At 40.9% G+C, this 60948-nt stretch overlaps 4 protein-coding genes and 2 long non-coding RNA genes across 10 annotated transcripts; 3 read left to right on the top strand and 3 right to left on the bottom strand.

Annotated features, from left to right (window-relative positions):
• Positions 1-1089: 1089 nt before the first annotated feature.
• LOC138925830 (uncharacterized) lies at positions 1090-1986 on the top strand. Of its 3 annotated transcripts, none has more exons than XR_011442061.1 (3): positions 1090-1167; positions 1411-1474; positions 1628-1986. It is a non-coding gene; the product is annotated as an uncharacterized lncRNA (long non-coding RNA). The 3 variants fall into 3 exon arrangements; XR_011442063.1 differs by lacking the exon at positions 1090-1167 and adding an exon at positions 1174-1312; XR_011442062.1 differs by lacking the exon at positions 1090-1167 and adding an exon at positions 1174-1351.
• A 2716-nt stretch (positions 1987-4702) lies between these two features.
• LOC108126756 (C-type lectin 37Da-like) lies at positions 4703-5444 on the top strand. Its single transcript, XM_017243437.3, has 2 exons — positions 4703-4819; positions 4881-5444. Exons 1-2 carry the CDS (start codon positions 4729-4731, stop codon positions 5348-5350), a joined length of 561 nt encoding a protein of 186 aa, XP_017098926.2. The 5' UTR covers positions 4703-4728; the 3' UTR covers positions 5351-5444.
• A 1311-nt stretch (positions 5445-6755) lies between these two features.
• Positions 6756-7384, bottom strand: LOC108126759 (FUN14 domain-containing protein 1). Its single transcript, XM_017243441.3, has 2 exons — positions 7242-7384; positions 6756-7175 (listed from the first exon to the last, which is right to left on the bottom strand). Exons 1-2 carry the CDS (start codon positions 7267-7269, stop codon positions 6808-6810), a joined length of 396 nt encoding a protein of 131 aa, XP_017098930.2. The 5' UTR covers positions 7270-7384; the 3' UTR covers positions 6756-6807.
• Positions 7385-13323: 5939 nt separating this feature from the next.
• Positions 13324-15500, bottom strand: Hsp60C (Heat shock protein 60C). Its single transcript, XM_017243303.3, has 2 exons — positions 15369-15500; positions 13324-15291 (listed from the first exon to the last, which is right to left on the bottom strand). Exon 2 carries the CDS (start codon positions 15283-15285, stop codon positions 13555-13557), a length of 1731 nt encoding a protein of 576 aa, XP_017098792.1. The 5' UTR covers positions 15286-15291; positions 15369-15500; the 3' UTR covers positions 13324-13554.
• Positions 15501-15683: 183 nt separating this feature from the next.
• Positions 15684-54796, top strand: DIP-theta (Dpr-interacting protein theta). 3 transcript variants are annotated; one of them, XM_070276717.1, is made up of 13 exons: positions 15684-15703; positions 31320-31893; positions 37490-37564; positions 40678-40775; positions 41668-41813; positions 42002-42063; positions 44738-44896; positions 45360-45488; positions 46400-46534; positions 47596-47745; positions 48106-48192; positions 48261-48515; positions 54213-54790. In XM_070276717.1, the coding sequence occupies exons 2-13, from the start codon at positions 31677-31679 to the stop codon at positions 54404-54406; spliced, it is 1707 nt and encodes a 568-aa protein (XP_070132818.1). In that variant the 5' UTR covers positions 15684-15703; positions 31320-31676; the 3' UTR covers positions 54407-54790. The 3 variants fall into 3 exon arrangements, with proteins under 3 accessions (XP_070132818.1, XP_017099277.2, XP_017099278.2); XM_017243788.3 differs by lacking the exon at positions 15684-15703 and adding an exon at positions 23232-24333; XM_017243789.3 differs by lacking the exons at positions 15684-15703; positions 40678-40775; positions 41668-41813; positions 42002-42063 and adding an exon at positions 23232-24333 and having other exon boundaries at positions 54213-54796.
• LOC138925699 (uncharacterized) lies at positions 25089-25918 on the bottom strand. The gene is made up of 2 exons (XR_011441898.1): positions 25691-25918; positions 25089-25625 (listed from the first exon to the last, which is right to left on the bottom strand). It is a non-coding gene; the product is annotated as an uncharacterized lncRNA (long non-coding RNA).
• Positions 54797-60948: the final 6152 nt, after the last annotated feature.

Genomic DNA, 60948 nt, shown 5'->3' with positions numbered 1-60948 from the left:
GTGTCATACCAACCTCCTAATCACAGCAATTAGTAATTACGCAGCCGCCGTCCATACCCGCCTGGTTCACACCTGCCCTGGCACTTATCCCTTTTAATTAGGCGCCACCAAAAGGTGAACATTTCTGGGCCCAAAGAGGCAGCCAAGTGGTAACTCACTGACTCTTTTCTGCCACCCAATACCTCTGCTGCCGCTGCCTTCTGCCGTATCTGTCAGTTTGCTTTTGCTTTGGCAGATGCTTACACTGGAAGAGCCAAACGCTTTGGGCCCATTTCTAATTTTCATTTTAATTATTACAAGTATTATTCTGAAAATCAAGTGAGCGGCAACTTTGGCAATTCCCACATTCAACCTCACCGACACAGCCAGGTCCGCCCCGTCGACAGCCGGAGGCAGCAGTCGGTGTGGCAGCTGCTACATTTTTCCGTTTTCTTCCCCCGCATTCTGCCCCACCTTTGGCCCAAGCTTCGCCCACCTGCCGCCGTGGCTTTCTCCCACTGGAAACCCACTGGTGTCTGTGTGCTATCATATTTCACGCCTATTAGCATTTTAATTTAATTAACAATTATGGCGACAGTTTGAGTTGGCTGTAAGGAAAATATACGATATTTCGGGGTATCCTAAAAAGGCAACGGAAAAGGGTTTCCCGCCGGGAACATCGCGTCTCTTTCAATCCGATAGCAGAACGCATTGGACTCGCAACTTAAAGTGAAATTGACTCGTTACAGAAGTTATACCCTTCAGGCTTCAGCCAGTTTCCATTATTTTTATTGCCAGCGAGCTCAGTTGCAATGTTTGACTTTGAGGTTGAACTCGGTAAAAATTTTCTCGGTAACTTCATTGCCAGACTGACAAAGCGCCTCAAACGGAGGGATATTAGTTTCCGATTCCGGAAATAATTCCACGTAACTATTTGCACGTAATGCCAGACAGACGGGCAGGTGGCCAGACAATTTGGCCGTTTGTGGAAATCAGATAGAAAGTTCAGGAACGCCCACCAAGTGAGATATATGTAGGGTCGAGTATGTTGAGTAGAGGTGGAGAAACATCGATGCCAACATCGATGTCATCGATGTTTTCGAAACATCGGTAACATCGATGTTTTACCGGGCAACATCGATGTTTTTCCATCTCTAAAGCACTTCGAAGAAGATTGACGAATAACTTGTAAGTATATCAGAGGTCGGCACGGCCCTATCTCGGGGGCATAGGAAATTTCTCTGCCCGAGCTCTGCCACACACACACAGTATACATGTGTGAAACGTCATGCACACAGCCTACTTTCTGCTATTCGTTACTTACACTAATGCTGTAAAATCATATCAATGTATTGGGGTGCCGATCCCTGAAGTATATCATTTTATTACATTATTTCATTATAAATTACTAACAGAATATTTTAAATTTAGTGATATTTGTTGGTGGTGTTGGCGTGAGTGCGGAGGCGATTAGACATGGACAGATTTTTGAAAAGTAAGTATTAAAAAGCCAAGATTTTATCACGAATTTATGCACGTGCACATGTATACATTCATACATACGTTCACATACACATTCGTGCACTCATTTTTACTTTTGCATTGAACTGTGGTTGTACTTTTGCATTAATATGGCATATTTTTATAGGAACAACAAACAAGCAGCCACGATCGGATGAGGAGCCAAAGAGGAGGAAGCGTGATGTTTCTATGGCTTGGGATCATTTGGATCAGGAAGGACAACTCATAAGTGACCGACGGACTCGGCTATCATCGACCGTTGTCGACAAACTTTTATTCCTTAACAAAAACAAAAATATAAATAATATGTAAATATGTATATATGTATGTATATAATAGTAAAGTAAGAATACTATAGAAGAAAACGTAGTATAAGGTTAGAATAAGGAAAGTGGGACGTATATAACAATTTGTTTTTATCTTTCTAAGTTTTGTTTTTATTTTATATTTTTATAATAAAAAGGATAATTTTGTTTATGTTGGAAATTATACACTTTTTAAACTTTAATTCAACTTCAAATGAACCAAAAGCACTTAAATTTGTTTTTTATTTAAAACATCGATGTTTCATCGATGTTTTGCGCCAAAAACATCGAAAACATCGATGTCCGCGAACATCGATGTTTCTCCACCTCTAATGTTGAGTCTCTTGCCTGTATGGACAGGGCCAAGGGTGAAGTATCCATAGCACTGTAAAATAATTGAAGCATATGGCTTTGGTGTAACGTGTCTAATAGTTATTATGTTAATAATTGAATTAAATTGATTCACTTGATCGCACAATCAGACCTTTACCAATAAAATTGAATTGTTGTCATAACAACTTATCACCTGACCAGTTGTAGTTTTAGGTCTAGTTAGTGGCTGTGGAGCAGAATAACAATGAAATTTATTCCATCATCCTGACCATCAATCAAACTGGTTATGCTTTTTGTTTTAAGCTAAGCCTGAAATACAAATGAAAATTCCTGCGGTTCCATTGCTTGCCACAAATGGATTTAATTGCAGCTAACAGGACGAGGGAAAAAACAGATTTTTTTCAAACATTATCCTTAAAAGGGTATAAATAACATTCAAATTAGATTGTTTTTGCTTTTAACATAAATATAAAAATGATTATTGAAACATTGCTCAGATTATGAGAGGGTGTTTTTTCAAAGGAAATGGTGAAAATTAATTCCTGTTGTCATCTATTATTATATATTTGTTAATTTCCATTATAAATGTTATTCTAAACCTTTCAGTATAAAATTGAACTTGTTTTCTTGTTATTTTTTCCATTGAAATAATTGCATTATGCAGCAGATAGATTTAAGCACTTTTTCCGCTTTAATAGTTGGCAGTTTGTGTTCACCTTTACTCTGCCATAGGTTAGCCCCGAAGACACAATGGGTTTACTTGACTCTCATTCGTGTTTTTGCCACGTTTTTCCGCTTTTATGTTAACTACAAAGGAAGCAGCAGTGGCAAATGAAGAGGCTGAGAGTCAAGAAGAAAGAAAAACATGGGGAAAGAAAACCTGGCAGAGGGGCAGGACTTTTTGTGCGATGCGAGACGATTGCAATTGCAATGCCGATGCTTGTATTTTACCCTGGACTGCAGGCAAGCATGAGAATTTAATGAGCAACCACTGGTGGAGCTTTGAAGTTTAAGTTTTTTTTCATTTTTATCCCATTTTGTGGAAGGAGTAGGTTTTGCAGTTGGAAAGTTTGAACTGTTGAAGTTTTAATCGAGTTATTGGCAGGCTGGGCAAAAGGATGTCGACAATTAACCCCGCCGACTTCAGAGAGCAAAAGATTTATTTTGTTTCGGATTAGCTTAGTAATGTATTTATTTCAAAAATTAAATTTATACAAGAGGAAACACCGACCTGAACCGACCAATTAAATATTCAACTCCAATTGATTACCTTTCTATTAATGCAGGTCTACCAAATTAATTGCACAAGCATGAAATCAAATTTATTAATTTCATGGCCATGGCTGGCCGTGGCTATTTTCCATTTGGCTATTTGCGGTTTTGTGCAAATAGTTTTGGTCTAATTGTTAGAAATATTGCGCCATTACATACATAAACAGTACTTAGACGGCAGAGTTTCAGTTCAGGTTTTGATTCCATGTGGTTTGTTCTGTTGGGTAAACAATAACACGCCGTTGCTGCTTGAATTATTGAAATTTGATTTTGTGTTGTGTTGTATGTGGAATCAGCAGAGCTTAAACGTTTTGTGGTAAGGTTGGTGGCAAAAGTTTGCATAAGCTCTAAATTAATATTTATTTGCCATGCATCAATACCAGATGCAAAGAAACTTGCGGAAACAATAATCAAAATTTGTCAATTACAGATGCTTATTAGAAAGTTATACGGCACACGCTGGCGAATAGCCAAAATATAAACTTTTGGGACACTTTTTAGTCAACATCTCGTACACATTGAATCCGGCTTGACTTAAAATTTGATCACTTTGAATTCAGCGCCTCAATTTTCTTAAATGCTTATTTATATATCGAAAATATGGGCGGAAATGTATAAGACTTTCCGGATAAAGAAGTAGATCTTCGGGAAACATCTTCACAGCTGAAATTATTATCAAGTAAAATGCATCCAGACAAACACACATACAATTTCAAATTGAAAACATCCAATTTTTAGTAGTTTTTTATATATATATTTACACAAAAGTTAATTAACTCTACTTAAATGATTACATTTTGTTTTGGAATACAAGGAGGAAAAGACAAATTCTATAATTCCTCTAAAAATTATCTGACTCAGCTAAATGTTATAAGCCAGTAGATTAGATTCGAATGGAATAGTGTAGATTAGCCATTAGAATAGTTTGGCACTAAAAAAGGTACTTAAAAAATTTATGAACTGGCGCTATAACGAGATTTCAGTTTTATGGGCGAGAGCGGGCGTGGCTAAATTTGGACACCAATATACGGATACCATAAAAGTTCAAGTTCCCAATCGGATAGTTCAAAAATAGGCGTTGCAAAAATTTGAAACAAACTTGAATAAATATTCCTTCATGAATAAATTATTTAATTAACTTTTAACTAAAATTTTAAACTTCAATAATTATTATGCCAGCACTTTCTGCTCTAGTGTAATTTAAATGTAATTAAAAAGTACCTTGTTGAAAAAAAATTATCATTTATAATGAGCTCAGAGTATATTTTTTTACTTATATTGCATAGATGCTTGGTTTTCTCCATCAGTCTCCACCAAAATGCTGAAAGCTACGGTTCTATTTACTTTCTTACTAGCAAGTGCAAAAATAGGATGGACCTATGAGGAGTTTACCTATCGAATCGACGAAGGTAATAATAATAACAAAACACTAAAGTAAATACATCAATAAAATGTCCAATGTTAAATTAGGAAATTTAATTGGCGCGAAGCTTAACACGGAACCGTTTATACCAATTTATAATGGATATTACTACTTTGGAAGAGAGTCCCTGAACTGGTACGAAGCCTACGAGAAATGCCGACAATTCAACTCCGAGCTGGTTACGTTCGAAACTGACGAAGAGTTCGATGCTGTGTCTAATTATCTGATGTCAGGTGAGGGCCGCGGAAACTTCTGGACCTCGGGTAATGACTTGGCCCAAAGAGCTAGCCACAGGTGGTTCACAAGTGGAGAGAAAATAAACAGCCAGAGATGGGCGCCTAATCAGCCAGACAATCATAGCCAAATAGAGAATTGCGTCCACATGGGTTTTATATCTCCTTATTCCGAGAGATACGAACTTAATGATCGTCCTTGCTCGCACGACAGTAATAGCCTATTCAAGTACATTTGCGAGGCCCCCAAGATACAGACCATTTCAATAGTGGTTTGGAAATAAATCGATTAATGAAACAAATTCTTTAATATCTTATATGAGATATATAATTTTGTAATTAATATTGGTAATTTGAATAAAATATTTTTGCATCAGATACTTACAACCTGGCTGGATACCATCCGCGCACCTGTATATATGTTTAGGGATAACAATATTAGCGGCTGATGTATTCTACACTACTTTTTTTTTATAATTCCAACTAAAATTTAAATATTATAAAGGTAAGCTACATATTTTTCTATGTGCAGTAAACCTATTCGCTCTTCTTGCTAAACACAAAGCTAATCAGAAAGTAAACGCTCAACTTAATTTATCGTTCGACCCTCTAGCCTGCAATCTTTCAATTAATTCCAGCCACCACCTGGGTGCATACCTTACTAATTGGGTTTATCAATGCTTGGCAATGGGGTTTTTGCATAATTAAAACGTCTAGCTTAACTAGCCTTAACTACGTTCGGTTTTTTGGACGCAAAAGAAAACAATTTTTGGCTTTTGCAAATGCAAATTTCATTGCTCATACGACATGTGTTGCCGGTTTCATACGTGATGCATGTGGCTCGGTTTGTTCACCAGTGGTTCTGTTTCTGTTTAAATTTGATTCCATTTGTCGGCATAGTTCTCTGAACAGCATCGAATGTTTATTTTCGTTGGGTTGTATCCGACATTTATCAGTATTGGTCGAGTAGAAAATGGAAGATTCACATGAGCTTCGACCAAATGTCGAATAGTTATTCAAACGTGACTTGTTGTACTCGCCAGAAGCTAATACGATAAATATTTGAATATAATTTGGCCCAGCTTCTGGACTGCCACTCTGCCACTCGAAATACAAAAATTCAGTAAAATGGCAACTGTCTCCTGTTGGATTATTCGTGTCCTGAATTGGATTTCGTTCCGGGTAATCATCTTCTTTCGGGCCTTTTCACTCCATACATATGAAATCAGAAACGCCCAGCCCGGACGGACTCCCCCAAGACCCTGAACATTTGGCTTGGTTATGAAAAACTTTGCTTATGCATAAATTTTGCCAGCCGCGAGTTGAAAACTGAAATGTTTAAAAGCGCATGAAAATGTTGTTACAACTTTGAAGTTTTTGCAGGATCGTTTTTATGCTGTTCACAAACATTAACTACGAGCAGGAGAATGTGTGTGCACCTTGAAGGGCCGTCCGGGTATTTGTAAGCGGTATTAAAAGGATTTCTATAGAATTTTTCAAACTTACCTGCCCTGTTCTGCATGCAAAGAGCAAATTTACAATTGCCTTAGAAGAGCATAATTTACTAGTTAAATGTTTTCATTTGGTTTTGCCATTTGGAAATGAAAAACCAAATGGTTTTTGGCATCATTTTTGATTCAGCAGAAACTAGAGTAGCACTCCACAAGTTTAGAAATGAACAGCTCTCAGTTAGATGTTTGTTAGCATTTGCCGTTTTTACTATTTAAATATTTTAATTTGGTTAAGCCCAGCCAAAACCCAGCAAGAAGCCCCCCAGAAAAGCCACACATAATCGCCCGCTAGTTGCGCAGAGATTACATGCCTTTTCCCGGAGATGTAAGTTCCTGAGATGGGCCTCCTCCGCGGACAGTGCGTTGGAGAGTCTACGCTGTGCCCGACTTTGGTCCTGACTAGGCTGTGAAATTACTTTGACAATGTCTAGATTAAGAACGCCGGCATGGAGGGCCAATTCGATGATCAAAATTGTACCACCAGCAGCCACGGCCACCAACTTACTGGCCTTCAGTAGAAAGTAGCCGGTGAGAAATCCGCCAGCAGCGCCCAGACCGATTTGAGGAAACGGCGATTTCGGGGATAAATTATTCATTTCTGTGAGTGTGGCAGTAATGTATTGGCTATAGCGGCAGTCTCTAGATCTAATGGTCTCCTACGTACTTTCCTTCGCCAGCAATAAATCACTCATTTTGGCTGCTTTTTCGTCAAGGTTTTGTGCTTTTTTTTGTAATTGTAAATTACTTTTTGTTACATTTTTTCTTGAGTTTGATCTCAAAGTAATTATGATGATAGAAATTATTTATAAAATAGACATTTTTTGGTTCAAGATAAATATCTTTAAATTACTTATTAAATATAGCATATGAATTATTTTCTACAACTAAAACTAAATGAACTCTCCTAAATCTATTTATTTTATTTGGTCTACGGGTAGTATGATTCATTTAAAAAGAAACTTGGAAAAGCTTCACCAAGAGATATTTATTAAAATGAAAATGTTTCTGGTATGGAAATGGTCGAAATTCAACAATTTTGAATGTGCTTAAAATATATTTTAGGACGTATAAGGTTTCTTTTTAAGAACTTTCCATTCCATAGATAATTATATCTTCTTTCCATTACTTTTTTATTATTTCTTCTTAAATTTTCTTAAGTGTACTCAATCGTCTTTTCACTTGGTCAAGAATAGAAAGCCAGTTAAAAGTTCAATTGCCTTGAATACGTAAATGGTCTCTCCTCTGTAGAATGCATTTTGGTTTTTTGGTGTGCCAGGGGTTTTATTTAATTTATCGTTCAATTATGCGCCCAGGAACGCCCCAGTCGAGTGGCGGAGGCGGAAAGTGCACCAAACGGAGGCTTTTGGAGCTGTCGAGGTGTTTTCGCTTATCACTAACTGAGAATCAAATTAACAATGAGCACGCAAATTGCCACAAATGACTGCAGGACTAGGACCTCGGGACAGAGGGAACTGCACTATTCAACTACTTTTCGAGCGATTATCTAAGAGAAGTAATACAGTCGTTTAATGGTTTTCGTACAAACCATTTCTCAGGCACACAGCGACCGGAATAGCCATAGCCCCTTGGCGCTTCACATAGTCAGAAATGCAGTGTTTGAACATTTAAATTGACATTAATAGAAAAAGTAAAATGTAAAACTGTCTTGGCAGACAGAGAGAATGGCAAAAACCATACATGAAATATATATGAAACAGAATTCCATTCGGCTATAAAATGGAAACTCAACTGTCCAAACAGAAGCCAACACGATCCGAGTAATCGAGTAACAATTTCTGTATAAATTTGAAACGTGTTTGCCAAGGCGGAAAAAAATTGGTTGGTCCTTTGGTGTCCTTTTTTTTAGGAACTTAATTTATTATTTACTTTATATTTTAACCTTTTGAAACTTTTTATTTCAATAAAAGGAAACTTAAACAGTAAGTCATTGTTCATTTAGTTCAGATGGGAAAATGCATTTTGAATGTAAGCATATTTTAGCGACAACAATTAAAACCCCTTCATAAGTAAAATCTGCAAGAGTAATATATGTTTTGTATATTTATACAATTTAAATGCCAACTTCAGGGTCCTCGCTTTAGCCATATGGTTAATAGGATGTGGGAGAACTAGATGGCTGGAACTGGCCGGCAACTTTGGATACTTGTGGATGGGCGAGCTCTTGCCTGTTGACATGCTGTAAATTTGAAAACAGTCATCCAGTGAATAAAGAGTCGTATGTTGGCTCAAAGCAAACGCTCAGTTCCTCCAGCTGCTAGTTGGGTGTTTTATTTGTGTGCGGGCCGGAACAACAAATTAACTGCGGTGAGCAGACGAGGATTGGGCAGACTGCCAGAGTGGCTGGAGAGACGCAGGCGATGAACGCAGTTTTGCGGTTCTAGTTGATGGAAAATGGGAAAGCATATCCAGGACTAGGTAAGTGAAAGGATCCGAGGGCGCAGGAGAGTGTGTTACCGAGCTAAATGGTTTGTCTGCTTTGAAAAATTAATTTAGATGTTGCAAGCTGATTTAGATACTCGTCGTATTTATATCAGAAAGTATAAAGTAAATAAAAAAGAGTCAACATAGAATATTGCAGTCTACTTTGAAAATTATTTGAAGTCTAAAAATAGATTGAGAAGACCAACTTATTTCAGTTAGTAAACTCCTATAATTAGAACTAGGGTCCAACAACACCTTCAAATGCTTTGGTGTTCCTTGTAAATTATTCCATGATGTAACAACAATTTTGGGAATTATTTGAGACATGCAATTCTCTCCTTTCTGATCCCACTGATGCTTGAAAGTTTTATATGCTGTGCGTGCTAGATGAAACCTTTTGGGTCAAATTAGTGAAACACTCACCGCACAGCTTAGTCCTGGAGTGTCCCGGAAGGTCCTGCAACGTTCGTTCGCACTTTGCATAAATTCATGGGAGACTCGACTTTACTGTCTTTATGTTGCTGAATTTTTACGCATTTTATACGTGACTCCTGCCGAGGACATCGAAAATTCTTTGGCCCTTTCTTGGCCAAATGTTTAATGAATAAATTAGAAAGGGGAAACCAGGTGGGACAGAATCACATTTTCGTAAGCAGTGTTTTATTTTTCTCCATGGTTTTGTCAACGATTAGGACGAAAAATAATTTTATAATTGTTATGGGTTAATGGTGCAAGTGACAGCACTTTATATTAATTGTTTTAAGTTCTTTAAGAGAGTAATTTAATCAAAGTATACACAAATTTTAACATTACAGATCCATGAGCATAGGTAGCTTTTAGATAATTTTGGGATATGTGGTTGTCGTGTTATTTTAGGCAAGACTCTAATTAAAATCCGTTGCCATGACGATGTCACACAATTAACAGAAATTTGAAATTTAGCTTTGGCAGTACAGCTTGAAAATGTAGTCTCTTGGCTGCTATTTGGCAATTGTGAGCCGAAAAGAATGTCTGGCTGTGGGCCGAAAAGAATGGGATTGTTTTTTGATTAATGGGTGTGGGGCTGGGAATTTCGACTGCGCTTCCACCAGTTGGGATTATGCATTAGAATTCTGCTCCCTGCCTGTTGGATTCTATTAACACCCCACTAACAGCTGAAGGCGTTACATTTCCCGCCTCGTCCTGCCCCAGACTGGTGCTGTTTCTCTTTTTTTTGCGAGCCGGAATGCTTGGTGTTTGGTGTTTCTCTGTGTCGCTGTCTTCAGAGTAACACATGTCGCCACTTAATGCGCTGGGTGAATGCAAAATGAGATGGGGTGGGGCTGCTGGGGTGCCTCGGTTGAAATGTGGCAACCATGCTCCAGCTGACGCCATTGGCAAAATGCAACAAGGAGGCGTCTAAGATGTCGTGTTGCATAACTCCACAGCTCGAGGCAATTCATTTTTAAATTGATGGCATTTTAATCTACGGAGCTCTTATTCCACTCGAACAGACCGAAGAAAAAATAATCCGTCATACGGAAATACTCTGGGTATCTTTATTTTCGACCTCCCAGGGGCTTATTCAATCTGATTTCACAACTCTTGGGTCCGTAATTAAGCAATGTAATTGATTAATTGTCTGTTGGCTGACACATCGGTTGGACCAGAGTCCACAAAAGCCGAGACTACTGGGCTGCGCGAAAAAAATCAGCAATCAATGCAGTTGATTGTCCAGTTAACCCGGCAGTTTCGTTGGGTCCTGAAATGTTTAACTACCCACAACCTCCGAGCCTTGAACCGACAGAGCTTCGAAAAAATTATCGTTTGTGAAAAAATGAGGGGAGTGTATTTTACTCCCCACTTAATTGCATTAAGCAAAAACAGCGCTCTTAACCTATGATTTAAGGTGGCTGATTGAATGAGGTAGTTAAATAATCTTAAAGGACTAATGTCTAGCTGTCATGGCTGAGGCTTTTGTTCATATTTGCATGTCAGTTAGTCTACCACAACACAGTGTCATTGCAAATCCAATTAATACAATACCGTCTGGCCATCAAGTTGCTGAAGAACCCAACACACATTAAAAACTGGTGAGTCGAAGCATCTCTTATAAATTTATGTGCTGCAATTTCGAATTGTCAGGTCAACCAACAGGGACGCCTGGGGATTCCAATAAAGCTCGGATGCCGGGTAAGTCAGGAAATTAGAAACGTATGCCGTTGGTTGGCCTGGACTCTAGACCCTAGAACACATATGTATGTAAACACCCGCCACCTCCCCCCAAAAGGGACTGCAACAATGCAATCCAAAACTCAAATGCAAGGGCAACAGTTGCATTTCCTGAAAGAGGAGCTGGGACTCGGGAGTGGGGACTCTGGAGTGAGGAATAGAACACTGAGCTCGGTGTTAAACGAAATTCATGGTACCGCTGTCTCTGATGGCAGGGACTGTTTGAATGCCATTTCCGTTTATGAATTGCGCCGCCCAAGGGGCAGTTTAGATACCATCTGGCTTGGTAAAGATGAACTGTTTTGGATTTGAGTGGCTGTTTTGTTTTGTTTTCGTTTCGTCTGAACCCGAAAAGGAAGCCCTGTTTTTAAAGAGCCCTTTTGGGTTGTCGTATCGGAGATTTGAAGGCGCAATATAGAAATTCAATTATGACTTTGACTGGGGTGCCAAAACGGCACTCGTGTAAATGCATAAAACGAATTTGTTTATGGCGCTGCGAGAGGCAACTGAGTTTGCGACATGAGGCAACGCCTTAGACCGATGACTGCAACCGACACCAGTCGGAGCCTGCTCTCCACATGTCGTCCCGATTCCCAGACTGGGGGACTGCCAAAAACATGTAAAAACGAAATCCCCCAATATGTTTATGGCCAAAGTTCAAAGACTTTTGTTTGTCTTTTGATGGGGTGCAAATCGAAATTGAATTTCGCCGGGCTAAGCCCGAAAATTTTTTTTCGAGCCCCAACTCCGCCACCAGCTCTCCACCCTCGTCGTCGCGTTCGCTTAACGCTTCTCTCATAAAACGCAAACATTTGCAGGAAGAACGCCCGAAATGTTTCGGCCACATAAATCATAACAATGGCCATATTGTATATGTAGAACTGCTAGTAACAAGGCCACTGCAGCCCCTGCTGCCTGCTGCCACTACTGCCACTGCTGCATGTCGCACTTGTATGTGCGCTGCCACAAGCATACAAAAATTAAAATCAAATGCAATATAAATCTGGTCAAAATGCTGGAAGAGTACGTGCCAGATGCTTTGGGACATATTTTTTCCGGCAAAGATAAATCTGAAATCACTTAAATCGGAAGCTATTCATATTTTTTCAATGTAATAGTTATAGTAGTAAAGAACTCTTGTTAAATGTTTGGAGAAATTATAAAGGATGAATAATCGTAAAAGCATATCTTCCTTCATGGGTATCCTTCATTCGTAGCAAATATATAACTCGGTCAGTTCTGTGGAAAAAACTTTCTTTTTTATAAAATTTATTCCTTCCTATAGTTTCTTTTTTTGACCGCCCATTGTAAGTATTGTCATAAATTGTGAATTTTTCAAATGTTTGCCATGTAGGCGAGGGAGAGGGCAATTTTCTAGCAATTGTAAATCTGATTTAATGCCCCCACAGAGAAATGGATTAGCTAGAGTCGGAAATGTGTTGCAAGGATGGTCGTCGCTGGGGCGAAAACAACACTGACATGGGAAGCCTTAACAGCTGACACTCGACGCGGCCTTTTTCATAATTAAGTGGCTCATTGTTGTGGCCCGAGGGGCCAGATTCTCGTCTAGCATCATTAAGACACGTGGCTGGGATCGTCGTCTTAACAAGCACTTGAACATCACACGGTAAGCTGAAAGTGCAATTTGTGTTGACAACATAAACAGCCGGGGGCCGCGGCCATGTTGCATATTGCATATTGCAATGGCAACAACTGGAGTGCGAGCTGCGTCAAGGATAGGCCGCGGGCGGAATGCTCGACATGCATAGAATGGATGCACCAAGAAGCAACGTCTCAGAACACGCTTTCGCGCCCACTTGCCTCAAAGGCGTCTAACGATTTTCTTAGCCCGTTTTATGATTACGGGCCCGAGGAGGCTTGAAGTGGCTCAAAAACCGTGTACTCGCTTAGGCAGAAGCCCACCTGAAAACTATCCGAGCAGATTCCACTCGGTCCCCAAACTAAAACGAGTTCCTCTACAAATGTCACAATGTTAGGCGGCAAGGACATAAGAGTGAAGTGGCCGTTTATGATTTCAAAGTTGGTTCAAAGTTGGTGATTATCTTCATTAAAACATATTCAAACAAAGCAAATGCGAGTTGACCATTTTATATTTTTAAAGTAAATTCTTATTTGACATTTCATTCAATAATTAATGTTCGCAACATACTCTGATAAAATTAGTACATGTGTAAGACTGCCAACATAATAGTGTGAATACCGATTGCAGTAATATGTTGCTGAAGTTTGAACATCCTATGCTTAAAATTTAGACAATGTATAAATTATGTTTAAAATTATGTGTACTAAAAAGCCTTGAAGGCCTACATGCCCATTCCTCCCATACCTCCGAGAGCGCCCAGGCCGGCTGCAGCTCCAGCGGCGGCGGCGTCCTCAAGTGGCAGTTCGGTGACAACTGCCTCGGCGGTGGTCAGAAGCGAGGCTACCCCGGCGGCATCCGTAATGGCGGTGCGCACCACCTTGGTGGGGTCGATAATGCCACGTTCTATCATGTTGCCGTACTCGCCTTTCAGAGCATCGTAGCCATAGTCCCCATCCAGGATCTCGACCTTGGCTACCACCATGGCCCCGTCCACGCCGGCGTTCTTGGCGATCGTGAGGCAGGGCATGCGGAGGGCGCGCCGGATGATCTCGATGCCCAACTTCTGGTCCTCGTTGGCGCCGTTGATGTCGTTTAGCTTCTGGATGCAGCGGAGCAAGGCGGTGCCTCCACCGGGCACGATACCCTCCTCCACGGCAGCACGAGTGGCGTTGAGGGCGTCGTTGACACGATCCTTCTTCTCGCTGACCTCGATGTCGCTGGAGCCTCCCACACGGAGCAGCGCCACCCCCGACGAGAGCCGTGCCAGCCGCTCTTGCATCTTCTCCTTTTCGTAGTTGGAGGTTGACTCCTTGATGGCCTCACGTAGGTTCTCCACTCTCTTGCTAATCTGCTCCTTCTGCCCCTTGCCCTTCAACAGCATAGTGTCGTCCTTGGTGACCACTACCTCGCCGACTCGCCCGAAGTCACTCAACTTTACGTCCTCGAGTCGCACCAGGTTGGCCTCGTCCCCGAAGACGATGCCCCCGGTGGCGATGGCCATGTCCTCCAAGGTCTCCTTGCGGTTGTCCCCGAAGCCAGGTGCTTTCACGGCGCACACCTGGAGGCCCACCTTCAATCGGTTAACTACCATGGTGCTCAGCGCTTCGCCCTCGACATCCTCGGCGATGATGATCAGTGGCTTGCGCTGGGCATTCGCCAGCTCCAAGGCTGGTACGATGCTTGGAGCCGACTTGATCTTCTTTTCGCAGAAGAGCAGCAGGGCATCCTGGAACTCGGCCTTAGCCCCCTTGGAGGCGTTGATGAAGTAAGGCGAGATGTAGCCGCGGTCGAACTTCAGGCCCTCGATTACCTCCAACTCATCGCAGAGGGTTTTGCCATCCTTGACCGTGATAACGCCGTCGCGGCCCACCTTCTTTATGGCCTCGCATATGAGGTTGCCCACAGACTTGTCGCCGTTTGCCGAAATAGTGGCCACCTGACAGATCTCGTCCGGGGTGCTCACCGGGCGCGACATTTTACGCAGGTTGTCCTTGACCGACTCGATAGCCAGCATAACACCTCGCCGGATCTCCACGGGATTGGCGCCGCGAGATATCTTCTCGAAACCTTCCTTGGCAATGGCACGGGCCAGGACAGTGGCTGTGGTGGTGCCATCGCCCGCCTCCTCGTTCGTGTTGTTGGCCACGTCCTGGACCAACTTGGCTCCAATATTCTGGAACTTGTCTTTGAGGGCAATCGATTTGGCTACTGTCACACCATCCTTGGTAATCTTGGGAGATCCCCAGCTCTGTTCGATGATCACATTGCGTCCCTTGGGACCCATGGTCACCGCCACGGCGTCAGCCAACACATCCACACCCTGCAGCATCATGCCCCTTACCTCAGGGCCGAACTTGACATCCTTGGCATAGAAGCGGGTGCCCCACAGATGCCGATTGATTCGGATGCCACGCTGAAGGGTGGTGGAGTAACTGGAAAACATGCGAATCATGACGAGCTGCAAATGGGAAGGGATTAGAAATTTTTCTCTCAAATAATTTTAACTTTTTTATGTCAAAAAAATTTTTTTCTTACCTTTTTTATTATAAATCCGTAAGCACTGTTTTCACTTCAGCAGTCAAATATGATATGAGAAAGTATTGGAAAGAGTCAGGGGCTCTATGACAGCCACACGAAGTTTGGTGGACAGGCCTACTAATCCTGAAAAGTTAACAGAAACATCGTAGCTTTAGATTAAAGACTGGTGTTGCCAAGACACACAACAGTAAGAAATGCTAATAAGGTAATACTACCATACGTCAGCTGGAATGCAAAAACATGCTTAATTTTATAAAACCAGTCGAAAATTGTTACCTGTTGTCGCCAGCTGTCTGCGAGCTTAGAGCAAGTCTGCCGCGGCACTTTGACAGGTAATTAAAACACAAATATTATCAAAGGGTGTGTACACAGCACTGGCTGGGAGTCCGCCCACCCAATCGAGCCCATTTTGCAATTTTAATTTTCATGAACAAGCCTCGCCATTTGTCCACAATGTCTGTATCCTTCGCCTTAACAGTTTTCAATTTGCCCGTTCGCTTGTAAGCGCAGCTGACAGTGACTAGCGAACGATACCCCATCCAAGGGCTTATGTTTCTTGGCGGGGCATTTGGGTGGGAGGAGGACTGGAACCGGAGAGTGCCTCCCCAGCAGAAGTCCCCCCTGGTGGGTGCCCTGGTGGCGCAACCCATTCCTTTTCGCCTTTATTGTATTTCGGTCGCTGTCGTCTCACATTTTTACGACTATTTAAATGGTTTTCACTTTTCGGTTACAAATTGTCCTCCAGGTAATAGCCGTTGGCTGAAGTGGGTCGGGAGTCCCGCCCGCCAAGAGTGAATTTCAATTGCGAGCGGGTTAGCAGTGGCTTACTCGAGTGGCAAAGATGTGCCCCAGCCCGGGGATTTTGTTTCAACTGTGGGACTGGCCTTAAATTGGAGAGCTTAACTTTAGTTTGGTCTAAACTTATGTGCTCGTTATTGGTTAAGATTATGTATTTTCTACTATTGTAGCTTTTAAGTTTGAATTTGAATATTTTGGAACAACATATAAGATTAAAGTATGGTACTAATTGTATTCAATTATTACCATTTTTGATTCCCTTGGCCATCGTTTCGGACTACCTATTCCTCGCCCAGAACGCGCTACAGATGCATACGATTTAATTAGTTCAGTCGTCGAAAATTAGGAGACATTAATATTACAACAGCGCCCAGGCCTGGCAGATGGGTGTTGGAGGTAAGGACATGGCAAATGGGAAATGGACTGCGATGGGCCCACACATCATTAGGAAAATGGGCAAACTTAAAGAAAATTAGCAGCTGCATCGAGGGCTGACTGGAGATGGCAAATGAGGCGCATTTATTTGAATGTAATCCATTATGAAATCGCATAATGAAGAGATTAGGGCACGCATACGGGGCGTAATTAATAAATGACCCGACAAAAGGACAAACAAGGAAAGGGCAACGGGACTGACCTCTGTCCGGAGGAGGTTCGCGTGTTTGGCTCGCGAAAAAATCCAATAAATTAGGCAAACGGCTATCATTATTCTTATTTTATATATGTGGCTCAGACAAATAAATCAGTTAAAGTTTGTGGGCCGGCAAAGTACTTTAAGGATAATTATATTGCGAAAGCGAAAGGACAATAACTCAAATCACAATTGTGTGGAGGCAGCTGGCGAAGGATACTTGGCCTTTTGTTCAAACTCTTTCAAACAATGTTGGCCCAAAGGGCTTTGCAGTTCATTTAACTTTTCGACTTGACTTTAACCAATTCCAGCCGGCCAAAGGCATTTTCAGACGCGGTTTTCCTTTCAGTCTGTTCATCAATGACACAGGCCTACAAACTGAAGCTTTTTGAAATTTTAACAGGAAATCTGAGGCTTGGCTGAGTGGCTGTTGACTTTTTATTCAAACAAATTCTAAAAAAAAAACAACTTTTAAAAAGCTGATTTTAAAAGAAAACCAACGTATGTTGGCCTGTGTAATAAACCACAAAAACTGTACACGCAACAGGCTAAGGTCGTCGATGAAAGAGCCTAAGAGTTATTTGTTAATGGCATGGCACAAAGTTTAATTAAAAATACGTGCCATGTTATTAACTTTAAGTGATAGTCAAAATCTTGACAAAGTTGTCAAGGGAAAGTTCAGTCGAGAAGTTTGATTAGTTAATTGGTTAGAAAAATGGGAAGGTTTAAAGGTGATGCTGAAAAATATAGAAAATGTTTTTAAAATTATAATAATCTCATGGTGGAATTATGTGGTTATTAAGCTTAAATGTAATGAAAATAATAGACTAAGACTAAGTCTTTTTCGAATACATACTATATGTACATCCTTCTTGCAATCTCCCTTCTATGCTTTTAAATTTGGCATTTTTGAGGAATCATCTTTTATTTAAAGCCCTTACATAAATTGAGATACATTTTCGAAAGTGTATGCCTGTGGTTTGGCTCGGCTTGCTGCTTAGCTTTGCCACATGCCCCGTAACCCCCACAGACACACCACACTCCCTACCCCAACGTTTTCCCGTCAAACCCAACGCCGACGTCTGGGTCAGCTCACATGAGCCGGATGCACATTAAAAAGGGCATTTCCGGTATTTAGGTTAGCTCGCTTGACTCCGGCCGTGTTTGGTATTTATAGTTCGGCGATTTCAGCGCGTCGGCTTCAGAGGACGTCAGGTGGAAAAGGTCACGCTGGGTAACAGCGTGGCATGTGTTACGGCTTTTGGCATAAGAAATTAGAAATATATCGGCTTTCGACTTTATTTCCCATTGGCGGGAGCAGAGCAGAAAAGCAGAAAAAGTTACCCAATCAAAAATTATACTGTCGGCGAGAATGAAAAACAAGGACTCGAAGATGCAATGCGTTCCGGGGCAATCATAAGACCGACACATCCCCAAAACTTTTGTCCCAACGAAAAGTTTCGTCTTAACCCAGTCATTGTCTGCCATCGAATCGGGGGAAAAAATAGGGGAGAACAACGAAGTGAGAACTGTCCAAAAAGTGTTTTAGGTTAAGCGCAAACTTTTGCACACAAACGGCTTTTGACGGTCATTTTAATAAATTGAAAACTGGCGAAAGGGATGCAGGTTCCGAGGATCGGGGGATGGGAAGGACTCGGAAACTCTGAAATCGATAAGGGGACACAAGGGACGATTGCTACTTTTGCTGCATACTTACGGACGCTGCTTGGCCGGGTTCATAAAATCTGTTTACAGACTATAAATAAGCGATTCGATTTGTTTTTCTTATAAAACTTTTGCTTCCTCTTACATTGTACCTTCCTGGCTCGTTTGGCCCGGAACCTAAGACCATCATCGCTTATGCATGTCAAGGACCCCCGAATAAACTAAACAAATCTTGGATAAGCCATAATGTTTTCATCTTGACCGAAACTTTTAAACATTTTTATTGAGTTTGCTTTGTAATTTAAATTGTTTGTCCCCAACTTGTTGACATTGAAGGGGAACAGACAACCAGGCAGCCCGCAAGCCAGGAAGGCATTGTGCAGAGCAGAGAGATTCCTTGCTGCCAGATGACAGCATAAACCAATTTTTTACTCCTAGTGACTTTCAATCAATCGCATCAGTGTTCATTGTAGCGTCTAAAAATACGTTAGTCTGTGGATGCCCTCTCCTCACATGTGCACACTCCCATGGCCATGCCAAGCGACGGAATAATCGAAGCTTCAATAAATCCGTCAGCGACAGTCATAAAATAGAAAAACCAGGAATACCAATGTTGAAAATTTTTTGAAAAGGAAGCAGGCACAAACCGCAGATCTCATTCTCTTTTGTCCCCAAACGACATACATACATTCAATTTTCGCAAAATCAATGTCGGTTTTGCGGAAGAAAGACTGGCTGTATAGTGGATATTTAGAAATGAATTTAAGCTATTTTTCAGGACATTGCTTGGGGCAAAATCATTGGCCAAAAAATTAATAAAAATTTACACAGAGAACTTGTTCCAACAATTCCCAATGCTAAGCAATTTTTACAAAACTAATGAATAAAATTCTTAAAATCCCAAGGGCTTCAAATCACTTGTCACATTTCTTTGCCCAGATACCAAATCCTTTGGCAATTTTCTTCACTTAACTAATATGTTTGCGGGTGAGTGTGTTTGTGGAAGCAGAATAACAACATAATTCATTTTGTCACTTGTATCTACTTGTTATTAAATTGTTTTGTGAGCCCTCGCACCGCATGTGGCTTGCCCTTTGCCTCTGCCGGTCCTTTTAGCGACTTCCATTGTTGGCACATGAAATTTATGCAAATTATAATACGCAAATACACAACTTACAGTCGGAGACACAATAAACAAGAAATGTGTTCCTTGTTTCTGGTTGTAAAAACAAAGAAAGGCGTCAGCCCTAATTCATCCTGCCTGGATCCAGTGGAGAAATATGCGAAATATGTGCAGGATTGCAATTGCAACTGAGTATATATTTTAACGTGCTGAAGGAAAACTGCATCCGCTGGGTGTACAAAGTCAAAAGCCTGACTGACATAGTTAACACAATTCCAGTGTCTGCTAATTATGATCCTATTTTTTAAGGAATTTAAAAGGAAATCATTGAATTTTCTCACAGTATTACAGACTTTTCAGTGCTTGTCCTTTTCAATTTTCAAGAATTTGAATCGCTGCCAAATCTTATAAGCACGATTACATTTTTATCTAGAGAATGGGAGTGTATTTAACGTAATAAAATATTCATCACTAGTTGGTAAGCCAATCTGCAAATTCTAAAATATTATATATTACTTAACAAAAAATACTTACTTTTGTACCTTTTTGGTGGTTTGGATGTGAAATAAATTGAAATGGACAAAAATGTTAATTTAAGCTTGAATTTTATACAACTAATTGAATGGTGGAAATTCACAAAACTATTGGAATTTATAAATACTTTGGGACTTGTGTATGAACCTGGAAATATTCATGCAGAATTCAATTTGACTTTTGGCTGCCATTAATGGCAAAAAAATTATCAGAAGCATCGCCACACCACTTCCATCATCAATAACATCAATGGGGAAAAAGTTTCCGTGGGTGCTGATTGTTTTGCAGTATATATTTTTATATTGAATGATTTCGGGAATTGCAATTTTCGAGGGCAATTTAAATCTCACACATATATACACGCCACCAAGGGCAATTAACATTGATTGAAAGCTGGTGGTGTATTAAGGACTGGGGAGGAGCAACACGGAATGGAAGTCAATAAAATGCCCAGTAAAAGTCAAGACTTCAATCAATATGTCAATATTGAATAGTGAAATTAAAGGATAGCACTGGGATTGCTAAGAATTTACGAGTGTTTAACTTTGCACTCTATAGGATTACTCAGATAGAAGGCACTTTAAGAATATTTTGAAGAGTTTAGAGTCTCTACCAAATATTATTGTATAAATGCAGATTGGTTTCCTATAAGTAACTCAAATCACGTTCGGTAAATGCTTGCATAATGGTTCGGCAAAAAATATGTGTATTTTCTTTCTTTCGGGAACTGGTGGCATCTGTTAAATTCGGGGGAGATCCTTTATTGACAGCACGTTCCTCATGTTACACATTTATCGAGCTTGATTTTTTGCTTCATACTTGCAGAAGATATATCTATTTTCATATAGCTTAGGCCTTTGATTCATGATATATTTATGAATCCTATAGAAATATTAAATAGACTAGTTTTGGGTAAACACCCTCTTTAAAATTGTGAAAAACTTTTGTCAGCTTAGCAATAAATAAACATAAAAAGAATTCTCTTGGCCTGGCCAATACTATTTATGTGTCACTTATCAATTGCAGTGGGTAATTTATGTAGAGGCCATATAGAACGTGAAATGGCCATGGCTGGGAAGAAAATAATGCGAACGTATACGAGCTGAACTTTTCTGTGCACCAGAAAGAATGGGCTTACATGCGTCGATAAATGGTGCGTTTGTGGCAGGCCTTTAAAGAAGTGTGAACAAAAATTTAAAATAATCTTTACAAAATTTTTGAAATTCGTTGATGATAGTTTCCAATTACCGACGTGTTTGCAAAACAAAACCGCAGTGAGCTCCGCCAACTGAGGTAGAAACCGTAGAGTCAGCACATCAGCCACACAAAACGCGTCGTTGCAGAAAAGTGCATTGTACGACCCGGCTAATGAAAATGTCTACCACATCTGACTGGCTAATTATGAGAGAACTCCAAGCGAATCTACGAGAAATATGGCATGAGCATGGCTGTGAACTGAAATCCAAATCTCGCATCCGCCCTGTTGGCCTTCCCCGCTGATCCGGCAAACAGAAGTTGAACCAACTGTCCGTTAGGCATGGGGATTGCGATTGATGGATTCCCCTGCTCTGGGAAATGAATTTCATTCTCCCTTTGGACACTGAATTCGGCTTCTCAGGACTATCAGACTGAATTCTTTAAGTTATATATAGCCTGTTTAGCGGAAAGTGTTTCCTTTAAGCGGGCCTTTCTTCCTTTTTTCCTTAGAAGGCACGCCTTTCCAAAGCCCGCTTTTTGCTTTTCGGGTTCGTTTTTTACGATTTCTGTCTTGACGGCCTTATTAAGTTGGCGCCTCTCTCTGGAAAGCGTAACCCGCTTGAGCAGGGCAAACTTTTTTGCTTGCCAACGGCGGTCCCGGTTCGCTTTCTCGGCTCTTATACTATTTTTTTGGTATCATCATCATTGCAACTTCATTGTCAAAGTTGGGTTTGTCGAAGTGCGCAAAGGGAAACTGCAAGAAATTACGCCGAGCAAACACACAGAACACAGAACGCGACTGTTGGAACAAAGATGCGGCGTATTGCCAGTTGGTCGCTAATTATATGTAAATAGCTGGAACAGAACTGCTGCATAATGGGGAATAATCTGGCACCTTCTGGAAATAGCTCTCTGGAGGTAATCAAGGCCAAAATTGTCAAAGACAAGTACTTGAGTCATTTAAGAATAAACATCTTCTAGTGAAAGTGCTGGAGTGCCTACTCCTTAAACATTTTAAATAAAAAGCCAGTGAGTTACCTTAATATCCCTCTCCATTTGCCTAATAAAACAACAATTAGTTGCCAGCCATATAAATTCCTTTGCATTTAGGTCATTAGTGAAGAAAAATTTCATTATACCTCCCAGGGTGCGTGAGAACGCATTTTTCTCAGGTTTGGTCCCCGGAGGCAAAATACGGAATATAGAATAGAATTACAAATTTTGCAACACAAAGCCAAAAAAAAAAACAGAAACAGAGACAAAAAATTGAGTTCAAAATGACAAAATAAACGAGTGGTTGGGCAGGAAAGGCAAATAGAACATGCTCTCCATATGAAGAACAGCAACTAACACGTACAAAACGCATAAACATTCTTGCCTAAGTGAGTTTACACATAAATTTTGACCCGACTGGCGATGCAGGATGCGTTACAAGGTTCGGGTCTCAATGTCGGGGGATGGCCAAGGCAAATTGTATGAGAAGCTACACACTTACGCAGGAATTCCTCTGGAGCCAAACAAGTTTTGGCTTTTTTGTAGCTTGACTATCTTTCCAGTTCGTCTTTTATTTATGTAGCCACAAGTAGATGCAGTAACCAGACTCTAGATGGATCCCTTACCGTTTCGTTTTTATTTCAAGCTGGTAGTTAGTGTCACTTTGCGAGGAAGACGCAAATTATTCGGAAAATATATACATTTTTCAAGTTAAAGGTTTCTTAATTTACTTTAATTTAGTCAAATAAAGAGGATCAGTATGGAGTAGATTTCATTGACATCATCTTAATAGCAGAAATAGATTTAAATCCTTGTTAGATTAAAAATCTTAAAAGCATAAAGAGAAAGAATTATTAACCATGAATATTCTTGATCAGGACAAAGGAGAAACTCCTTTGGGCCAAAGTGCCACTATTAATAAAATTCAAACTGGCTCAGTTTTGAACAATTCATGGCTTGCATTATGCAAGCGGGTCCAGTCCCTCGGTGTTTCTTAAGTCCCCGAACTTAGAATCGGTGTAAAATAAGCAAATTTGGTAGGATTTTGCTTAAGAGAGTTGGCAAACTGAAAGAGTATCCTCTGGGCTGACAGGACTCTCTTCGTCTGTTAGGGAGAGAGTGGCGTACACAGTACTGACCTACATCAAGTCCAAATTTATTTTACGGCTGCCAAATTCATTCCCCAAGGCATTGATGGGCTCCAGTCCTCCGACTCCTGTCCCGTGTCCATGACGGATATGATTGTTGGCAACGCTTCTCTGGCCCGCCGCTTCGCCCCTCCTGGCTAGTTACAATTGCCAGTTTGGTTACTGGCTTTAATAATAATGGCTTGTAATTTGCATAAATAATGTTTGATTTTGCATTGACGAGGGTGAAGTGTACGAGTGTGTCTAGGGCATTTTAAATGATTTAATGTTTTTTGGCCATCGTTTCGGGGTTTCGTTTAACTAGGCCCGGAATTTCTGGCATTTGTGGATGGCAATCGCCAATATAATTTGGCCAGTGTTATATTTTATGACTAGATCAGATTGGTGAATTCCGATGATGGTATTGACTGGCTTGCATTATCAATATATGGTGATTTTCCCTCACATCCTTCCGAAGACTGTGCTCGCTGTTAACTCTGTAACAGAGGTCTCTCTTACAGGACACCGTTCTCTTTGCTGTTGTCCTTCGGATAGGCTTTGGAACTTCACCGAAGCTCGGCGAACGGCACGAACTCCTTGCCGAAGGACTCCCGGCACTCGGCTGCAGGCGACCAGGGACGATTATAGCCCCGAAAGAACTTTGTGTAATCAGTGCGTGATGCTAAGCAAATTAGTTTAGTGTGGTTTTAGTGCGCAACGTTGACAGACGGTCTGCTCGCATTTACTTTCCCTCTAGTGTCGAAGTTCCGACTGCTCCTTTCGTGAATCCTTGTTCGAGACAAGTGCGTGCGTTTAGGCGGCGTTTTCCAATTCAGTGTGCCGTGTAAGCCCGCCAATTTTTCCAAAGGATGGCGTCTTCGAAATCATAAATATGTAAGAACCAGCGAACAGAAAGAAAATATTAATAAATAAATAAGTGCAAGCTACAACTGGAGACGCCAGCCTGACAGCCCAATGCCAACTTCAATTTGGTACTTCATTTTTCGCAGCTGGCTAAGGCAAATCGTGCCAGGACCTGGCAAGCAGCCTGCCGGTATCCTTAGCTCCGCGGCGTTTATCCTTGCAGTCTGCTGTGCCCTTTCCCTGCGGCTTCCACTTTCATGGCCAGTCGTGCGTGGCTCATTAAATTTCTGGCTAAAATAGAAGAGAACAAAAGCATCATGGCACAACATGCCATAGTTCCTGGCTGTGGCATTTAATGAAGAGCATTACTGACATTGTGCAATTGCGGTGTTTTATTTGAAATTTCACTTTGACTGTCACGCCAATTGAATTAATTAAACCGCGGAATTTGGGATTTAGTTTGACATTTAATTATTGCAATTAAAAGTGGCCTGCGGAGAGCGGTTTTTGTAGGAAACGCAAAGGCGACTAAGCGCCAATAAAACAGACAGGAACATAGACATGCAGGATGAAAGGAAATTATGAAAATGTTGTTTTTTCGATAAAGTTGTTTTACAAGTTGTAGATTATAATGGAATGTGACGTTTTTGTTTGGCTGCCTGTCTGACAAGCCCTATGTACACATTTCCCAAAGTTTCAATTTATATAAATTATTTATTTAATCTTTCATATTGTAATACCCAGCGGGGCTGGGTCTGTTGTTTTGTTTAAGCTTTCAGAGGTGATTCACGTTTTCATCAATTTATTGTTTATGATTCTTATTTATTATCGTCTACTCCGCCTAAAAACACTTTTGTATTGATCGCAGACCCTGTCGTCCTTTCCAGTACACAGATATGGCACATGAATTGCAAATACCATCGAGAAGATAACTTCCAGAGTCATGAAACAAAGCAGTATTCACTTCATTTTGAAAAGATATTTCTTACCCAAAAGCCTTTCCAAATGCTTTCGTATTTCTTGAGTGAGAATATTATGAAGGAATATTTTTCTTTTCCACTGAAGCCAATATTATATTTATTTCCATGTATACTTCTTTAGAACAAATCAGTTTGCTTCAGTTAGACTGTGGAAATTAAATTCTTCAGCAGTTGTTGGGCCGGGACTTCAGGGACTAATAGTAAATAAATAAAAATGCTTTTATATATTCTATTAGAAAAGGAAAAAATGCAGTATGTAAAGCAATAAAAACACTATTCTCGGTACACTTAGCTATAATGCATAACTTCCGGAATGTGCTCCCCCAGGGCTTTCGTACCTTACTGTGGAATCATAAAAATATTTCATATTTCTTGCTAATAGTTTATTTGAAGAAACTTTTCAGTACTTGTAGAAATAACATTTTTGATTCCATTTAACTTTGGGCAGAGACATCTGTTATTGGTGGTACAATTCACTTGGTATATAGTATTATTTTCGCCGCAAACTATGTCTGGAATAATGGGAAGGTGACGTAGCTTTTCACTGCAACAGAGCGCTAGAGCGTACATTCTTAGCCAGAGAACCATAGTTAGTTTTGAGAAGAATTAAAAAGCAGTATTATCCAGCAAGGTAATGTGGCGTAACCGTTTCATTATATGCTTTTCTTAAATTTATTTCAAGATTTTAGTTTATGGGAATGAAACGGTTTTAATATAATTATCAGTCTAGTGGGTATTTGGTGAAATTATTTTTCAAGAAAGCAAAGATTTATTGAAAGATACTTATAAAAACCCTGATTTCCCAACTTATGAATGCAAATAATTCCTAAGTATGGTTATTGAAAATTTACAAACTAAAACTTATACGAAATGTTGCTAACAATTTGTTCATCTCTAATGAAAATGTAGTAGCTTTGAGCCAAACTATCAAATAAAACGGGTAGCCGACCACAATATATTTTCCCACACGCATACCCCAAATTCACGTTATAAAAACAACATGAATTTTGGCTGCTGAATGCAACGCGCAGGTTGCATGCCGCCCAATAAGCGGCATAAAATATTCGCCACACACACACATTGCTGCACGTTCGCTAACACAAGCACAGAAGGATGATGCGCCCACAGCAAGTGTGGGAAATATTTTATGCACTTTATGCGGCTTGGAGAGCGCTTGCTGCTGGGATCGCTAATTAGGCAATATGCGCTTGATTGTGTTATAATCATTAAAACCGGCAATGTATGGCCACCAGCCATACGCACACAGGCACACCCAGCCACACGCTGTGTTTGCTCTCGAAACATTTAAAAGTATTTCGCACTTGCTTCACATTTCCATCATGTAAACCAACTGATGTTAACCATTCTGAGCCTTCGATGCATTTCGAAGCTCTGACCCAATCAAGTTTACATTCAGGTTGCGTCCATTAGCCTCTCCTATTTGGCTATAAATTTGAGGTAATATGCTTAACTACATTGGGTTGTAGTAATTACATGCTCTAAACTTGCTCTTGGGCAGGGATAATTTTCCGGGGATACCAGTCGTATGAGTAATATTCTGTCCATCCAATATATCGTATGCAGAAAAAAAATGTGTTTAAAAAAAAAATACATTTAGAAAAGTTCTTAAAACTTTCTTATTAAAAACGGGTAATACTTTTCCATACAATTTTTAATAATAATTATTTTAATAATAATTATTTTACTAGTAAAAAGTAGTAGGGACACAGGTCGTATGAGTAATGTTTAATAAAACCAATAATTTAACCAATAATTTGTTTAATAAAACCGTCGCATAGAAAATTATTAATTAATTATAAACTTGAAAATTTTTTATTAACACAGGTAGAATATGTTTATAAAAGTCCTAAAACTCCTGAATCTCATACCCATATCTTATATATTCGTTTTATATATACGATTATTCGATAAATGTTAAGCTTTTTTATTAAAGAAGAAATATCTTGAGTCCAAATATGTACTATATAACCATACCTTGTGCACACCTTGTGTAGCATTGTAAGGATTCCGTTTTTCAAATGGAAACTTTCCTTAAAAACTATAAATGTTTATATTGAACTTTTAAATTCGCCCTCATAATAAAAAGGGACCTGGTGGCCACCGAATTTTATGTCTTTCTTTATGAGGTGTTGTTACTCCATTCTATAAAAGGATGATATGGAAGATCCATAGACATACTTAGTATGGAATTCCCATGGATTGTCATCAGGACTCCCAGCTCTCATATAGGAATGCAATTAATTTGAAGAAGATTAATTGAATATTCGAAATGATCTTTAAGGCTGCGGCATTTTACTATCAATGTGACCCAAAGCCACGAGAGGGCGGCTGGGGCAGACCTGACTGAACGACCAGGAAACGGAAGTAAGAGAAAGCAAACACGTGCCGGAAAAATGGCGGCTTGCAACAATGTTGACACATACACGTGCACACACAACCTCTTTGCAAACGCCCGCATTGTATATGTAAAGCTACTTGTAAGCTGGCCAATTTTTTATGCATTTATGCATTTTCATCCCTGTTGCAGCTTCCCCGTCCACCGCAGCGCTCTTCTTGCCCACTGACCGATTTTTTATTAAAGTTTCCCGTTAAGAAAAGCGCAGAAACCGCTCCAACAACAGGCCATGCCCCCTACCAAGCTGTTTCCTACCCTGCCACACCGAAACGCATTTTTTTTAGGTTAATCAAATGCAAGGCGAGAAAAATACGCTGAACGAGCGGCGTTGGAGAAAGGCAGGGGGAGTGGGGAGCTGCCACTGCTGCAGGCTAGTTAGTATGAGCGGGCGTTGGAGCACACATTTTGCCATCTTTTTATGCACGCATTCCAAATGGCTGGCCATATTATGGGAGATTGCACAGCTGAGGAGGACCAAGGCGCTGGCCAAGGCGAGGACGCCAAGGCAACTGACAGCCGAGATGGACAGAGCTGTGATTTGATTTTTACCCACGACAGCTACTATCCCGGCAGCCAGTAAACAGATGAGTTATTGCAAACGATGTAGATGTCCTTGACGGCATTGTCTCGAAATAATTACGTTTATGCAAAGTTCTTGTTTACTGACTGCGACAAGCTACAATTGGTTTTTCATTTCTTTTCTCGACCTTAAAAATTGTTGAAAGTATTATTATTGAGGTGCAACTTTAACTTCTTAAGTAACTCTTTTTAACGAAAATCCCCATATAATGAACTCAATGATTGGATCATTCTTTCTAAACGTACTGCACCCTTTTCAATAAAATTCATCCACAACTGCAAAGATCTCGGAAACTGAGATTCCTAGCCATGCCATGCCGAGCGTCCCTCGTCCGTGCAGGTGACATAAACAAGCTTTTTATTTGGCATTCTGCTGCAGTTTTTGACACGCAAAGTAGTAAAACGTTTAACAAAAAGAATGCAAAATGAGAAAAGAAGAGAAATGCAGATAGCCAAAAGGAGCATAAGTTTAGAGGAAAGGACTCGCTGTCGAAGCAACGACTACGCGATACCCGCTACTATGCGACAGCTAGAGCGATTTTAATGAACGAAATTGACAGAAAATGTAGAAGAGTTTAGTATCCTAACAAGAATTCCATTATATCCTTTCACACTTCAAGTACCAAGTACAAAACGAAATCGCGTGATAAAACCAAAATATAGGGAACGGAGAACCGAGTTAAAACGAATATCTAAGGGTACGGTTAGTCAGGGTCCGGGTTTGAGTTTGAGTCTCAGGGTCCGGTGGGAGGTATCATTTGTTATTTAATTTCCGAGGCAAGGCAAAGGGAAAGCCGGAAAATGCAGGAATGCGGGGATTAGCAACTGTCATTGACAGCTGGGAATCATAGATACCATTTAGCTGGCTGGAAATCGCTGGCCGCCGTTGCCGCATTCTGTTGTTTGTCATTTAACGATTGACAGCTTGCGATAAAGTGAAAGAGGCGAAATAAAACGGCACGAACACCTAAACAAAACAAAGGCAGTCGGAAAAATACAATGCGCGAAACGAAAATGGTCCGAGACAAGAGACAAGAGACACCTCCCGGCCATCAAATAGAAATGTTAATGACGCACCCAAGCTGCCAGCCGGAAAGGTGTCAACAGTCGGGGGCTTTGGCCAGGATTGCTTAGTTAGCCGCCCATTGGCAAGGACTTTTCGTGTCCTTTTTTTGGCCGGCCATTTATCATAATGGCGTTGTTGGACCTGTCGGTCTGATTTGACTGCTGTGTAGCAGCAGATGGGGCTCTAATCTCTTAATCAAAGATAGCGAAAGGAAGTCCTACTGAGCAATGATACAATTCTCACTTTCTTTCGGTGTTTGGTTTGTTTTGTGCATTATGATGGATGTCGAGACAGAAAAGAACACTCAAGCTCTATAGCGAATAAATGATCTAATCTATTTTGATTCTATTTATGATTCAAACAATTAAGCCCCCCATCAATGAATGAAACACAATAACCAAATCACTTTCCCGGTTTTGTCAATGAAACCACTATGCGGGAAATGACCCTCCCTTTCAATTAGGCCAATACATGGAAGGTCAACCTTCTGCCAAAGCTGTCACCTTGAATTTTTGTGGCAGCACTCCTTTGCCCCCAAAAAGTTCAAGGATTCGTGGCATTCGCTTGTTCCGCCCTAGTCCGCATGCAAACCTGGTTAAGCCAATTTATTAAAAACAAAGCCATTTGTCACATTTCGTTAACGTTTTCGCCACAATTCTGTTATCTCTTTTATGCAGGCAATTTTCTTGGCTTTTTTTGTTGCGTTTTCTACGCTTTTGTTATTTTAGTTATCTTAATGACGTTTCCAAGGGACGTTGCCAAAAAAATATTTATAAATGGTCAGCGGCCACACAAAGGTGACAAAACCCCGGAAAGGGAGTCATAATAATAAAAGTCAGTCCGACATTATTCTTCATTTATTTACACCTGGTCAGCGGCCAAAAAATATCAGGGCAACGCGGCCAATAACACTCAGTTAAAAGTAATAATAAAAAGTATAGCAGACCCTTGTCTGTCTCCTTAAAAAAACGACTGGCATGAGTGACGGGCAAATCAAGTCCTGGGATCTGACCGCAATTAGTTGATTGCCACCACTCAATGCCTTCAAAGATGGAAAGTGCTTTCAATTTCATAAACGACCCTTCGATGGCTTCCTCCCCCTTTGCCCGGTATCTATTTCTAACCATCTCTGGCACTTTCTTTGGCCACACTCGACGGGAAATTAAACTTGTCCAAAAGTTTAAATGCCTTTCTGCCGCTTTCCGTTGCGTTGCGCTTCACTTTTGTTTTCAAGTTTTCTGTGATTTCCTCCTGACCTGACAGAGTCCTGTTGTACTTCTTTCAGTTGCCGCCTCTGGCCCCTTTACTCCGTTTTCTTTGGCGAAAGGGACTATATGCTCAGTTGGAGTTTTCCAATTTTCCCGGTCCCAGTTCCAGAAATTACATAAAGTTCGGTCTCCGAAATACAAAATGAGAAATGTGTGCAAATACAAATAGTTTGTTTCTACGAAAACTTCTTCTCCAGTCGAAATTATTCATGTCTAATTGGTATTTAAATAGGATTTTTTTCTATTATATTAAATTGGTTTGCTATGGTGTGTAGAAATATTATGAAATCGATACAATCATCTGAAAGGCAAAATTTAAGACCAATTTGTTTTTAATTAATATATAGAATTGGCAGCTATAATGCGTTATTCAGAACATTATAAAATTCTCATATGCAAAGCAATCCCTTGTTTGCTCAATTTTCAAACTATTAACAGCCCCTCTTCTCCTATTCAGCTTAATAAACAATTCTGTATTATGTATGACCACACACGTTGTGGGAAAAGGGATATTCGAGGGCCGGAGAGGGTGCATAAATAATTGAATCATATTTAACAATGTTACGATAAACCTAGGGGTCGGCTAGTTGGCTGGCAAAAAATAAATAAGCTTAAAAATTAAAAGCCATTCGTTTAAAAGCTATTTATTTCTGTTTAATATTTAACTTACATATACATACTATTTTCCTCTTTTTTACTCGCTGTAGTGGCCATTCGCTGGGGAGCTGACCTCTGGCACTGCAACTGCAGTGATGCACTCCAAATGTTATTCAGACTCTCGGCATGAAGCTGAGCAATTGAATGTACAAACATTTTCGAGAATTGCAGCAAATCGGGACTAAATCGAGCAACGAGCAAACTAAAGGAAGGAAAAGGGACTGCTCGAAAACAGAGCAGAGGACAAAAGCAATCCGAGTGTAAACATCGTTACAAGCAGGACTAAACAAAACAGGAATTGCATAATCAAATCGGCCCGGCGCGGCGCAAACGAACAAAAAAGACGGAACGGAAAAAATTGAAATTAAAATATTTCCGCTGACAGCGGAGTCGGCAGCGCTGGCACAATGAAACTGCACCGGAAGCGCGAAATGTCGGAAATATCCTCTCGGCTAATTGTTGCCGCCGCCTCGGTCATCTGTCTGACGGTATCTCTCACACTATGCACCGCCCAGGAAAACGACGACGAGGACGGCGTCCTGCACCACCTCGACATGCACCACCAGCAGCAGGACTTTATTATTGGCGAGTCCGAGGAGCGGGATCATATTGCGCATCACTTGGGTAAGTTAAATATGAATTAGGGTGATATTAGACATAAAATCTAACAACATATGACCTAATACCGAATAATAAAAGAAATTCTCAGCCATGGGGGCGTATACGTGATATTTTCAACCCTTTTGTGTTACGTATACGCCACGATGCACATTTTAAAAACACTTTTGAAAAATCATGAAATCAATTGACTTTTCAACAAGCCAAATCATCACATTCATCGATTAGGATATTCTCTCAATTATTTATATAAAAACCCCATCAAAGCCAATTTTTAAAGTCTCTAGAAAGTCACTTAGCTAGCCAGTGAAAAAAAGATTATGCCATCAGATAAGTGTGTCAAATTATAATCTCTTACTTTCCCTCATTGGCTTGGCCAGTATAATCGAAAAGGGCTTTAACACGCTCTATTTACTCGCCAGGGTTCCGGCCGGTCACAAGGTCATCGGTGGCGCCTTTGCCAAGTGCTAACAAAAAGTTTTGAGTGGCTTAAACCTTGCACCCTCTAAGCTATGTGGATGTCATTTCAAGTGAAATATGTGACTGGCAGTGTGGCCCGGACAAAAAAAAAAGATGGGAAAAGAAACTAGCTTGGCTCATTGAACACAAACTGGGGTTAAGAGCGGTTAGAGTTGGCGGCACGTAGTCCCATGTTGGGCCTGTTTAAGTTGTCTTTGTCCGCCTGAATCCCACACAGCATAATTAAGGGGCACACATGGCGTATGCGTATTGTGGCTGGCTCCCGAGGCCCACCAAACACACAGTACACACCTCGCCGCACGCCCCTGTTCAAATGCGACACTGTCTCTGGGGCACACATAACCACTTAAGCTTTCTTTGTCTCTGACTTGTGGGCTACAAGTCGTCCCGAGTTCCGAGTCCTGTGTTCTGTGACCTGCGTCCCGCTCCGCCCACTACCAAAAGTTCGTACGCCTCGGCGGCTCAACAAGTGGACAAACATTGACATTGCACAGACTGTTGAACCTCTGAAAATATCTTCCCTGGGCCTGTGTGGGACTTGCGGTTGTATGAGTATCTACTTATGACAAAAAGTGATTGACATTGTGATTGATGGCACTTTGGGTCGACAGTTTCTGGGCTTATGACTTGACATGATGACCGACTATCCCATTGTGTGATCCATGAATTTTTCGAAAGGGGTTTTGAGTAAACTTCTCTATTTGGCTTGCGAGGATTTTGGGATGACTCTTTTGGCTCAACCCTTGATGGACGTTGTGGATGATAGTTTTTAATGAGTATTTTGAAGGTAGCTTAAAAATTGCAGTCACAGTTTCAGGGAAAGAGTTTTCATGCATTCATGGACCTGAAAGCATTGTCATTCGTTTCGGGTTTAACTTTGGGTAAGCTCCTTCTATCACTAAAGCGTTGTCCCGGCACCTTGTGCTACTTTTGTGTGCCTACATCCTGTTATTGTTTTAACAGCCTGGAGCACTTTGTAACTGTCTTTTTTATAGAGTCAGCTTGCACTTTCGCGCTTTGATTGACTGGGTTATCTAAGCCTTCCTGTGCATTCTTTATTCCCTTTAAATTCTAGGGCATCGGCTTGCAAGGCTTTGAAAGGTGCCTGAAATGTACAAGAGCGTAATATTTCATGGATATGAAGGAAGTCAATCAAAAGCTTACTCTCTTTAGAAAAAAGTATATTCTTTTCCAAGTGCATATCAACTAAATTTAATTTAAAGCTTTAAAACATGTTTAAGAGCTATTTTGAAATCTATTTCATGTGCTTTGTGAAAATCCTGTTTCCTTTCAATACCACCTCTAAAATCCTATCCAACAAGGGTGTACAAATGTCGACACTTCCTGGAGAGCAGTCTTACTTTGTTGTTTTTTAGTTCAGATGTCGCTGATGTGCCGGCAATTGTTTGACAATTTTTCAACAATTTCCCCGCGGACTGCGCACATTTTTTGCCGCCGCACTCGCTCGGCTCCGCTGTGTCAATTCCCTTTTTATTCCCGGCCATTTTGTTGTCTATGCCTGTGTGTGTCGGCGGGTGTGTGTTGTCGCTTTTTTCACACGCTCTCGCGTTGCAATTAAAAGAATGCAGGATTTTTACGCCAGCGGAGTGTATAGAAGTTGCAGAGCATGGGGATAGGATGGTACGAGTGGGTGTGGCGGCACAACAATCTCGGTGACTGGTGGCCTTTGAGGCTGTTCTGATGTTGGCACTGTTTGTTTTTGTACCTTAGTTTTTGTAATTTGTATTTTGTTTCATCCACTTCCAGAGCTGTTATTCTTGGTTTCAACCAAAACAGCGACAGACGAAACGGTGACTTCAACAAGTGATACAATTTTTATGTTTCACACAAAAAAGGTGAGCGACGCACTGGTGTTGGCCAACTCAATTAGCCAAAACTTTCCGCCAGACTAATGAGTATGCAAATAGAAACGGAAGGCGCCGGGAGAGCGCAACACCTGCGAAAATTAGCCAACTTCTGATTCGGCCAGAAAGTTGCAACAAAGTATGATCTATTTTCCCGCGCGCGAAGTGGTTCTTGGCATTGCCAAGTTTTATCATCGCTTTAAACTGATGCACTGCCAAAGTTGGCTTACAAAACTTATGGCCAAAGCTGTAAAACCGGCTAAGAGCGTATTGGCCAAAAAACAGCCACGAAGACTTATGCTCTCAAACTGAGTCTACATGGAATTTTGGCTCGTCCTTATGGGCTTGAATAAATTCGGCTAATTGGAATCATTAGCCCGGCCAAAGCAAACACTTCCAAACACCAAACAGCCAGGAATCATAGACAAATTTTGGCGCAAATTTCGGGGCAGTTGACACTTCCCCGGCTGATAATCCGACGATGCCTGCCAGGCCAATAAATCATCTGGTCTAGTGGCAGACAGCGAGTCGAGAATTGGCTTAAATGTGCTAGGGAAAATCAACAGCCACCGTTTCGGCTATGGCAGCATGTGCTAGGCTTCTCAGGTCGTCCTTGCTGCTACACCACAAAAAACAGGAGCGTAAATTAATATTCGCCTTTTTCCAGAAAGCCTAAATTTTGTGGGGGCTTCGCCTGTGGGCTTGTGTACTCTTTTTGTTGCATAATTTCGTCGTCCTGCCAGGATATATTTTCATTTGTTTGCCTTTGTTTTTTCCAGTTTTGTTTTGGCTTCTTTTTCATGTTCCGTGTTTGGTGTTCGGTGTTGGGCGGTAGTAGCCTGTCTCATTGTATGCCAGCGACAATGTTCAGATGCAAAATTTAAGGCATATTTCTTGGCGCCGTGCCGCAGGAAAAACGGCCAAATAAATAAATCTACTTTGAATTAGCGCCATTTACTTTACATTTATTCTCCGCCGCTCGGCAATTTATATGTTGAGGGAAGTACTCAACTCAATGTAATTTTTCTTCCTGTTCTTTTAAAGATTTTTTCCGTTGCCTTTGTTGTTCTTGTCGTTTCAATTTGGCGGCGCGTGCTTTTTGGCTAATGAAGTTTTGAGGTTAGATAGGCAGAAAAGTGGAAGCTGCCCTCTAGGTGTGCAGCTAAGTGAACACCGAATATGGGTCAGTTCAAGGCGAACTCAAGAGCTTCGAATTAAATCGAATCATGGGTCCTCCACAACCGCAATTTTTAGAATGTGTCAAGTAATTTAATATCAGTAGAAGAAAGCTTAGTCCAAGCTTAAGGTATAACGCTTTAAAATGGTTTAAAAGACTGTATCTCTAGTTTGGCACAAGTGCCAACGACATTCAAGGTGTCTTTTCAGAGCTCCTCCATCCATTCGTTATATGAATCCATCTTTTCTGTTACCCTTTCTTTTCTGCAACTCAATTACCACACAGTTGCCGAGAGTCTCGCAGCATTCAAACCCATCCTCTGGATCCTCCGAGCGCTTCTCTTTATTTAGTCTCGCAGCGAATCTTTCACGGTCACGTCGTATTGCCTGCAAATCACGTCATGCTGGAGCATCGTATACTATAGATGGGATAGACAAAAAAGGGAGCATCTCGCAAGAAACTTTCGCAACTGTTTCGGGCTTTCGGTTTTTTGTGAGTGCGGTCTGGAGAGCGGAGGCACGTACCAATCCCGGACAGAATTTGTTGGCCCGCTCGATGAGTTTTCTATGTCTGCACATGGGCCAAAAGCCGCAAGAAGTGGCGGAAGGGCAACAATGTGGCCAAAGAAATGGGAAGTGACAGGAGACTGCGAGTATGCAACACCAAACGTTACAAACATCGTACGGGCCAAGTTGCATACGAAAGTTGTTCGAAGCCAGTTGATGTTTTGCCCTTCCTTGCCTTCTAGCCATACCAGCAATCTTGGCCACCCCCAGTCATCGATAAATCGAATTTATTGCATACTTTTGTGCGTTTGCGTCAACCGCAAAATGTATTTGCATTGCAGCCATCTGGGACAGTCGGAGGGAAGACGTCGAAGGACTCGCAAAAGTCGCAAAAGTCCCGAGTCCCGCCCAAATAGCATGTGCTCGGCATTTAATAAAATGCACACTGCAAACGGCTCGGCCAGGGCCGCCTCCAAAGCACGAAAATTAATTGAAAACTTGTCTCCCTTCCATCGTTTTGGTTCTTTGTCGGCGTCTTGGCTTTAAATTTGGTTCGGTTCAACATTTCTGTTTCTTCGGCGTTGGGGAATCCATTTGCTTTATTGAGTTGTCTGCCTGCACGCACGGAGGCACGTGAGCAAGGACACTCTACTTATACATAGATCCATTATTTTATGGCACAGCCTGGATATCCGAAAAGTACTGAGGCTAGAGAGCAGTGTGTGTGCCGAAGGTCCTGGCCAAATAGAAATGAAAATCGATAGCACAAATGGTCGCCACCACTGGGATACTTTTCTGCTTAAATTTATTTTTTCCACTGAACTTTAGTATCTTTAATTAAGTCAGCTACAGCCCGGTTTTAGTTACTGCAAATATTTATATAAACCAGAAACAATATTCGCCGCTAATTGAGTAATCTATGATTTATTCGCATACACATCCACGTTTGTGTATTTACACAGAAATATGTACATATGTATGTATTTCCCTGCGGCTTCGCGCTCCCAGCCGTCTAAATGCTAGCTCATATAAACGTAAATATTTGAAACTGTTCGGCATCATTTGCTAAATATTTTATGATACACTCTGGAAATGGATTCCGCCAAGCGCTTTAAGAGAGGGTGGATGGGCAGCCCAGCTCTCCTATTAACCGTTGTCGTTCCACCTATTTCAGGGGTGCTGCACAAAAGTCAAATTGCAACCTCATTTTGTGGCTGTGAAAAAAACAAGTTGCTCGCTGGCTCATAAGAAAAATAGACGGTGAAGGAGCTTTTCTAAAATATTTGGAAAATACTTGAAACGAAAACTCTTTTTTTCTTTCTTGGGTGCGGTTTTCGGTGTTTCTAGCTTGCCAATTTTAAGCAAAAACATGGGGGTATCTCACACTCTCACAAATTTAATACACACACACACATTTCTTGCCACAAATTGAATTTGCACTAAGGCTAACCATGCCAATATTAACTAACCATCTCAATGTACTCTCCTCTGCTTCTACTTATACTTCTCGAACCGAACCGGATCAACTGTCGCACTTTTCATGCCTTGGCGCCAATCGGACGGGCATCCACCAGCGGAAATGCAAAATAAGGATGAGCTTCTTGAGGACATACGCGAGGATACGGTCGTGAATGCGATACCCGAGAAAGGTGAGTCTTGTTGCTGACTTTCAGCTTATCCTGTGATTCCGTTGTCATGCCAAACTACTTTCCGCAAGTCATATTATTTGAATTTTGGAGCAAATACTTCTACAGAAAACATATATAAATTGCATACATGCCACGTGCAATGAGAAGGATATTTCAGAGATCTTAGAAATTATTATAAATTCTCTTATCAAAGAAAACAGCTCTCCCACTTCCCACTTGTACAAATTAGATATATTTAATTTTCAGGCTGATGACACAGTCTCCTTAGTTGGCAGACTCGCCGATTTGATATCGCTTTACTTATCCCCTGTGTCGTCACGTGCTTGCCCCTTGCTGCATCCTTGCCTCTCCATCAGGCGGCACCATTAAGTCAGGTGCTCACCCTCGTCTGCCCCGTCCACCCCTAGCAATCCCCGACAGTGAGCTGCTTTAGCTCTTGTCGCAGTCTTTTTCTCGCTTTTAAATTTTATTTATTGTAAATTGTATTTGAAACGTGCTGAGGTTCTGTTTTCTCTGCAGAAAGAAATGCTATGCTTGCCCTTGGCATGGATACATGGATATGGGTGGAGAAAGCAGAGAAAGCATCTACATACACGAGTGTGTGTGTATGTGAGGGTATCTCGTATGTGTATCTCATGCAGAACCTAAGTGTGTCGTGCAACTTAATAGAGTTGTTTAGCATTTAAATAGCGCCATTTACTGTTGCTGCTACTGGGTCTGGTACTGGGGTACTGGGGCTGCCTGTGCCTCTGGATGTTGCCGTTGCGCTTATTAAGTTGAAATGCCAGTCAAGTCGACTCGACTTAATAAAGTTCACTTAAAGCAACAGAGAGCGTAGGAAAATTGTGCCTAGTGAGCATGAGTAAGTGGCCCATTAGGCTCTGGTGACTATGTCAAACTAGTTTATAATACCAAATGGGTCCCTGCCTTCTATATGACTAAAGACTATTCAAATTGGCATTGAAGCACTTTAAGTTTCCCTTCGGCTCTACCCAAAAGAAAATTGTACTGATATTTTTCTGGGATTTTCCTTTCAGAGCCACTAAGCCACTTCACATTCGCTACCCGGATGAAAGCGCTAAATGGCGATTTGCAATTTCTTCCGCTCCATCATAAACATTATGTTAAGCACTCGGAGCCCGGGGCTCCGCTTATATCCACTCTCCTGCCGCAGAGCATATGCACATTAAATCCTAATTTTATATGCCCATAAATCCACTAAACAATCACACTTTCGATCCCAAAGACGAGCCCAAAATGTCTAACAAATTTTCACATACTCGCACGCGTCCATCTCGATGAAAATATGCCATAAAGTCACTCCCACCCTGCTCCGACCCGGTCCCTCGTAATACGTGGATATATCAATAAGCGGACCCAAATCAAATAAGTAAGCAAGGGGAAGGAGGCACTGACAAGTCTGCGAGGTAAATCGAGGACGAAGATAGCTTTATTTAACATTGACGCATCGATGGTGGTGTCATGGAGCCTATTAGCTGATTGTGTGGCAGTTTAATATTTCAGTAGCCTGAGAATCGAATTACCAGCTAAACTATAGGTATCTTTTCATTACAATATAAATGTTAGTTTAGATTTGAACATACATATAGCTTTGTTTGGTAAGCCCCTACTCTGCCCAATGAAAAGTTTTATTCTCAAAATTCGTGGATATTGTCGGCAACTCAGAACGTGATGCTCAGGAAGAGATTAGGCGACAATCAACGACGGAACAAGCACTTACACAAACGACAAGCGGAAAGCTGCCCATCTCGCCGCGATGAGCATTTGCCGCAATTGAGATTTACGGCCACATCAATAAACACAGAGAGAAAAAAGCCCTGTCGTCTACCCCATGCCACGTCGGGTCGTCATGCCTGCTTATCGCCTTGTTTACGAATTTTAAGTACAAGATTGTTATGTGTTGATTTGACTCAACCGATGCGTGCCCCGCATATGAGAAAAAGCGGCCGTCTGACACGAGTATGTAGGCCTGTTTTTGTTTTCGTTTTATATTTTATTTTATTATGTTATTCCGGGGAGCAGAGGGGGCTTGTGAGGACAAACTTCTTTGAGCATGTCTGCAACAAGCAAATGCAAACACAAACAGAATGAGCCAAGTTTTGGCCCATTCCACCCTTTCCATCGGCCATTTTAAGCCGAGAATCAAAACCACAAATCTGTTGCATACTTGCGGGCGTGTTTAAAGTCAACTCGCTCTTTCAACGCTTCGCTGAACATTCCTCATCCGCAGTGCGCCTTGATGTGTGGGTGTTGCTGTTTGCCTTGCCATTGGTGTTGGTGGCGGAGGCTCTGGCGGTGGTGGTGTTGGTGGAAGGACCTTGATTGACTGTTTGAGAACTGGCTGACAGAACGGTCTAGGCCGGGCCTGTTCATGTTGATGAGGGTTATGCTAACGAGATCCATCCAGCCTGTTGCTATCCGATTTAAATCAATGCAAAACAATTAAATTTAATTTAATTTAATCAATGCTATTAATACGTATTGTAAAAGCCATCGAGGGGTATTTGGGTAATATGGGTTGGTTTAGGATCCGCACATGTACACTGAAAGAAGTAATCAAGAAGGTCTTTGAACAGCTGCCCATTGAGTGTTTATTGCATAAAGTAAACATGATCGTGTGGAAATATGAAGTAATTAGAAATAATATCCTCTGTGGCAGGAGGTTGTCAGAGGCCAAGATTGACTTGTGGTTTGGAGATTTAAACTTTAAAGATGGGTGAGTCAGCGCAAGAGTTCACTTGAAGATATTACCGGTCATCCAGTCGTATTTATATTTAATTGTCAATTATATGTCTAACTAAAGCTTAACACTTACTTAATGTTGCTATAATGGTCACATTATCTTAGAATAAAGGATCTTAACTTTATATAAACTCTTTAACAAGTCAAGCTCCCCTATTCTAAAACAAGTTTGACTTTTGAATGGATTCTTTCCGAGGAACACTTTTATCTGTGTAGCTTTTTAGTTAAATCGAAACAAAGGTAGATACAGATGTTTCAATCTTGAAATGCAGGAAACACCCGATATGTACCTTGTTTTAGATTAAATCAAGAACAAATTTTAACCAACTAATGACTACAAATATTTACAGATCTTCCAAAGTTTGGTGGGCTTCTGCAGAATGTGACAGTCCCCGTGAGCCGTGAGGCTGTTCTCCAGTGTGTGGTTGATAATTTGCAGACTTACAAGGTAAGTGGTGGTAAGGTGGTTCTTATTGTCTGGTTGAGGCATAATTTATCAAAAGGAAAACAATGGTTCGACAAAATATCGAGTGGCACGGATTAATTTCAGTTCACTGATGAGCTTATTATTATCATGGTTGCTTGAGGGCAAGCAAACTGCAAGCTAGGGAAATTGATGTCTATTTGGAGACGAAGACATTACTTTCTCTACCTTATAGCTTGGGTGCCCCCGACCAGGTGGTTGGGCCCAAAGTCGAGTGTATTTGATAGCCCGAAAATGAAGCTGATGCAGACACAACCTCAGTAACCAGTGATCAAATAATACTCGAACTTATGTAGCTCTAAAATAGTACTTGATGAAGTCCAGCTGCCGTTGACTTTTATTTGATGCCATGTTAAAAGTGTTCCAGACCGTATAGCATTCAAAAGTCAGAGCTATGCAATCAGGAATACTCAGAATCTGGCACAAAACTCGTATATTGATTGGTGGGATCGATTGGCCGATGCATTGTGGTGTGTTTTTGAGCTATATTTCATAATACCCCCGATGACAAAGGCAGCTCCAGGATAGCTCTTTATCAACCCGAGTACTAAGAATATAGAACAAAATTGAAATAAATTTAACTTTACCCTGGCCGACATTGTTGGCCACAATTTTCCACCAGTTAGCCGTGCCATTCGAAGTGCTTTTCACCTTTCGGCGACACTTTCTCGCCACCCAGGACGGTAACCCCCTACTGTCCCCACCTGTCTGGCCGTAATAAATGAGCTCCGGCCACGCCACCTGGGCATTAGCATGGGGAAGAGAAAATCGGTGAACGTTTTAGTTTTACAACTCAAATCAACCGAAATATAAACTGTTTCGTTTACTCCTCGTACACTTTTTCTCGTTCGGCTAGATTGCGTGGCTACGTGTCGATACACAGACCATTCTAACGATACAAAATCACGTCATAACCAAAAATCATCGCATGAGCATAACTCATGCCGAGAAACGTGCTTGGATATTGCGTATACGAGATGTAAAGGAGTCCGACAAAGGCTGGTGAGTACTGACTATCCAGCGTAAAATGGTGCAATTTTTATTTTCATGTTATTGCCCCTCGAAGTGTGATACTTTAATTGCAATGTCAGCTTGTTGGTGTTCAGCTCCTTGAGCCATGCTCACAATTCGCACTTTATAACCTAATATACGGCAATCTAATACACAAATCTGATTTGAATCGTTGTCAGGTACATGTGCCAAATCAACACGGACCCCATGAAGAGCCAAGTGGGCTACCTAGACGTTGTGGGTGAGTATTGGGGGGATTATGAGTGCGCCATGGCGCCCATCAAATGGATCGCCGGGGGGCTAAAACGAATTGTAATTTGTCTTGAGTGGCTCGGCGAACACACGGCTCGGAGCCAGAACCAGAACAAAGTTGCTGTTGATAGTTTTTCAAATTGCACTAATTGCTCAGCCAAGTGGCGATTGGAATTCAGAATGTGGGTTAGTTCGCTAGAGTAGAAAACTACCAGAAAGTGGTTCAAACTTCTAACTACACTCGATTGGGTCTAATTGCTAAAAGAGAACCGCTCGCCAGTTTGAAATGCTCCATCCAAGTCCAGGCTACGACCATGGCAACGAGTTTTTGTTTAAAAATTTTTCACTTAACCAACACATTAGTTAGTTAGCACGCCCCGAACTCTCCTACCACTCCTATCTCCACTCTCCCAGTGAGCAGAAGGTAATGAAACAATTTACATTCAACCGGCACCTGCACCTGTCCTATCCATGTCCATGTCCTGGTCGTCCGGGTCGTCCATGTCCGGGCGTTAATTATTCAGGCTGCGTAAGGCTACGAAAAACCTCACAGCAGACACAATGGTCCGAGGGAGGGTCCGTCACTTAGGCGAATTTAAAATGAATATGCAGCCCCCAGTTCAGATCTGAGGTTTTTGGGGGCTCGTTTCCGGTGGCCCATCGCCCCACCGCACCGCATAAGTAACCACTCTGGTTGATTGTGTTCTCATTGATGTTGAAATTCATTAAGGGCTTTCAGGCACTGAGAGAAACACCTTTTTTCTTTGGAGTTTGGACTTTTCTCATAGCTATAGAGGCCCTGCTTTTCGTCAGTGTGGTGTGGTTGGTTTCCATAAGCAAAACGGCAAACCGCTTTCAATCAGCAAGGCTTTTCTAGCTGAACCAGAAATTGTGCGATTTTGTGTATTTGGGACTCCACCAGCTTGGGACTCCAGCCACCCACTATTATTGTTGTCGTCGTTATAGTGCCACACCGCGAAATAAGCAAATAAATGGTAGTATTACAGCCACAATTTGTGAGCCAGAAACGCAGAAAAAAGCTCAGCGATGAAAATTGTAAACAGTTCTTAACAAAAATTGCATCCAGAAATGTATATCCTTTAAAGCAAAAGCTGCTCTAACGCATAAATACCTATCACAATAAACATTTTTCTGGGTTATAGGAAAGTTTAGTCAGAGAGTATTTAGTTTATGAAATAAAATTCAAATTCAAACAAAAATATTATGGCTGCCATTCATGAAAAACTGTTTAATGCTAGCTTTATTTTATTCATCAGGTGGCTTTTTGTTATTTTGCAATACTTTTGTGACTGTTTTCATGGCCAGCGGAAACGCAGTCGTGTTTATGTTGTCAGCCATTCAATATTTCATATGAAAGAGTATATAAAAAAGGCAAACCCCATCCAAACCCAAAACAGAGATTAAAATAATACGCAAAATATGGTTGGGGCCTGAAATTATTCAACCACAAATCCTAAAACCTGAATGACTTAAGGACTTAGGCCCGCGCAGCTTTAAGGCTGTCAATTGTTATCGGCTTCTTTTCACCATCGCAATTCAATTGAGATTAATTTCGGTTACATCAATTTGATCACACATCATTTCACCTGATTCCATAACTTATCAGCCCCCGTTGCGCACAACGGCGGCGATAACAAAAAATATTGCCAGCTACTCCCACGTCCACTTAGATGGCTCACCGATTGAGAAGCTCGCGGCTCCCAGCTCCCAACTCGCAACATATTACATGAGCCTAGTCACTGAGGAGAAGTACAAAAGAGTCCCCTTCTCCACTCTTTGGCTGACTGAGTGGAACATTGGCAGTATAAAGGGGAGTGGGCGTGGGCCAGGCTAAGAGTCAAAGTGAATTTTGTAAAACATGCACATCATTGTTGGCTTGAAAACTTTGAAGTCACATTCTCTTTGGGGCGGTGGTCCTGTAAATGGAAAGCCTGCAGATGTCAAGCCAATCAACGAAAATAAAGAGAAATTCGACTGCTTCTGTTACAGGTACAACCTTTCTAGGACTAATTGGATTTTTTAATAATTGCGGAGAAAGCAGCATGAGCGGGTAAAGGTATATTGTAGCTGGAACTCCTACCTTCCATTAGGAAGTGCGAACAAAACCCACATTGTACCCTCAAGCCCTAAGCTTGACATTTTTCCAGTAATTTTTCGCTAACAAGATATCGAAACAATATAAAAGTTAAGACCCAAGGTAAGTTTCCATCTTGCTACTTCGATTTTGGCAAGTGGAAACTGGTCAAGTGTAAAATTATAATTAATGGCCACGACAAGAGAGACTTGAACAGCCACAAAACGCTTCTGATTCTGTTTCCAGTAAATGACGAATTTCCGAAATTCCACACAGCTCAATGTCGGTTTTCAATAGGCACTCGACCGTGGGGTGGGGATTTGGTTTTGAAAGGACACGGCAGGCGTATCACAAACAGCTTTAAATAAACCAAAATGTTACAGCTTAATTAAAGGGAGTTTCTTAATTTCTTCTCTTTCATGCAACAACATTCGTGCTCCGGGAACTTCAACTCCGGCAACTGTAACTACCAATTGTCTGACACCTGGCCAACAATGCACGAATGCAACGAATGCCCTCTGGTACTCTGGCCCACACGGCGTATGAATAATATGTCGCGTTCACACAGTGCCCCCCGACATACTGGACTATCCGACCAGCACTGATATGGTAATACGTGAGGGCTCCAACGTAACCCTAAAGTGCGCCGCGACTGGCTCTCCAACTCCGACGATAACCTGGCGGCGCGAAGGTGGAGAAGTGATACCGCTTCCCAACGGGGTCGAGAGTGAGTTACTGTTAGGCGCATGCAAATGATTTGGCCCGAAACGCTCATTGGGCGCATTAAATTCCGTTACTTTCCACTCTGTTCTGGCCAACTTTCTGGCCAACTTGAGTGACTCTAGTATAGTGTGGAGACTATAATTTTCTCTAAAAGCGTACATGACTAGGCAGAACTTGGCCGTCCAAAGGATATTTATATTTTGGCCCTGTATGAGTTACAATTAACTTTTGTGTTTGGATTATGTTATACTTTATAATATATACTTTATCTATTATTAAAGTTTATAACTAAAAAAGTTATGTTAAGTTTTTATTTTTATTATTAAGAAGTGTAAGAGTGTAGTTGTCTAGAAGGAATGGCTTGGAATACTTGGAGAGAAAAGTTATTGCCCAAAGAGACCTTACCCGTTTTGAGGTCTCAATATTAATTGCACCAAAATGGCTTGCTCTTTATCTCCATTCCCCAGCCGTCGCCTACAATGGATCCTTCCTGACCATCGCCAAAGTGAACCGCCTGAACATGGGAGCCTATCTCTGCATCGCCTCCAATGGAATCCCCCCCACAGTCAGCAAGCGTGTTATGCTCATTGTGCACTGTAAGTAGTTGTGGCATGGAGCATGGGGCAAGTGGCTAGTGGCAAAAAAGCAAGGGGTAGACGGGGAGATGGTGCATATCAATTTTAGCATATTTAAATATTTATAGTTTTGCGTCAGAGCGCCGCATGCTGCTCCCAGGAGGGGGCCCCGAACGGGCTCCAGACGAGACCGCAGCAACAGAATGCTGCTCCAGACCCAGTCTCAGTCACAGACCCAGACTCTGTGACACAAAGCTCCACTTGAAATCTTGCCATGCCAAATATGCTCTGCATTTAAAATTCCCAAGGGGATCCTGGGCCGAGGGGGACCCGAACCGGAAAATAGTGTACACTTTTAGGTGCCATGCATAAAGCCCCTAATTAAGTCTGTGTTTCAGGCCCTCCTCCTCGACTTCTCCGGCAGCTAGTTAACATTTTTTGGGGCCCGCCTAGGACTTTGCTCGTTAATTAAATAAAAATTGAAATTTTCCAACAATTTGTTGTACAATTTCACGTTGCATACATTTAAGCTAAGCAAAAAGGCTCTGGAATGGCTCCAAAGGATACCCCTTCAGCTGGCAAACCGCAGTTCTCGCTCAGCTTTAAATGCAAAGGATTTTTATATGGCTTTTCTATAGAATGAAAAAGCAATTAGTTTGAAACAATAAATGGCAACCGCACCGAATTGCTAAACGGCACCATAAAATAATAGATGAAAAAAGACCAGGAACGTAGCTACGTAGCAACTATTGAAATCGAAGCTTAAATTCTCTGTATAAGCTGCACCTTTCCCCGATTCCCGAAAATAGATCCATTTTATTTTCACAAGTCATTCTTTTTTTGAATTTCTGCATCTGGTTTTTAATCCGATTTCCCACTGCCATTAGGGTAGAAAAATTCGCCAGTAATTTGTAACTCTGAATCTTCCACAGTTCCTCCAATGATTTGGATACAGAATCAATTAGTTGGCGCAGCTCTCAACCAAAACATAACTCTGGAATGCCAGTCCGAAGCGTACCCCAAGTCCATCAATTACTGGATGAAGAACGATACGATTATTGTGCCAGGTGAGTAATGCGAGAGGATAGATAAGCCAGGAGAATCGTACGCTTCCATTAGTAGAACCAATTAACTTGAAAACCCTGAGTCCTGATAACATAGAGGCATAGGGTTTCCCTTCATTTAACCTCTTCAGATTTTCCACTCATCTTCTCTGAGAAATGAACTGAGCTCGATGGCATAAAGTGCTGTAGTTCCCAAGTAAAAAGCGAATGAAAAAAATAAACATTCAGACGACCACTTGAATCCGCGGCCGCAGAGTTACTGCCGAAGTACTCGTCCTTCCAACTCAATTGGTGACCCCAACTGCCCACCCGGACAGGAAAAGGCATCGTCATCGGCATAGACTCGACGGGCCCGGACTATGATTTTTTCCTCCTGTCCTGCTGTTTTTTGCCAGCAAAGAGAATGAAAAAAAGTGATTGAAAATGAACTCAAGTCAGAAGCAGGTGCTGTCCAGCGGTCGCAGGATTTTAATGGATTTTCTGTTTTAGTTTGGACGAGTTGAGTGAAATTTTCATAACCGCAAGAGTGGCAGAATGCGGTGACAGAGGCCACTCATGTGTCAGAACCTAAAACATCTTCGACGGTTGGCAATCCTCCTGTTCCTGACCCCGAAACACAATTATTTTTAATCAAGCACACGCCCAAAATCTTCATCTTGTATTGCAAATGTAATCAGTCGCCTGACAGGACTTGATGCATAACAATTGCAGAGACCCCAACAGAGTGTAATTCTTGGCTTAAAACTATTACAATAAATCTAACCGACATCAAACGTAAATCAAAACCTGCCTGGCAAACAAAACAGTCCGAGCCAACAAGCCAACCGACAACAGACTTGTTTCTGTTTAAATTAAAACAGACCATTTGACAGGGGCGGTAGGGACCCGAAATTCTCGTCCTGGATCAACTTGTCCTGAGCTGGGTCCGAATACGAATACAAAAGTTCTTTCTCAGTCAAATTACTTTGTCAAGACGCTCCTGCTCCTGTGTAGTACGTCCAATAAGGGGTTAATGGGGGAAGCCTCCTTTTCCATCTCTAAACGCTTTCCGTTTTCCCATTCAGGTGAGCGCTTTGTTCCGGAAACCTTTGATTCCGGCTACAAAATAACAATGCGACTGACCATATATGACGTCGACATTCAGGACTTCGGGGCATATCGCTGTGTGGCCAAGAATTCTCTGGGCGACACTGATGGTGGAATCAAACTCTATCGTAAGTATTGACATAACCAGCAACATATAGCACGTCACATTCAATAGCCATAAACGCAACCGCACAAACAATGGCCATATGTCAGAGGCCGTCGGCAATTAGGCACACAACAATTTACCCCAATGGTGCGTTTAATTAAAGCCAAAGAATCTGCAGGGGGTCAGATGCCTTGGGTCTAATAAATACTCAAAACAATGCTTGAAACTGAAATAGTTGTTTAAGCTTGAAGATGGCTTACTCTTGATGGTCCCAAGAAGCCAAGGTTAAGTGGCTTTTATTTCTTGAACAAGTTATAAGCCATATTCAGAAGCACAAGAAAACTATTTGGCACTAGTTAGTCTCATATTTTTCTCGTCACAGACATTCCCCAGACCACCACGATGACAACAATGGCCCCGACCGTATCGATCAACACGGTGCCCGTGGTCATTGTCAAGTACAACAAAGGTCAGAATCTAACTTGGCTGTCACCCACTTAACCCACCCACCCACTAACACCTTTCTCACCTCTGCAGAACAACGATACAGCAGCAACAACAACCAGAATGCCAACAGCAATCCCTACAATTTCAATTCCGGCAACAATCAGCAGAACACGAAGCTGCAACGCAACAAACCCAACGGCAAGGGCCTGGATCAGTCCCCCTCCGGGGTAAACAACTTCTTCGTGGGAGCCACTTCGAGCTTGTGGAACACTCAGGATCACTACGGCGCTACGAATTCCCGGGGGAGGGACTATCACCAGCAGCAGCAACAGCCACAACATCACGGTGAGTTGGGTTCCTTGGAAGCCCGCCAGGGAATCGGGCATCGGGCCCCTTAAGCCACTCCTAGACGCACCAAGCGATGATGGCCAGGGGGATGGCAGGCAGGAATCCTTCCCTTGTGTGCCATAGCATTCCATAAATATTTCGCCATTTATTTTATGTTTATGACAAATCATAACGGCTTTAGCTGCTTGGCTTAAGGGTCTTTTGGCATGTCGTTGTCGGCACTTGTTAGATATAGATACTTTTGGCTCAGACTGCGAGAGAGCCAAGTGTGAACAGGACTAACGAATGCCCAGTGATGGTTACACTGTGAGATGAATAAAGTACCAAATATTGGATTATACATTTGGGCAACTAGTAATTATGTTTATGAGATGTTTAAATGGCATCTTAGGGCCATATACTACCTGAGATATTGAATTTAATCGTCACCATTTGGCATCCTTTTCCAATCATATACCCCTTAAACTTGAAAGACTTATATGCTCCTTCATCCACTGGGTAGGCCTATAAATTTTTGGCCAGAGCATATGAAAGTTTCCTTTTGTATTTCCTTTCCGTTCCCTAAAATAAAAATATGACTTCGTAGCATGCAATAGTGACGGGGTCCTCGGCTCAATCTTTCCCCAGTTTGCTGAGTTGACAATGTGTCTGGTATAATGTGTTGCTAATGCGGACCATCGTAATGTACAATCATCATAAATAATAACGGGCTTTTGCCATTTGTTCTATGACACAGAATGGGAAATATTTAGCTCGAGGTGTCCGAGGAACTATCGAACTTAAAGGTTAAAGAACAAGTCAAGTCTCCTTGGAGCAGCTGGCAATCGATAAGCATAAAATTTTATACTTCCATCCCGATTTTTGCTTGTAGCCGTTCTCTTTGCTTGTCCCTCCCGTAGCCTCAGACCCCCAGATCCCAGAACCCCCACAATTTTCACAATTGGCGACAATGTTCCCCCTTTTTTTCCACCCGCCCACTCCCAACTCACGCCCTCTTACAAGGACGAAAGCATAAAAATTTACAGGCCCTCTGCTGCGAAGTGGAAATTTTCTGCATACGCGCTCGACTAAAAATATATTGCACTTGACAAAATCAAATAGAACAAATTGAATATGAACGGGGGGCGGTATAGGAGGCCCGGGCGGCAATGGGGGAGTGCTCAAAAGAAAGTGCCCCAAGAAAGTGCAGTATAAAAATGGCAGACAAATTGCACATAAGGCGTCAAAGCGATAGAGCTGCCCCCAAACTTATCACGCCATCTGAAGAAATTTTTGGCAAACGCAAGCGAAAACGTTGCATCACTGGCACAGGACATCTGGAGGGGGGGCGGTAGGGGTGGGAGTGTCGGGATGCAGTCCCAGGACACGGACTCGAGGATGACGACAACTTTCAAGTGTACCATGCAACGTCGTAAGCGCTGCGTTTACAGTTAGATTTATTACCTGCTAGATGTTGCACATATCGTGCCAGGCAGCCCCAGGGAAGGGTGTGGTTGTAAGCCCCCATCCTCCATCCTGTTGCTCCCCCGGCCCATGGTATTGTGGGCGTAGCTAGTTATCTCATCGTTGTGAGCTTTGCATATGTATGACTGTCGCGCGATTGTTTTTGCCGCTCGGCCGCTGACACTTTAAGGCGGAACAAGGCAGCGACAACCCGAGTTCCATGTCCAAGTGGATGGGTGAAGGCAGTCTGGCCCTTTTTCCCATTCCCATTAATTTTCGGGACTAGGAAATGAGCTTGGCGAAAGTGATTTCGAGAAAGCGATACCAAAAGTTGGCTCTTAACTTCTGAGCTTGAAGGCAGGAGTAAGGGGAGAGCACGGTCTTTTGCAACTTATACCCAATACTTGGATAGAATAAATTTTTTGTTCGACACAACAATTATTATCCAAACAACAATTATTTTTTGCTTCTCACCTCAGTCCAATGGTTAAGCAAACTCACTTAGCCAATTAAAATTCAATCTTCAAATTTCATCGACTCAGCTCCCAGGGCATTGGGGGCGAGGCAAGGAAGGCAAGGCAAGAGTTGAATTGGTAAGCACTTAGGTTTCTGCAGACCACATGACTGGTATTCCCATTTAGTACTTCCGATGCATTTGGCTCGCCACTTAAACTGTCATTAAAATGTTGCAATCAACCACAGAAGCTGCAGCCATGGCCAGCCATGCCAGACTCTCTTCGTTGGCTGTCCGTTGCCATATTTAATTTGGGCGACCGACGGACAAACAATACGGCACAAATTACAAGGAAATGCAATAAAAAGAAATTGTGACGGGTCCGGGTCTGAAGTCTGGCAGCAAGTGGAAATTCGGACATGGCCGACGAGTCTCGGACCTCGAACAGATGATTACTTCAACAGTCAGTGCCTGGCAATAATTTGCCTATAATTGCAGTGGCCACCCATCCATTCACTTCCATATGCGCCGAGTGAGAAATGATAAAGTTAACGAAATGCAACAGACAGCAACAGTAACCGAATTGGAATCGCGTGTGGCAGTCGTTTTTATAGCAGAGTGACTCTGCCTCTGCTGGTGCCTCCTCCGGGTCATAAGAGGGCGCGAAAATTGTGAAAAAACTTCACAATAAATTTAACACATGGAACGTCCAAAATGGGTCTTAAGTGCAAAGCGAGAGTACCAGCCTCGATTTTCCTTTCATCAACCCTTGCTCCTTCCTGGAGTTCAACAGGCACGGAAAGCGAGGCGTGAAAGCTGCTTCCAAATGGAAGTTGAAGTCCCATAAGGGATTGTTTTGCACAATTGTTACTGACTTTTTAGCAAAGTACCTGTTCAATATTTTCAGTTTAATAATTTAAGGTAACTTTTCATGAAACTCCCTACTCCACCTGTAATATGATTAAAATATTATTTACTTTTCCTAAAAACAACCAAACAGATGAAAAGAATCATCAACTTTGAAGTGGCAATGCAAAAGATAAAAGGTGAAAAAGCATTATAAACATGAGCAATTTATTTCTATTAGGTCAATTGCACGCCAGGGGACTGGCTGGAATATTATGCAGAAATTCCTTCAACTTTTAAGTAGTTGCCCTCTTTCGAGAGAGCCGTGTTTGAACTAAAGAGTTTTTCCTGGGCAAACAGGACTTTCTTTGCTTTCCTTCTGATTTTCTCTCCCTCTGTTTACGCCTAAGCGCTTTAAAGACACCGTCGGGACATTCCCAACCTCCAACCCCAGCCCACCAGTTCACACACTCAGACACACGCATAAACACATGCTCAAACGTCTATAAAAATCAGCCATGCTCCCACGCCCAGAAAGGCACACTCCCACACCCAAACACCCACACACACCAACACACTCAAAGACTGAGGGGACAAACATGGACGTCGATTCTGGTGTTGGTTTTGCCGGCTTTTACAAATGCACTGAGATTAATTATAAGAGGGTATATAAATTTAATAGTTTTTTATAATTAGGAAGTTTATAATAATAGTTTATGAATAATAGTTTCCAATAATAGTCGCTATAAAAGTTTTCCAATAATAAGGAAGGAATAGGAAGAGCCTGTAAACCAAATAGTGTTTTTTTTTTCAATACTAAAATGTTATAATATTTATTAAGGTTTTTTGCTTGACTTCTTAGTTTAAAATACCTTATTTATTTGCTTATTTAGCTTGTATTTATTTTCTAAGATTGTGTATTTTTTGTATCTATCTATCTATTTCCCCATTTTTCTCCAAAGGTATTGCTCCAAAGAGATTCTATCTTAACATTTTTAAAAATATACCCTTTACTAAAAGTTTTAATACTTTTTTAAGGTTTTGCTGCTTAACTTCTTAGTTTAAAATACCCAAATATTTTGCTTATTTAGCTTGTATTTATTTTCTAAAATTGGGTCTTCTTAATCTCTATATTTTTTTTTGGCATTTTCCTATTTTGCTCAAAAGCTACAGCTCTGAAGAGATTCTATCTTAAAATTTCTAGAAATATACCTTTTTGCCTATAGTTTGGAGAAACTATTATTGATAACTTTCAATTGATTAAGTGCTAATTTCTATATAATTTTTTTTTTTTGTGTAAAAATGTTTGCGGACGCCAGCAAAACAAGCAAGGCAATAACCGCCCAGGAATGGCAGCGCAAAGGAGTTTTGTGGAAAAGCTGCTTATAGAAAAATAAAAAACCGAACCGAACTGAACTGAAAGACACACACCGACACAGACAGAATCACACACCCACACTGATATACCCACACCCATACTGATGTATTGCACACATAACCATCAGCCAAATAAATTTTCAACCCGGTGCAAAGCAATTTGCGCATTTCCGTAATAAAAACAAAGGGGTTCTCGTTAAAAACAAAACGAAAAGTCCCTAGGTGGACCGAAAGCAACAACACCGAAAATAAAGGACCAACCGTTCTGTGCCATATTTCATAGTTATTCCAAAGTTCGTTCAATGCAATGAATTTCGACTGCGTCGATTACGGTTTATGGGGTCAAACCTATTTTTTTACCCCCATATCATATATACATATATATATATATATATAGGTTTTTTTTTTCATTTACAGCATCGAGGGAAATCAGACAGTCTGCGTATGCAAATTATTATAAAATAAAAATAATTTTTGCATTGTAGCAAAAAAAAGAAGGGGTATTGAAAAATGGGAGATTATTAAGCCAAAGTTTTTAGGAAAAAAGAGGTTCTAACCATTCGGATTATATATATGCCTACCTAGTATAGGAATAACTTTGCTTGGGTTATAAAAATTTGTCAAGTCAACCAAGATTGTGCCACAAATAATTGTTTGTTATCGGCGAGTACGTAATGGAGGGCTAAATAAAAGGACGAACCGTTTCATTCCGCTCCCTGGCGAACCCAAAAGGCAAACAAATGTCCAATGAAACAGATTGCCGAGAAAACAAGCAACCAAAAAACCAGAAAAAAAAATTGGTAAAGGCGACTCGGCACAAAAAAATACAAACTGCAGGATAAATTGATGGCAAAAACAATACACAACTCGCCACCATCCACCACCCACACCCACACCCACACTTCATACACTCGACTGTACACAGAAGCTCGTCTGCCTTTTTGGAATGCATGGCGCAAGGGTTTAACGCACTTAAGCAATAAAAATCGAAACAATTTTCGGAGCTGCCAAGTGAAATTGAAACAAAATACTGGCAAAGGGCCGTCAACGTAGGAAATACTTTCGCTTTCCGTTCGAGAGGGACAAATATCGAATGGATGTGTGGATGTATGGATGTGCCTTATATAGGGAGTGCGAATGCCATAAGTAAGTGGAGCAAGCCGAGCTGTGTGTCCTTTTTTAAATGCAATACTTTCGGCTTTTGCCAATCGACAAACAGTATGGGTGTGGGGGTCGTGAGCCTTCTGGATTCCTCGCCAAGGATGCGCCCCAGCCCTCTTATGGGGCGTTTTATCTCTTTCGCCTTGTCGCCTGCTACAAATGGCTGGCCATAAACGCATCCTGTGTCTATTGTTTTTGCTCGTTGGTGTGTGGCAACGCATAATTGAAAAAGGACATTCAGCTGATGACATTCGAGTTGAATGTAGCCAAGTGAAGGGCACATCATAAAGTGTCATGTGCCAGTTGATTAAGTTAGCCAAGTCAGCCAAGTAAAAGCCAAGCACCCACAAAAACATCATAAATATTTTCAATCAATCTTACTGAGCTCGAACCATTCCATTTTTTATTTCCAGGACCCGATCACGGAAGCATCTATCGGTCGGACGGTAAAATTCCGCAACTCATCAAGCACGACGCCAAGTCCTTGACAGATGACCTCGATCGAATCCAGGATCTGAAGAGCGGCGGCCAGCGAATCGGATCCTTTTTGGCAGCGTTCCCAGTATCTTTGTTGGCTTTTGGAGTGGTCTACTCACAGACGTGGTAGGAGTAGAGATTACCCTGCAAATATTGTACAAAAATTGAGAAAATCCGCGAGGCGAAATCCGAAATTAGTTTAAGATAAATTATGTACTTTGTAAGCAATACTCTTACAGGACTAGTTGGTCAGGATGGATCGTTTATTTTTGTGCTGAGTGCAACGTTGCTTACTGTAAAAAGTTGTTGATATTAAGGTAATTTAGTAATTAAGTGGCCAGGTCAAAGTTAAAATTGTGGGTTCGTCAAAAACGCAATGGAAATACAAAGTATTAGAAAGTAACTCTGAGAACTTAAAAGTCACTGGGGCATCCGAGGTTATAGCCTTTTCCCTTTAACCCCGTTTTAGCTTAGTTTCCAAGCACTGCAAGCTGTATATTAAACTACTACATCAAGAAAATGTCATTTTGCTTTAATCGAAATAAAAAAAAGCCGTCTTACGTGTAATAAACTTGTCATTATTTCTGTCTCTTTGGCCTTTTTGTCTTGATAAGGTAAGCTATAACGTAATAAAAGAAAGGTAATATAAAGCCCTGCTAAAATCAAATTTCTTCTATTTAAAAATACTTTCAAGTTAGATTTCAACGGTCTTGTTAGCCAGGCTAATGTTCCTTTGTTGTTTTATTTTGAAGTTACCCGAGGCGAATACTTACTGAACCGCAAAATGTTCTACACCCAATCAACTCAATTTCCAGCCACCCGCTGCCATTGTTTACTTCCCGGTATTCCCTGCGAATTTGAGCTCCATCGACCCACATTGCAGAATTTTTCATTTTCATTAAAGGACTGAGCGCAAAAAATGCTCGCGACTTTATAATTTAATTAAAAAAGCGCAGGGTAGGCCAAAAGTAGAATGGAGTAGAACACTGAAACTGCAGGCGAAAAAACCCAAAAAAATAATTATTAAAATAAATTAAATGTCTGCTGTTGCCCTCATAAACTTCACCGAGTGGGCAATTAAAGGCACCATTATGTGGACAGGGCGTGTGGTGTGGCGGCGTTAGTTTTTTTCCCCGGAAGTTCAAAAGTTAAGTGGCTGTCTAGAATGCCTGCACGCCCACAACAATGGATAATATTTTATTAAATATTTACTTCCAATAAAAGGTAATTTATTTAAAAAGTTAAAGTGGTATTTTATATTAGAACTTTGGCCGGTAATTGTTTTGTTTAAGAAATCTAGATTGTATAAATCTACATAGTTTTAAGCATTTAAATCGCAAACTAAGCAAATTAAATTTTAGTTTAATTTTCTAAAGCTACTCTTATTCGTAAAAAAATAAACGCAAAAAAATTTCCAATCCTTTCCTACTTTTAAAATGTTGCTTATTTTTCATATATAAATATAATAAATAAAATTTGATAAAAGAAACCTGGGACACTTAATTATACAATCTACATAACTTAATTTTAATAAAACGATTAAACCTTACAAATTGATGGAAATTCTCCTACAAACCTCTTTACATTCTTAATGTCATTTATATTATTATTTCATCATTATAATTGGTTTCATTAATAAGCGGTGTAATAAAATATGAACAATAAAATAGTTTTTTTTGTTGTAAATCGATTAAATGACAGGAAACCGCAATGAATTTTTCAACAATATTATTTACATTATTATAAATGCACCAAGAATGAAATATTTTCATCTCCGATTTCTGCAAGGGATTGGGTCGCTCCTTCAATAAAGGAACCCCCTTTTTATTGGGAGTGGAGCTGCAACTTCTTTTATTTCCTGCACTCCTTTTAAATGCAAAGCCTTTTTTTACCATTTAAAAATATTAAATTTCGGTAAAATACTTAAATTTTACCATTTAGTTTTAGTTAAAATTTTTTTATTCTACAACAAAATTAATAAACAACTATGAAACTAGAATTACTCGGTTACTGTTTTTAATTTAATTCATAAAGTTAATAAAGTTTTCTCTAGCAGAGAACGCAACCTGAATATCCTTGTTCTAGTGTGTTGAAGAACCGTTAGGGCTTTTTCGATATAGAAATTCCTATACGTTTTAAGAGGGGGTTCCCAAAAATATTGTACAGTGTACAATTTTATATTGTTAGTTAATTTGTTATATTGTATGTTAAGAACTACATCATTAACTAAAAAGTTACAAAAAGTGCATAATAAAAGATTAATATCAGAAAAACATTGTCATGGTGCATGCTGCCTGACATTGCGCGGCGAATTTGGTTTAACTCCAGGTTTCCTGGCTCAGGATTTCAGTTCAGGAAAGAAACCCACCGTAACCCATTACTGGCGCAGATGCACGATTGCCGACCGAGGCAAACCCATTCAGAAATGGCCACATCCTCTATAACTCTTTACAAGGACTAAGATTGTCATAACCCAGAAACGCTTCAATCCGCCGTCTGGATTCATTTCAAGATAATAATCCGACGACTACCTGAAATTTACCAAGCTCTCGATCATCTTCAGACTAGCCCAAGAGCTGGACCACGATCGAGGTCAGAGCTTGACATCCGCGGGCGAACGCGGTACCCGGAATGGGGGAGTAACATAAGGTGCCAATCTGGAACTGATCGGTTGCCAGGATGAGCATTTAGCCAGCCAGCAGGAATTTACCCACTTGAGCGTTTATAATAAAAAAAAAAGTAAAAAAATTAACAATTTGATTGTTTTATTAAAAGGAGAAAAATTTCCCTTGAAGGGAAACTTCATTTTCTCGGGCCGACCCGGTCAAATTTTATTTCTGCGCCATCTGTGGATGGTTTTGGAAGTTGCCACACTGCACAATCTCCATCTATGGGTCGTTAAACAACACGCCCTCTTTCGGTTAGTGGCCAAACCTTACGGTTCAGAATCAAACGAATTCCTTCCTTGTTTAAATAAGTTTATTTAAAATTCGACAAAGTGTTATTTCTTCGTGTTATTTTTATGATGCTTAATCTTTTCTTTTGAATATTAAAGTAAAGCTCAGATTCGTCTATTAATTATTTGTTTTTCTTTGCTACAATTTTAGTTAAAAAATAAGGCAATAGTTTTAGTGAAGTGTGATAAGTAATATTTTTAAAAAAAATTTACATATATTAGAAGTCAAATAAGAACTTTCATTCCCTTTGTAACCAAATCTTACATGACTAGTATTTCGTTAAGATATAGGACCCTTGGAAAAAGATCCCGTCTATATGATCGCATGGATACCAATGGCTCTTAGTTGTAAATATTTATTTTTAGCTATAACTGGAATGAAGGTAGAAAATAAAGTTTCCCTGGTTCGAGTTCCCATGGAGAACCCGATCCTCTGACTGTCAGGGGAGATCGACTCAGGGGCGATTATGCGAAAACAGGGAGCCAAGTCTCGACTAATATAAATAACGTATCAAATGAACAGTGCTCGCTTGTTAGTCCGTCAGCATAAAATTCAATTAAATCTACCAGTTTGGCGGTCGATTGAAAGCCAAACCGAAATTTATAGCTGCCGCAAAGCTGCCGCTGCCGTTGCCGCTGCCTCTCGAGCTGCCCCCAAACGCCCCTTGTCGCAAGTGCACCTAAGGCAACTTCTCGGCTATCCCCGAACCCGACACCATGGGCATTAAATCAACACACACGATACACTCACCCGCCCACCTTGGGTGGTGGTGTGGGAGGTGGTGCCAGCGCACCCAGGTAAACTGCAGGGGTTTTTGGCCAGCCATGTGAGTCGAGGAAAAGCCATTGCGGTTCAGCTTGATGCACTGCTCCGACCACCTCCCAAAACCCAAAACCAAACCAACCCAACACCACCCACTCGACTCGCTGGCATCGTCAAGTATGCGAGAGTTTCTCCCATAAATCCAAACATTTACAATATTTTGCTAATTAGCAAAATATGTGTGAATAATGCATTTGACAAAGGGGAAGAGCCTGGGCGGGAGTAGGTCGGGTGGTGCATCCTGTAGGTGTCATATTAAATTTATGACCAGAACTGGCCACATAATCAACAGACACTCACCCAGACATGGGCTGTGACAAGTGGCAGGAGTGGGACGGGGGACAGTCGCAACATTTTGGTCATTTTGATGATTAGTTGTGGCCAAGCAAAAGTTTCATCTGCCAGGAATAATGATTAGCATTAATCAATAAACGAGGAAAAGGGGAAGTAGGCTTCCCCTGACATATTCGGACGAATTTGAGTCTGTGTTGTGGCAAGTTCGACATATGATTTTATTCGAGAGCACCGAGCTTGTGCACTTAATTATCAAGCAGTAGTTATACATACGGTTTGTATTTAATACCTATCCAGAAATCCATAAAACCACTTTCCACTTAATAAATATTTAAGACAACACTTTCACGCTGCGACTTGGCAGTTCGAGGTGACACATCTGACTGATCCATTGAATGGGGTTTCCTATCTGGAGTGGGAATAAATCGAATTGCAATCGAATGAAATCGCTTCAAAGAGACATTGCTGGAGAATTAAAGAGTTCTTAAGGAAGTTATACTCTACAGAATATCTCTCTTCTATAAGAGTGATATTTGGTATTTTAGGCAAAACAATTCATACTCTTTCTTATCACACGGCACCTAAATAAAAAAAACCATCTTATGTATCTTAACTATCCAAAATTAAAAACTAATAAGTAAAAAATACTAAATAATTATTTTACTAAAACAGGGTAAGGGATTAGGTTAATGTATTCAATAGTTGGTGTGTCAAACCAACTTCCGCTGGCATATTCTGATGAGCTGGCCATTTAATATAAACAACAATTTTTACAAGGAACTCTCTGATAAATCTCTCACTCTGACAAAGCTAAGCTTTCTCTTCTTTTGCCACGAAAAATCACAAGAATTATATGATATTATTCCTTCCTTTACCTCGGAAACTAGTGTCTTTATCACCAATAATATTGAAACTTTCGCAGACTTTGGAATAATTATATTCTTTTATGGGGCCTTAATTGGCAATTTCCTAAGCTGCCTGGGAACCTTGAGGTCGCATCCATAACTCAGAAAGAAGTTTTGTCTATTAAACGGCGCCGTAAAAGCGAAAATGTAGTCGTAATTTATGACAGTTAAGCTGCTAACAAACTATCCTGCAGATAATACTCCGCCTCCAGTACCTCCAGTTTTTCCAGGAGCTTTGCATGTTCAGCCACAATCAGTGGAGGAGTGGGCAAGTGGGTTCAAAGGTGACTTCGTGGGGTCATGATGGAGAAAGAACTGCAGCTGCCGTCGCCGTCCTCGTCGAACCCAACACAAAACGCGGCAGCGAGTGAAAAGCAATTATCAGGTGTCAAAATTTATATTAGAGGGCCTCAGCCAAAAAAAGGGGAATCCAACAAGACGAAAGCAACGCAAAATAAGAAAAACATGAAACTTGAAAATAACTTGGGGATCCTGCTGGTATTTATGCACCAAAAAGAAAATCCTAATCTTAGATTAGAGTAAGTTAAATAAGTAGCTTAGTCTTCAGGGTAAGAAAGATAAGAGACCTACTGAAACTTTACAATATTTCCCTTCTAAAATATATTTCAAATTTTATATATTTTATGATATAAGATGGATCTTATCCTGTAATTGTTTTCACTGCATTTCTAACCCTTCACTGTAGAAATGATTTGTGGCTCCAGTGCATTGGCACGCAATGCAAACTTTCGCAAGGGGAGAGAGGGAAAGAAATCGGTAGATACTATATAGGGCCCAGCAGTTGCCGGGACGCGGTACTTCCTTTTCAATATTATTCACCCTCCGACAATCTTTTTTATTCCGCATAAAATCTGCTACTAGTGTGTTGGTGGTATTCCTGCCCCGCCATTATTTATTGGCCATGTGCGTGCGTGTGTTGTGTGAAAATGATAGGCCGACGATGAATACCTTGACGGCGGTGGGAAAGGTGGCTTGATTAGCTCCCGAAAGGCAGCTGATATATGTATATATAAGGGCAATTAAAAGAGATGGGAAGGTGGCTAGTTGAACTGGGTGCCTGACACAATCTGGCACGATTATTGAAAACTGCCTCCTGCTGGTGTGCGTTTTGTTGTTGTCTGGAATTCGGTAAAGGCATTCCCTGTCTAGCCCGTGGCACTTGTCTCACTCGGCTCGTATCTGAAAAGGATCTTTAAAGGAACATTAAAACTTAATTAAATGATAAATCACAGGTTTTTATTCTTTATAAATAGCTAAGAAAACTTGTTTTTTGTTTCACAAAACTTGAGAGTTTTTTTTCTCAAATTTGTAAATATTTGAGCCGGGAGTTGTGTTTTATATTTTTCAGAAAAATATTCTTGGTTGAATAATAATAATTTCAGATAATTGAATCAACAGAGTAAAATTTTTTAAACTTATTAAGAATATTTAGTAATTGTCAAAATAATAAGATTGGTTTGGAAAATGTAAAAAATTATTCAGACAAAATTGTATGTATTTGAAATCTATTTTTTATATGACTTAAATTTTTTGGAGGTGTAAATATATTTTAATCAAAAAACAAGAAAGTCTATATTAATGAAGTCAAAAATATATTCCTGAATTATAATTTAAAAACATAAAACATATTAATGGCTCCGAAAAAAGGGAACAAAAAGGGTATATGGTAAAAA

Source organism: Drosophila bipectinata, chromosome 2L (assembly GCF_030179905.1).
Source record: "Drosophila bipectinata strain 14024-0381.07 chromosome 2L, DbipHiC1v2, whole genome shotgun sequence".
Classification (NCBI taxonomy): domain Eukaryota; kingdom Metazoa; phylum Arthropoda; class Insecta; order Diptera; family Drosophilidae; genus Drosophila; species Drosophila bipectinata.
The sequence above is the reverse complement of the archived record's forward strand: the minus strand, read 5'-3'. Positions and strand labels throughout refer to the sequence as shown.

Coding starts and splice junctions, on each gene's coding strand:
- LOC108126756 (XM_017243437.3), top strand. CDS start 4,729: ATGCTGAAAGCTACGGTTCTATTTACTTTCTTACTAGCAAGTGCAAAA. Junction 4,820..4,880: donor TACCTATCGAATCGACGAAG/GTAATAATAATA, acceptor ATGTTAAATTAG/GAAATTTAATTGGCGCGAAG.
- Hsp60C (XM_017243303.3), bottom strand. CDS start 15,285: ATGATTCGCATGTTTTCCAGTTACTCCACCACCCTTCAGCGTGGCATC.
- DIP-theta (XM_070276717.1), top strand. CDS start 31,677: ATGAAACTGCACCGGAAGCGCGAAATGTCGGAAATATCCTCTCGGCTA. Junction 31,894..37,489: donor TCATATTGCGCATCACTTGG/GTAAGTTAAATA, acceptor GGCATCCACCAG/CGGAAATGCAAAATAAGGAT. Junction 40,776..41,667: donor ATAATTTGCAGACTTACAAG/GTAAGTGGTGGT, acceptor TCGTTCGGCTAG/ATTGCGTGGCTACGTGTCGA.
- LOC108126759 (XM_017243441.3), bottom strand. CDS start 7,269: ATGAGTGATTTATTGCTGGCGAAGGAAA. Junction 7,176..7,241: donor TTTATTGCTGGCGAAGGAAA/GTACGTAGGAGA, acceptor CCACACTCACAG/AAATGAATAATTTATCCCCG.